The sequence below is a fragment of the Thermobia domestica genome, chromosome 17, assembly GCF_964235325.1.
Source record: "Thermobia domestica chromosome 17, izTheDome1.hap1.1, whole genome shotgun sequence".
NCBI classification, from domain to species: Eukaryota; Metazoa; Arthropoda; class Insecta; order Zygentoma; family Lepismatidae; genus Thermobia; species Thermobia domestica.
The window spans coordinates 64,046,558-64,118,646 of NC_137470.1; the positions used below are offsets into that span (position 1 = coordinate 64,046,558).

General features: G+C 35.1%; 1 protein-coding gene across 1 annotated transcript; it reads left to right on the forward strand.

The window, feature by feature from the left end:
• The first annotated feature begins 29,182 nt into the window (after positions 1 to 29,182).
• On the forward strand, positions 29,183 to 59,372 carry LOC145674661 (uncharacterized). Its single transcript, XM_081744883.1, has 2 exons — positions 29,183 to 29,941; positions 56,779 to 59,372. Exons 1-2 carry the CDS (start codon positions 29,580 to 29,582, stop codon positions 58,208 to 58,210), a joined length of 1,794 nt encoding a protein of 597 aa, XP_081601009.1. The 5' UTR covers positions 29,183 to 29,579; the 3' UTR covers positions 58,211 to 59,372.
• The last annotated feature ends 12,717 nt before the right edge of the window (positions 59,373 to 72,089 follow it).

A 72,089-nucleotide genomic window follows, 5' to 3' on the forward strand; every position in this document is an offset into this window, starting at 1 on the left:
GAGAAAATTAGAAATGAATAACTTAAAACAAGAGAGGGAAATGTTAGGAATAGACTATTTGGATGAATCAGCCGAGATGATCTCGTGGAAGCTTTGTCTGAGGAAGATCATAACACACACACACACATACACACACACACACACACACACACATATATATATATATATATATATATATATATATATATATATATATATATATATATATATAAGTGAGTGAATACGAAAGGTGAAGTGAGGAGTCTGCGAGCGAATCTGAAATCATAAACCCAGAAATAACCAGCGATTCCCCGAATGTAGGCGAAATAAGCAACGACGAAATGTAGAACAGTGTAAATTTGAAGATAACCTCAAATAATTCAATGTAGTGCTGTATAGGTGAAGTTTCAAAATAACAGGACCGTAAAATAATTCAATGTAAATTTGATTTGATTTCAATTTAGCGCCCTTTTCAGCATCAAGGCTATGTAAGACGTGGATCTGCTGCTTAACGAAGGATCCGAACCACATGAGGTCCCACCGTGTATCGAAGCCGGAAGTCCCACGCCAAAGGCGTGTATGCTAACCGCTTAGCTACGAGTGAGCTCTAATTCAATGCAAAATGCGCTGTGAAGCTTTGTTTTAGTGTTATGTTTATATAGTATATTTTTAACTAATTTACTATTGCATTTCTAATTTTAGACGAACCAGAGTTGACAAAAACAAAAGATCATCATCAGATTTAGAATTTTCAATAAAACCAGTGCGCAGCTATCTATGTAAAGAAATATGTAACGAAAAAACATTTTATTCCAAATGGGAAATAAAAAAGGACATGTCTAATTGTAGGTTTCTCTAATAATTATTACTGTAAAACTTATTATAATAATAAAAATGTTATTCCCTCTTAATCACAAAATATACAAAATTACGTTTCTAATACAAGAAAAATGTTTAAAACGATATTTGCAACAGATTATGTTCGTGCGGTCATTTTGACCGCGCGCGACTACTCGCGTTACTCTTTCAGCGCGACTTCTCGAGGGTTTAGTAGTGCTACTAACATTTGTGAAACGAAGGGCGACGGTTCGAGCCTCCGTGCGGAAAGTTAAAGTCTCTCTTCCTATTTTTTAAATATATGAGAACTTTTATAAAACTATAAATTTCTACTGTGAAGTGATTGGAAACACATTATCCGACAAAGTGTCACTTTTCAAATCCCTGACCCATTTACTAGCCCGCCATGTCCATAATTCATATATGAAAACGCTAAAAATGAGAATATGAACACAGTTGAATACCTAATACCACACGTCCAAAATGAAAATTATTCATATATATATTTCGGGGGGCTTTCCTAACTTCATTCTTGGAAATGTGAACATTCTACAAGATATTTCATTCATTTTTCAATATTTTATTCGAATAAACATAAAATTTCGGTGGGGGATCAAGCCCGGAAGTCCCCTAAAATACACATATATATATATATATATATATATATATATATATATATATATATATATATATATATATATATATATATATATATGCTTGTATTTTTTGCATTATAAAAACTTAGTGTACCTCATAATCTGGATTCTTATAAAGCAATTTGAACAATTATTTAGTAAATATGTACAGCTTAAAATCGGATTAAATCGTAATGCCAGTAATCTGTAATTTCTTACATTTTTATTTATTTACATTGAATGTGTACTTGTTTTATACTGTACAGCATGAATATTAGCTGCTACATAAGAAACAATTCTCTATAATTGAATTTAAGTAGGAAATCGATATACAGATGGTGATCAGAAAAATGGAAACACCTGTAGTTGGCAACACGTCAGATGTATGTTTTGGCAGTGGTGTCGTGGCGCCCGCAGCGCCGGACCGCTGGTGGTGGTGTGTTAGGTCGGTCTCCATATTACGTCAGGCGCAGTAGAACAGCGGTGTCCAGTGGCTGCAGCAGACGTATGTAGTGTAAAATGGGAGACCTCTCAGATTTTCAAAGAGGGCAAATTGTTGGTGCGCGGTTATGTGGAGTGAGTGTGACGGCAGTGGCTACTGTGTTAAGTGAGTCGCGTGGGACAGTGTCGAAGGTGATGATGTCCTACACAACACACTGGAAAACCACATCGGGGAAGCTGAACAGTGGGCAGAAGGAAATCATGAGTGACAGGTCACGCCGGGTATTAAAGCGCATTGTCAAGCAGAACCGTCGTGCCACTGCGGAGCAAGTAACGGAGGAACTCAATCAGCATCTCCCACACCCTGTTTCGACAATCACAGTCCGCAGCAAATTACATGACATGAACTTACGGGATCGTGTTGCACGGGCGAAACTGCTCATCAGGGACAATAACGCTTTCGCATGCCGCAAATGGTGCCTCGACCATACAACTTGGACCGTTGAGGACTGGAAACGTGTGATATGGTCGGATGAGTCATCTTTCACCCCATTCCCAACCACGGGCCGTGTTTATGTGTGGAGAAAGCCCAAATAAGGTCTGCAGTGTCCCCGGCCAACTGTGAAACATGGCGGCGGCTCGGTGATGCTGTGGGTCGCAATATCATGGTTTTCATTGGGATCTGTGGTTACACTTAGCGGACGAATCTCTGCCAACGATTATGTCACAATTTTAGGAGACTACTTGCATCCTATGGTCTGGATGTTGTTCCCGGACAATGACGTCATCTTCCAGGATGATAATGCACCCATTTACACAGCTGGCGTTGTTGCAGCGTGGTTTAAGGAACATCGGGATGAAGTTCAACACCTCCCCTGCCCCCCCCCAATCCCCAGGTCTCAACATAATTGAACATCTGTGATCCGTCTTGGAAACACGACTCCGGCGGCGATTTCCATCTCCATCCCCTCTCACAGAACTGGCCGATGCCCTGCACGAGGAATGGTGTAAAATTCCACTTGCTACTATTCACGACCTCTATGCCTCCATACCACGTCGCATCAAGGCTGTTCTGAAAGCGAAAGGTGGCCAGAGACCATATTAATCTGGTAAGTTGCAATTTTGTTCAGGTGTTTCAATTTTTCTGATAACCACCTGTAGTTATTATAAGAAGAAGCTTGTGAAAATGAAGTGTATAATAATGGTTGTATCTGAAATAGATGTTGCGTAATGGTGTAGTTGGTTACCCCGCCAGCTATGGAATACTGGGCACTTCAAACTGTTCATCCTTAGGGATGCAAAGAGTCGAGTCGAGACAGAATATTCCTGACAAAATTCGAGTCGAGACGCAGCTTTTCCAATAGAAAAATATACATTTTTCGAGTCGAGACATCACTTTTACGGCATATTGTCGAGACGAGATGGCCTCAAATCTTGTCTCGTGCGCATCCCTATCCATCCTACCTAGATAAAATCAATTTTGGATACGAATATTTAATTTCTTTTAACGATAATTGTAATCTACAATACAGATTGAAGTAAGATATTGGCTTGAACTGCTTTATTACTCACTTAACCTTCGTATACTCCAATTATATCAAAGTATGGCATAAAATATTTATATTATTAGAATGTAAACACTGAAGAGTATATGTTAACACACAATGAGGAAGAACTCAATGCTCGTAGTAATTAACAAATTGGTTGCATGCTTATTTAAAATTAACTTTCTTCAAATCTAAATCATCATTATTAGCAAGAAAGCAAGAGAACCGTTTTGTTAATTTGGACATATTATAAGAGATTGAGAAATGTCTATGTGATCGAACAGAATATATGAAACTAAAAGGAATGGCATGTGGAACTGAGCTTGAAAGACGATAGGATGTGTAAATGAAAAATTAAAGAAAGCAATGGTTAACAGCAGTAGTTACTACTTACAGCAGATGAGTGAATTCTACCTCCCCTAAAAAAGTTCAACAATTCTGAAACAAAAAGGCGTCACATTTTCTTCGTTTCCTGACAAAATTGAAAAATGGATTTTGCATATTTCTCGTCTATACCCTTTCAATATATTTAGCTTACAAACCAAGTACGATCAACTGACTAGACGTCACGTGAGTGAAATTTATATAGGAAGTTTCGATGCAGCGTTCACCGAAGTGACGCAGACGTGGTGTTGAAGCTTCTGGTAGGTCCTATTTCGTAATGGATTTTAGATCAGTGAGATTTCTTTATACGTATCAGAAAGCTCTTTAACTCCATACTAAAGGCGTGTCGTATGATTTATTCAAATTGTCAGGTATTCGGACAACCATGAGCCCAATTCGTTTTGCTTCACTGCTAGCAAGTTTAACTTGAAGTAAATTCTTACTTTTCCACGGAAACAAACTGTTTGAATGCTCATTTTATTATGGATGAAATTTATAATTCTACAAGTAATAAAATTTTCATGTCCTTCTCCGAGATTCGATCCCTCGTCCTTTGGCTCAGCAGTTCGACACGTGGACAATTAGACTAATTGTCGTTGTGTAACAACTTGCAGGAAAATAGGTTTCAACTGCACGAAGGAAATTGAGGGCATTGGTTATAAAGTTCGTAGTGCCACTTGCTGTTTTTGGAAGATGAAGACAGCCTTAAGGAAATCACGTGTACTGATTGCTGGCACATGGAAGATTTTGTTGTAGATTTTGACAGCTCCAAATCAATACATTCAGTGAGTGAATTAGGAGTGCAATGGTACTGGTAGTCTCTTTTACTTTGATTGATGTTTTTATAAAGATGGAGAACGAAAATATTTTACCGTTCGAACATTTGAAAGAATACTTTTTTCTTAAAAGCTGAGAATCATGGTGGACAGAATTTAAAAGCAAAGAGTCTGAACTGCCCCGGCGGAAAATATTTATCAACAACTATTGTGCCATAATTAACGATTTATGGTAAGGGGTTAATATAAATAAACTGTGTTCTGATGAGCAGGCCTCTTTATTACTAGAAAATAGTTTGCTGATGGTATGTAATATTGCAGTTCTTGCAGATTAGTTTGCTTATCCTAGAGTCTCGTTGATTATAGAGTTTGAAATTAGCATGTATCGATTTTAGAGTTACTGACAAGTTTTGATTCACTGCCAGTTCATGTTTCCTCATTTAATTAGTTGTAGTGTAATGTTTCTCTATATTTTGTATTTTTAATTTTACATAACAACATTGCTATTATTATTTAACTAGTTTAGCAGAATAATAATAAGCAACCATTTTTCTAACGCATAGGGATGAGCACGAGTCAAGCCAAAACTCTACTCGACTCGAATTGAAGTCGAGTTTCGAGTAAAGTCAAAAGTAATAACCTCAATTTGAGTTCCGAGCCGATTCAGTTTTTCGCGTCGAGTTTCGAGTTCAGTCGAGTTTGATAAATGGTTCGTTCGTTTTAACTCGTCTTGAAATCATGGCCTGATTACACTGGAAAACGAAAACCATGAGAAATGTAAGCTAAACAGTAATATGGAATACTTTTAGTGTTGCTCACGAGAGGAGACACTGCTCGCATCTCTTCTCGTCTCGATAGCGAAACCACAAGAGATTTTTCATAACAAGCTCAGCTCGACTCGGCTCCACTGATTAGATGGCTCGAGCCGGCTCACTTGGGTGACCCATCGGCTCGAGCTGGCTTAGTAGGTTGAGCTGGCTTGATAGCGATCAGTCCGATATTCTAGTGGTTCACAAAAAGATAGCGAAAACGAGTCTACATAATGAAGATGGAATTTCGGTACTAGATAAAATGATGAGGTGTATACGGTTTGGGGTTGATATGGTTGTTGTTGCAGAATTTAAAAACAAAATTAATAAGATGTAGAAAACTTGAAAAAGGCCTTGTGAAGAATATGGGATGAAAATAAATGTTAGATAGACAATCGTTCCATAGTGATTGAAACAAAGCGACCGGTGTCAAACATAGAAGTAGGAGCGGGAGAAAACAACAAGTGACTAGTTAGCGAAATCTGAGTAATATTATTGGTGATGATACGACATGCGAACGTGAAATAAAAGCAAGAAATGGCGAAGGAAGCCTTTAGGTTGAAGACAATACTATTTTATGGGACCTTGAATAGAATTGAAAAAATACTCATAAAATTCTTCGTGTACTGTATTTTACTGTATTTATAGGGCAGAAACATGGCCATTACGCAAAAATTATGAGAAACAATTTAAGGCTTTCGAAATATGTGCGTGGAGGAGAATGGAGAGAAATAGCTGGGTCGAGAGGAAAACGAACGAGAGAGTGTTAGAAATGGAAATAAAACATATTATTAATAAGAGGAAGAGAAAATGATTGGGATATTGTTTAAGAAGGAACTGTATCATGAGGGATGTTCTAGAGGGTATGGTGGCAGAAAAAATAGGGAGGGGTTGAATTAGACTATATATAATTATAATTAGGCTATTGGCGATATCAAAACAGAAAAATCGTATATGAAGATGCAAAGGTCAACAGAAGATCGCGGAGCGTGACAGCTTCTCAGCCGCGGTAAGTGACCTGCTGGTAATGATGGAATACTTCTGATATATTGATGCGGATGATGCACAGTAGAAACAGAAAGATGAACTTTACTGTCGTTGCTAATACAAATCGCAATGCAAATTTCTAAAGGCTGTAGATAACTATCTGTTACTATGCGACGGGAAATCATAGGTCGAGTAACTATGGAACCAACTGCCATTCAGATAGCTAGGGGTATGGGCTATGACAAGAAAACAGTGAAGAAATGGCTTTAGTTTTATGAAGAAGGTGGTGAATATTTCACATCTCAGCCAAGAAGTGAGAGACCCATAATAATAATAATAATAATAATAATAATAATAATAATAATAATAATAATAATAATAATAATAATACTTATTATTATTATTATTATTATTATTATTATTATTATTATTATTATTATTATTATTATTATGGATATTAATAACTTTATTAAAATTTTTGAATTAATAATAAACTAACTTGTAGAATATGCAGATGTAATTATAAAAACTTTGCTACAACAATATATACACACACCGTAATTCGGTGAGCTCTGAAATACAAAGTAACAAAATAATGTATAAGATTAAGTCTACAGAGCAATTATTACTGAAAGAGTGGCATACACTATTTCGAGAATCGAGATAAGACGAGAAGTATTTACGATACTTTTCGCCTCGTCTCGATTCTCATCTCCAAAGCGAGACGGTAATTTGAGTTAGCCTTGTCCCGTCTCAAATGTAAAATGTTAAGTCTTATCCAGATTTTGTTTGGTTTGTTTTAGAATCTAGATGAGAAATTCCTCCTCTCATGGGCAACATTAAACTAAACCGAAATATTTTGCCTAATAACACGTTTCTGCTTTTAATGGTATGAACTGTGCGATAAAAAGTTGCTAATTTTTAATCTATTATTATCGTGATTATTATTATTATTACTATTATTATTCCTGAAGATTTGATGGTTCAAGTACTGAAACATCCAAGTATTCAAATATCTGAATATAATAAAACATGTGTCATCGCTGATCAATCACCATCAAAATTGCTTACGTAAATTTACAAAATACCCGACGTGGATTCAATCCAAGACCCTCCAGATTATTGGTCAAGCGCCTTGCCCACTGAACCACGATTATTACAGTGGAATTGAATTGTCTTTAGTCTGGTTACTTTAGGTTTCTTTGCTAGGAAGGTTCTAGATTACTGGTCCCCATGTAGATTAGTAGCTGGGTTGGTTTATTTCTGTACTAAAGTTTATAGATTTAATTTACAGAGTATTGCCGAGCGAGCGTCAGCGAGTGAAGGCGGGTTAGAGCCCCACAGGCACGTTGTTTTCTGCCTTTATTATTGCTCAATGGGAAGGGGGACCAGTAATATAGAACCTTTCCTTTTTTGCCTCCGCTTGCAAAGTTGTATGTTATTTTTCTTCCTTTTAAGAAATCTCTCATATTTCTTTTATGATGATATAAGATAATAATCTTCGGCAAAGTTTATATTAATAACATGAGTTGTTCTTAAACTTTTGGTTCACAAGTTTGTTTCTTCTCCACACGAAACTACTGATATGGCAGATTTAATTCTCATACTCTGAATTTGTTGCAAAAGCAGTCACCATTACGTGGTCAAAGATTTATGTTCGCCACATTACATTTGCCTTTTTTCACTATGAGGTACACTTGCAAACAAAATGAAAACAATATGTTGTTAGGGACTCTCTCAAGACAAAACTGGCAAAAAATTTTGGGTGTCCCAGTTAGTCTTCCACCATTTTTTTTGAAAATTTCCAAAAATTTTTTGACGAATTTTCAACCCCAAAAAATTTCAAAAGAAAATATTTTCCGACTTTTCTCTTGTTGAGAACACCTTACACGTTTTTTTCATGAAAATCTATTGAGCCGTTCAGGAGAAAAAAGTAATTTCTAATTTCCTTCCCCCTCCTAACACCCCTCCAAGAGCGCTTGGGGGTTTGAAAATTTTGGAAACTGAGTTTCTCATAAATGTTAATCGATACTGTAAATTTGGTGCAGATATGCTGGGGCAGATTTCACATGCTTATTCTTCTAGGCCCTTTACTACAATGACGGACTGATCAAATTATTTTAAACTATGTGTGTAATATTTTTTACAGCCAACTGTCCAATAACTTTTCTACAAAGAAAACATGGACAAATAAACGACGTGAAAGTACTGTTTGCCTCCGCTCATTTTATGCCATTTTCACTTTATTGGTGAGGTAACTGGACAGGAAGCCAGTAATAGCTCACTCACAAGGAGAAGGCACATTTTGGTAAGTGAACTTCAGAACTATTTTTTGCAAGGTGGTAGTGCACATTTAAAGAGTTAATATTACAAACTGGGAGAGCGCAATGAGCAAAAATGACGTAGAAAAACCGTCATAAAGACGCATATATCGTACGACGCGCAAACTTATCAAAAGACGGCGTGGCAGAGTGAGAAGAATCAGTTACTCAGGTGGGAAGGATTACGGGTTCGATTCTCGTTCGGGTCATACTTTTTTGTTTCAACCAATAAAGTAGGCATTTGAACTATAAGCAAAATATTGATTCACCATATGTTTATAATGTATAAAACAATAGAAATTTTCAATCACTTGTAAATTCTTTTGATATTCCATTTTAACTAGGAACAAAATTTAATATCTTCCGTGAATATTATTGTTACTGCAGTCGTTGTGTAAAAAAATGTTCTTGAAGCTTCCGGTCTACATCTGTTGAAAGTGTGAGAATTACAAGGAGAATAATGGGGAAATTTGCGTTGGTTATAGCAACATCCATTATTAGCAAAGAGGATTTCACCTTTCAGCTCCTTTGTAAATCGCACAGTGTCAACAGATGTAGACACGAAGCGTCAAGAACATTTATTGCACAACGACAGTCGTCAAGGGCGCCGATCATGGGAGCGTCCCCCAAGCTCATGTGGGCCTCATGTATGTTTATGAATATGTATTTTCATATGTATTTTTATTGTTACATGTATTGTTGTATGTATTTTTTTATAAATGGCCCCCCAAATTTACAGAGAAATCGGCGCCATTGACTGTCGTAACAATAATACAATCGTGATATCGGTATATTTACGGAATAGATTAAATTTTCTTGCTAGTTTACATGGAACATCGGAAGATTTTACAAGTGATTTTAAAATTTCTATTGTTTTATTCATTATAAATATATGGTGACTTAATCTTTAATTTATAGTTACAAACGGTTACTTAATTAGTTGAAGTAGGAACAAAGAAGGATTGACTCCTACGGGAATCGAACCCGGTTGCACACTTTATACACTCTGCCACGCCGTCCGTTGATATACTTGCGCGTCGAACAGTACATATTGCGAGTAGAAAACTTTTGAAGACTGTTTTTCTCCCTTATTTTTGCCCACTCCGCTCTCCCAGTTTGTAATATTAACTCTTTAAATGTGGATTGCCTCCTCGCAAAAAATTACGTTCACTTACCAAAGTGTGCTTCTCCTTGTCAGATATGTTGGTAAGATATTTGAAATGCCTGGTAATTGAACTCGGCTTGCACACTATCGTTGTTGAATAGAACACTTCTGAATCCAGCATTGTTACTTTTCTGCATGGAACTGACGGATTTCTACATTACATTGCAGCTATTTTCACGAAGGTGGTAATTGTGTTGAGGAAAAATTTCAAGCTACACTGCTGTGGATTCGAAGCCGAGTGCGTCGAACAGGAGTCACGTGGTTTAACCACTACACTACATACATGTTATGTTATGTTGCGAGAAGCTTCGTTGCTATATTATGAACTTATGAAGCTTTTTCGCCGTGTTTTGTATAGTGTGATTGATGATAATTCTGTTTCTTTACTACTATTTCGTATTTTTCTCTCCCAGTAGAATTCAGTGTTCTAACAGAACGCGTGTATAGTATGATGAAATAGCTAACAAGGTGATTGTAAAATGATCCCTCGCTGCTTTTTACGTGTAATAGATAATTTTGTGGTTGGAAAAAGTTGCTAGAAATAATTGAATAAGGGCGTTGTGAAGTAGTTGTTTCGTAGTCGTGTGGTTAGAATGGCTGTTCTAAATTACGAAGGTGCTAGGTTCTATTCTGGGTGTGGGTCTTTCCGTGTTTTTTTCTAATCGTTTCTGACACTGTTCATGTTCGTGAGAAAAAATATTATACGTTTCCACGTGAATTGCAATTTGGAGGCAACAAGTCCTGTGATTATGTTTGTGGTAAAGTAGTACGCGTTTTTTAACAAATTAAAACAAATATAAATTAAATGTGTCGTAATGGTGTATTGGAAGACTTCTTTCTTTCCACGCAGCAGTCCCGTGTTCGAGTTCCTATTATTTTATCCTTTTTACAATTGAGTGGTGAAATTTCACTTGGTTTTACTGTGATGCACATTTCTCTCTCATGAAATTCAATGGATACATGATTTAGGAAGTACGGTGACTGAAAGTGCACTTTTGAGAAACGTGAAATAACCTAAGTAGCGAATAAACAGACCTTGTACCACATAATACTTAATGTAAAATGAAATCTTGCAGGTTTACGTCTCACGATTATGCCGTGTAGGCTAAGGGAGACAGTGTTGATGAAAATAATGAAAAGATGGAATCAAAGGAGGGAGAGTAAACGGAAGAACCCAAGAAAACCCACCATACCATGTTTGTCTACTACAGAGACCACTTGGCGCGAGATGGGATCGAACTAAAAACCCCACTTACAAGAGATGATCGCTCTATCATTGTGCCATAGCGGCCCGCAATAGTTAATGTGAAAAAGCCATTATTTCAGTACATTGCATAACTACAGCGAATACGTTCAATACTATAGTATTTAAGTAAATCTAATGTGTTATGACACGTATCTAGAAAGAACCAAAATTGTTTTCAAATCCAGAGTGGGGGCAACTTCGACCTCCGCTGTGGGAAGCCATGGTCTCACTTTTTCCCCTTTGGTTATGCTAATTCCGTAGGCAGGCCCAAGCTTTTCAAGCGTTGTTGCTTCACAGATTCCTATTAATGATTATAATATTAATTCAATATCATTTTGGCACTTTGAGGTATTTGTTATAAACGTACTCTCTCGGAATTTGTGGATTTTTAATCCATTTCTCTCGTAACTATTCTCAAGACAGAAAGTGCAACAAAACCTTACTTCAATTCTTAAAAATATTTTTCCAAAGTTTGAAGTCCACACACCCCGAACCCTTCCTCTGGTTACACCCTGCTCCCAGAGATACGTTTAGTGTCTTACCACTTCAGTAAATATTTCCTTGGTACTATACACTTATGATAAATCTGTATGAAATTCCTCCAGGGGTCTATGGTGTATCGCACGAGCTAACAAACTTCTTTTCTTAGTTACATTTCCGCACTATATTTAAACGTATCACACTAAGAATCACATATTATAGTACCACCCGACTGCCGTTGCTGTGTAAAATTTTATCATAATCTGACGTAGGACAGTGAGTGGAATTAACATTGTAAGTTTTGAAATCAAATTTGCAATATTGCAAATAAATGAAAAACATATAATAAGGAGTCTCATATTTGAAAATAAATTGGGCTCAAACTGCCTGAAACTACATATAAGTCTTAACAGAACTTGTAGAATGCTCAGAAAAAATGTTGCTAAAAACAATGTCCTTTGCGTGGACCAGAATTCATGGCCCTATATGTAAAAGGCCAGTACGCTAGCTACTCATCTAAGAAACCTAAGGGAAAGTGTTCCTTTGTTTAAAATTATAACCGAGGGACACTATTATTTGCAGGTCTAATTCTCTCCCTTTCTCTTTCTCTCTCTCTCTTATGTTTCACAAATATCACATCTTTCAAACATGTCTGAATATTAGCTAAGCTTTAAGTCTGATTATTTAGTATTAGTTTTTAAGACACGGTTTTTCCAAATAAAACTTAACTAACACAGTAGTAACCAATGTTTTGTTTACTGATTTTCTGGAGGGAAAATAACTTATACTCATGGTAGCACTTGACACCTTAAAAATTGCAGCTCCTCTCCTGGGCCAGGGGTGACAATCCCTCCAGGTGCTTGAAAAACACAGTATGTCTTGAGGTTTCGGTTTGGAGGCGGCATTAACTGTAGCAAATGAAGTTTCGTCACTGCAAGTCCATTATCCGATATTTTCTCCCTATGGATATGTGCGTGTCTTTACAGTTATTTCTTTATCTTATATTAGTAACGAATTCAGAAGAAACCTTTTTTATTAATCTCAGAATTTGAGGAGAAAAATAGAGTTTTTAAACACAGATATAATAACCAGTAGCTTCTTTTTCTCTTTAGAAATTCCACATTTTACGGACTTCAGCCCAAAAACCACCTTCCTGTAACCGCCACTGCTTTATATAATAATAAGCTACAGCATAATTCTCAAATAAATATGATTTACTTACCTAACAGTAACATTTCAGTTGCTATTTTTTTCGATTCAGTACTTATACCGTGTCTTATGTTTTTGTGTTTCTTATCCCATATTGCTGAAATATTCATCACTAGTTCTATTAATATGACTTTCATAATCACATTTAACAGTGCAGCAAAACCTCTCGAGTATAGACATACAGAATCCCCTGCAGACATTTTTTTTTTAAATTAAGACTTTATTCCTTGCAGCGCTTCAGGGAGAACCTTGCTTCCGCTGAAATCGATGTAAAAACCTCCTCGGTTGTTTATAATTGCGAACACTTATTTACCCTCGCGGTCGACCTCTAGGTCGTGATGTAGCGTACATATTCCGCATGAGCATACCCATTTGAATCCATGTTTTGCGCCAGTATCGAGGGTGAGACCTCGACTTAAGCCTCGACATCGATCGCGAGGTCTCTTTGGTACGTTTCTACCCTTGGGCCTCATTTTAAAAACTTCGGAGTTTCCAGACCTCCTGGCTACGCCACTGCTTGGTAGCATGCATTCTTCGTAAACATCATCAGTCTCTTTTCACTTCCACGTTTATCCATAATTTTATGCTTTCAAGTCAAAGAGAACACATTCGTTCTCCTTCGCATTTGGCGTTCTTAAAAGTAAAATTATGTTATAATTAAACGTGCGATTTTGCCATTTTCAATGTAAATTTCTGTCCCTCCTCCGCAAAATAAATCTCATGGGCGCAACTTGCGTGTATGCTCCCCTGTTCCAAATAGAAAATTGAATTTGGATATTTTCTGCAAGACTATTGCCGAAATATAGAATTTCATATCCAGTATTTCTGTTTACTTGGTACTAGAATTAATAGAATTGGAAGTTTTGTGTAAGTATAATTGTGCAGAACAGCCATGGATAAATGTTTTGTGCTGCTATATATAAATGTATGAAAATTGTTAGGAAAGTTTATGGAGGGGTGGAAAATATTCTTCCCAGGCTGGAACAACAGTAATTGAGTTAGTGTCAGGGAAAGAAAAATTAAACACGGGGAATTTGCTTAGCTTTCCTGCTTAAAAATAAACGTTTCGTAAGTAACAAACTTCCTGTGTCTGACTTATGACTGCCTACCTCTTTGTGTGGCTCCGTGGATGAGTGAGTAGAGTCGTCGTTTGATAATAGTGAGTTTGATGGTTCAAATTTTGTTCACGGCGCTTCAATTTTTTCATTGTTTGTTTCCCATATCTGATGATGTTTCTCCCCCTCTATAATCATCTGATACACTCAACTGAGTTCTCCACTTGAATTCAACAATTGGTAATGGGATGCTCTGAGGTTCGGGTGAGCTTTTATATGTCTACATACAAAATCAAACTTTTCGACAAGATATGGATGCTATCTGATCATTTTGTCTCAAGTTCTAAATTTGCGCATGCGACTGTATCTCTCTTTCATCATATTTGCATCTCTCGTTCTCCATTCTCATCAGCTATTGCATAAGATGGCTTCGGAGGATAAATTGAAATCATAAAATTGCTGTACCAATGGGCGCACTCTCACTAAGCATTTGATTAAATGTTTGAGTTTTCACACTGAAAAAGGGGGGGTATCCTCTCTTCCTACCCTCCTGAAGTGACAGAATATTAATTCAGACTCTGCAAAGTAATTTCAGATCAAACTACTAAAGGAGTGTTCATTTCAACAGCAAAAGAATTGGACTTTATTTTTTATTGTTTCAATTTATCTTCACAAATAGGACAAATATCAAGTAATATGTTTGCCATAACACTACACGTCTAAGATTTATTTCATTTTGAAGAAATAATGCTTTAGACAGTAGTGGGAATTTCGCTCAAGTGTACGGGAATTTTCAGCACCTTTCGATTATGCCACCCGCCTTCTTTTACAGCTAATTTAATTGCATATTTCCAGCAAATGCATCGGACTCAAGTAGTGGAGCACCTTAGAAGTAATTCTCCATATGGCTGTACCATCCAGAAGTGTCCCTCGCTGTACAGCCATATAGAGGTTTACGGCTAAAGTGCTTCACCACTTGCGTCCGAAGCATTTGCCGGAAAGTATTGCAACCGAATTAACTTTTTGAGAAGGCGGGTAGCATAATCGTCAGGCACTGAAATTAACGTACACATGGGCGAAATTCGCACTATTGTCTGTAGCATCATTTCTACAAATGAAATGAATCTTAGACCTGTACTTCTTATGGCAAACATATTACTTGATATTGGTCCAATTTGTGGAGATAAATTGAAGCAAAAATTAAAGTCCAATCCTTTTGCTGTTGGAACGAACACTTTCTGTCGTTTGATATGAGATTACTTTGAAGAGACTGAATAAATATTCTGTCACTTCACCAGGGTAGGAAGAGCGGATACCCCCTCCTTCAGTGTGAAAACACATAAAATTTAATCAAATGCTTAGTGAGAGTGCGCCCATTGGTATAGCACTTTTATGATTTCAATTTTTGCTAACTAGCCATCTTATGTCATAGCTGATGACCTTGGAGAACGAGAGATGCAAATATGATGAAAGAGAGATACAGTCACAAGCGCAAATTTAGAATTTGAGACAAAATGATCGGACAGCATCCATATTTTGTCGAAAAGTTTGATTTGCTAAGTAGACATGTAAAAGCTCATCCAAACCTGAGAGCATCCCACTACTAATTGTTGAATTCAAGTGAAGAACTCACTTGAGAGCATCAGATGATTACGGAGGGGGAGAAACATCTTCAGATATGGGAAACAAACAATGAAAAAATTGAAGTCCCCTGAACTGGACTCCAATCATCAATCTTACGATTACTAAGAAACGACTCTAATCACTCACGCACGGAGCCACACTGAACGATAGGCAGTCAAACGTCAGACAGAGAACGTTTTTACTAACAAAACTTTTTTGTAAAGGGGAAAGCTAAGGAAATTCCCCGTGTTTAGTTTTTATTTCCCTAGCACTAACTTAATTATTGTCACAACCTGGGAAGAATATTTTCTACCCATCCATAACTAACTAACTAACTCTATGGCCTATGGAACCCGGAGGTTTAGTGCCGCGTTCACAAAAGCTCTCCACTGACTTCTATCCTTAGCTAATTGCATCCAGTTTCTACTTTGTATTCCTATCTCTGCGAGATCCATCTTAATATTATCCTCCCATCTGCGCCTAGGTCTTCCTAATGGTCGTTTTCCTATGGGTCTACCAGTCAAGACTTTGAAAGCGTTTCTACTTTCTTCCATTCTAGCTACATGACCTGCCCACCTAAGCCTCCTAGACTTGACGACCCTAACAATGTTGGGTAAACCATATAAACTATGTAGTTCCTCGTTATGGAGCTTCCGCCATTCCCCATTCTCGTTCCTCTTGGGTCCGAATATTCTTCTCAGGATCCTGTTCTCAAATACTTTCAGTCTATGTTCTTCCCTCAGAGTAAGCGACCATGTTTCGTAACCATACAGAACAACAGGCATGATTATCGTTTTATATATTTTAAGCTTCAAATTCCTCGACAGAATTCGCGACGACAAGAGATTTTGAACCGAGTAGTAACACGAATTCCCTGCTTTTAGTCGACATTTAATTTCTTCGTGAATATGATTTTCGTCTGTTAACATTGATCCTAAATATTTGAAAGTATCCACTCTATCAAAAGCATTATTTAATATTTTAACGCCTCCACAATTTGCCGTATTACGGTCCCGACGTACTTCCATGTACGTACCCATCCATAAAATTTCCTAACAATTTTAAAACATTTATATATAACAGCACAAAACATTTATCCATGGCTGTTCTGCACAATTATACTTACACAAAACATTTACTTCCAATTCTATTAATTCCAGTATCACGTAAATAGAAATACTGGATATGAAATTCTATATCTCGGCAATAGTCTTGCAGAAAATATCCAAATTCATTTTTTCAATTTGAAACAGGGGGACCATACACGGAAGTTGAACCCATGAGATTTGTTTTGCGGAGGAGGGACAGAAATTTACATTGAAAATGGCAATATAGAACATTTAATTATAATATAATTTTATTTTTAGGAACGGCAAATTCGAAGGAGAACGAATGTATTCTCATTGGCTTGAAAGAATAAAATTACGGCTGAAAGTGGAAGTGAACAGAGACTGATGATGTTTAGAAAGAATGCATGCTACCAAGCAGTGGCGTAGCCAGGAGCTCTGGCACCTCCGGATATTTGCATAAATTGATAAAGTGAGACCCAAGGGTAGGAACATGCCGAAGAGACCTCGCGATCAAGGTCGAGGCGTCACTCTCGATACTGGCATAAAAACATGGATTCAAATGGGTATGCACATGCGGAATAAGTACGCTACATTGCGAACTAGAGGTCGACCGCGAGGATAAATCAGTGGTCGCGATGATAAACAACCGAGTTTGTTTTTACGTCGATGTTCAGCGGAAGCATCGCTGTGGCTCATGTTCTCTTTGGTTCTCCTTGAAGTACTGCAAGGAATAAAGTCTTCATTTGTTCAATATTTCGTCTGCAAAGGATTCTGTATGTCTATACTCGAGAGGTTTTGCTGCACTGTTAAATGTGATTATGAAAGACATATTAATAGAACTAGTGAGGAATGTTCCAGCAATATGGTATAAGAAACACAAACATCACAATAGACAAGTTTAAATATAGAATGCAAGAAAATAGCAACTGAAATGTGAATGTCGGATAAGTTATTCATATTTATTTGAGAATTATACTGTAGCTTATTAGAAAAAAGGAATACTGTTAATTATATATATGCTTAAAAACTCCGCTCCTTTCCCCTAATTCCGAGATTAATAAAAAAGGATTTCTTGTAAATTCGTTACTGATATAAGGTAAAGAAATACCTGTAAAGACAGGCACATATCCATAGGGAGAAAATATTATTATGGAACTGCAGTGACGAAACTTCATTTGCTACAGTTAATACTGTCTCCGAAACGAAACCTGAAGAAATACCTTTTTTTTCTTCAACCACCTGGAGGAATGACTACCCCTGGCCCAGGAGGGGAGTCGAAATTTTTAAGTTTGCAAGAGCTACCCAAGAGTCTTTAGTTCTTAATATAACAACGAAGCTTCTCGCAACCTAACACAACATGCATGTAGTGTAGCGGTTAAACCATGTGACTCCTGTGCAGCGCACTCGGCTTCGAATCCACAGTAGTGTAGCTTGAATTTTTTCATCAGCAAAAATACATCGTTGTTGAATCTAAATACGAATTTTTCGTGCGTTCCCTAATTACTCCATTGTAACGATCTGTACTTGCGTTTGTTAAGTAAGGACAAATGTTCGATTGGCGTAAGTTGACTTGCACTCGGACGTATAGGTACGGATTTATAAACAAAAATTTCTAATTTTTTGCCCAAATTTTAGGAAAATTTAATTTTCCTAATTGGCATCACTGCGCGCAGGCCCGTCCAAGGTCCAATTGATGTCAACAGTTAGATATCCATCCGAGGTATCCACTTAGCAAGTCTTAAGGAGGTCTTTCCACTACGAAGGAAGCTACACGGAAAAAAGAAGTAAAGGAAATTCGAAATCAGAAAATTCGCGAATTTTTGACTTGGGTGAAATTTGAGAAGGAAATTCGACACCAGAAGAAAAAAATTAAAACTATAGTCCAACCATATTTTGCAAGAATAATATCCCGATATCTTAATTAGTGTCCACACAGGAGTGGATTAAACAAATGACACACCCGTGTGTGCCACTTTGTCCAACTGGGCCAGCGAGTATACATTTGATTACATTTTTTGACTACTAACTCGTGTTGTTGTAGTTATAGTCTCGACTAATAATAATATCGTTGTTGTAAACAATAACTTTATAAGGAAAATTTTCTCTCCTTTTGACATCTTATTTCCAACACTGCTGGTGAGAAATGCAGGGTGTTTCAAAATGAATTTTGGGGTTTTAAGTCTTCGTAGTACTTATTACATTTTACGTACAATTATAAGCAATGCATCAAGTAAAAGAGCACCTCAAACAGTCTTTGCTACAAGTGTTCAATGCGAGATTCACTCGTCACACGACACACATCTAGTCGATAGGCGAGAAAGGCCCATAAACTTTCCGCCATATGGCACAAAACATATTCAATTTAGGGGAGTCTCATTTCAAGTGTACTATCTCCTGAGGATTTGCTGACGGCCAGATACAAACATTATGAGTGTTCACATTAGCTCTTAGGTGAAATGTCGATTTATCACTGAAGACGACACGATCCAGAAAAATCTTCATTGTTATGCAGCAATATTTCACTTGCGAAATTGGCACGTAAACCGTAGTCTGTATTCTTTAGACCTGTAGCAATTGCAAACGATAAGGACGTAGTTGCAAGCGTCTCCTTATTATTCTTCACACAGACCGTTGCACTATACAGATTCAGTCTTTATTAAAACACAAAAAAACTTTCTGCTCTCTAGTCTTCATCTTTGCTGCTTGCTCTTTCTAACGGCAAACAGAAGAAACAATGCATGTACATGAGTGCGTGCGAAACTGTTTGAGTTGCTCTTTCATTTGATATAATATTTATAATTGTAAGTTAATTGTAATAGATACTACAAAGTTTCAAAACCCTAATATTAATTTTGAAACACCCTGCATTACTTCAAATTGAGTCATCCTATATTCATGTCTTTTATATACATATCATCAGGGCCGGTCCTAGTCAATTTGTCGCCCCATGCAATGGCATAATTTGCCGCCTCCCCTTTTCTCCAGAAAGAACAAATCTTAAAAGTCATGATTTTAAGTATGCTACTCCAGCATGAACAACAAAGATGAGGGTAAGTGCAGTTGCACTCAGAAAGGCTTAAATACTTACTCTAAAAATGCAATCCCGTTGTGTCTGTTTTTTTAATCTATTATGTTAGTGAAAGATAAAGCAAACACACCTGCAGAGGAAAGATGGTAATCCTTTTTATAGAATTCACTATCGAGCTTCAATCTCAATGTATCAGTTTGCAATTCCAGTGCAACTAGCTCTTTTATCTTTACTTCTTGATTTCTGTTTTATATCTATTAACATTTTTTAAAGAACTTGTTTCTATCTTCAATGATAAGGAACTTGTTTCTGACAAAAACAAGACTAGTTGTCATATCAAAACTGTGATAACTTACTAAATGGAACAGATATTCACTACTATTCGAGAATTGAATTCTTGCATTTGGCAACAATCAAAAAATTTGTGCTCGGATTTATTCGACCATTTGCTTTAGCATTGTCCATGTGGCCTTAAACTAATGCAACCTAAACATAATTTATGAATGTAGTATTCAAATAGAAGGTCAGCTTAGTAAATGTAAGTACCATCATCATGAAGTCTGTTTCCAACAAGAAATATTTAATTTAAATAATATACTTATGACAGATTTTGCCGGACCATCCAAACTTGCCGCTCCACTCAAATGCATGTGTTGCATATATGGTAGAGCCGGCTCTGCATATCATATATATCTTGTCGACAAATTATTTACATATGACATTTAGAAAAATACTATTAGGCAAATTACTATTGGTTTTTACCTTTAGACAAGATATTTGAATTTTATACTGTTCGTGACATTATTTTCGTACTTATTAAAGGCCTGCTTTCACGAAAAAACAAAATTTCATTTCTACTTTTGTTTCTTAGTCGATATTGATGAAAACTGCTGAAACCCGAATTGTTAATAGGTATGGTATTCATGTAAATTGTAAAATATTTGTAGCGTATCAGTATCTAGCATTTAATTTATGTTGCATTTTACGGTGATTATACCTACATAAAAATATTTAATACTTAAATAGACGTAAGATGCATTACAAATGACTATTTGAAAAAAAACGAAATTTAGAAAAAAACGAGAGGCAATGTTTTTTTTTCTAAAAAAACGTACATTTCTGAAAAAATACGAACGGTTTTTTTTTCTATTTACAACACTAATTAACACAAATTGTAGTGTCTTTCTGGTATTATTCTATTCTGTTTCTTGACATTATAAAATTAATCATCATACCCGTAAATAGAAAAATAATACCTGTTTTGCATAAAATGCGGAGAATTTGAAAGTAACTGAATACCTAATAGTAGAAAGTCAATTCAGGTATCGAAAAGAAGCATTTACATTTTTAGAAGTCGAGAATGCTTTAAAAGTAGATCAGGTAGTGTGTGAAATTCGTAAAAGAGCTAAGCACGAAATTGCAAAATCTCTTTTAGAAAGGAACATAGCATACAGGGCGGAAATTGAAGATAAGATGGTTGCAAAAATGCTTAAATTACGCAAATCTGATCTCTATCAAAAAGTCAAAGATGAATGTGTTTTTGAATTAGAATGTATTTGTTTGTCAGGCATGGAATATAAGTTGAAAATTCATTATGAAAACTCAGATATCGTACGCACTGCGAAAGAAAAGTTAGCTGAAGTAATATACAAAAGGCATTTAAAGTATCACAATGTTAGTGGTAATAGGGGTTCCAGTGATGACCGGAAGGCAAAATGGTAAAATTTTACCACCAAGATGGGTTAGGTTATTTGATTCTCCCGAGATTGTAACACTTGCACATGCTTCTTCAAAAGTTAGTAATTTCAAAAGCACTCAAAAGCATGAAGATTGTAAACTTAAGACAGTAACATTAGAAATAAAATTTGCTAAAAATAACAGAATGGGTTTGACTTGAGTTTGAAGGTATTTTGTGGGACATTGCCCTCGTATCCCCCCAAAAATATATTCAAAAACAGTGGGAAATCAGTGTGTTGAGAGTTGTACTATTTTACCATGTGTTAGTTCTCAACCATCAGGTGATGTTTTAAATCAGGCTAAAATTAAATTACTTGACAATAAATTTGAACAGGTTGAAGAAATATCCGATTGTGAATTAAATGTAGGAAAAGAAATAATTCCTCTTGTTAATCACGTTAATGTTGAGTTAAACAAGGCCAAGGAATTTGTTGTGTCTCTTTCAAATATTGTTGTTGTAGAAACAAGCAAAACAGAAAAAAGAAAAAAGTAACGAAGACAACCCAGCTGTTGAAAAGGTTTCTCAACCGCGACCTTCAATCATGGAGCTGGCCACGCCTACCGTAGATATTCATGTCAATCAGAGTCCAGCTGCTTCCGCAATTGTTTGTTTGTTTTGTAAAGGAAAAAAAACATTCTTGGGTGCAACGCGTGCCACACTACGAAAAGGTTTACGAAAGTAGTAATAAATTGCGTTAAAAAAGGCAAAAGTAAACCACTCACGCATCCTTGTAGTAGTTTATGTTTATTAGAGAAAAATTGCTTTCTCGGCATCTTGCTAACCAGTAAATCAGAATGTGTTCCATCTCACAAAACTTGTTTATTTTTGTCTGTTACGATTGTTAAAGTATGTCATGAGCAGAGTAGTGTTTTAAGCTGTGAGTTGAAAAAGAAATACGGACAAAAGAAATGAGATGCGTTTCTTTCTGCATAGTCATTTGCACTCAAATTGTCAATTTAGAAAGTAGTAAAAATTGATTTATGCCTTGTAGGCGTTATAATAGTATCGATAACTCAGTAACATGGGAAAAAGTATTAAAAACTTGTCAAGAAAGTTTTAGTAGGCTACGAAATGTTGTTCGTCACATTGTAAGGAAATGCAATTTTCAAGTTCGTTATAGCGAAAAGCTCCGTCAACATCAAAAGAAAGTACATAAAGTCAAATGAAAATGAAAAGGAGTCAAGCGTATGTTGTACTGTTTTTTTTTAAAATTTCCAAGTTTGTTTATAAATTTTCTTTAAAAGTAAAGCTCATAGTCAATGTAATGCACTAATAACTAGCCTGTTTTGTTGCACCACGACAACCAATATTTTATATGCATTTTTGAAAAAGATGTTCAAATTTTCAAATCAAGTCACATTAGTCGTTTGGATGTTTACCATGTAGTAAACGTGCTAGGTGCTGACCAGGCATTACAGGATGTTAGCAAAATCACAAACCTCTTCAAAAAGAATGTGGTAATTGGCTAAACAAACCCCTTATGCCTAAGCGATTTAAAGATGAATGTAATCGTAAAATGAAATGTCAATCATCAATTACTATCAGTGACGTGCCATCAGCTGATCTTGATGCAGTAACAAAGGCCAAGCACACAGGTAAACGGAAAAACCTAGTGAATCAAAAAAGGCAATCTAGTGTTCAATCTGACTACAGTGAAATTGATATGCATAGAGAATCATCACGAAAGAAGAGTAATTGCAAGTCAAGCAGTAATAAGTTAGTGAATTTCTTGTGTGATGCAGTGATCATAAATAATGAGAAACAAATTTTGTGTTTTGAGCTACTGCTTTCTAAAGCAATCAGGATTGGTGAAAACCACATAGTAGTTTATACATTCACATTAGTCGTCTCTTGGCAAATAAAACCTTTCGAAATTGATTTTGTGTTAAAGAAAGCCTCGAGTAGGTGTAAAATAAACAAAAAAACTCGATGTGCCGCATTGCTTGTATTTTATGAAAATAACACGTGCAATGATTTTGGTAATTCAAAAAAGTTGTACAACAACATAATCACCCGGTTATGATTTGTAGTACTTACATATCGTGTTGGCGTTATTTGGCGTCCGTAACCCACTATTTGACCCAAGAGGCTTACCATGGCATAAATGTGTTTCCTTCCCACTTTTGGATAATTTTATATTTTTTAAAGCCCGGCGCAGGCAATAGTATTATTCCATTCCTTATTCTTTTAAATGTTAACCCTTTTACTTTATTTTTAACCCTCATCTCAGGGTTGGGAAACAGATAACTATAATTTTAATGTGGGCGGTGTCTTCTAAATTTAGAAGGGCAGACACTTTAGAAGTGTAATGGTCTAACAAGCCATACACTGCTTTGTCCATTCTTGGTCAAATGCTAACCAGAATGTAATAAATGTAGATTATTATGATTAATTATTCATATTGTAGATTTAAGTAAAATTTTTAATACTGTAATTAATATTTTAGAAATATTTACGTCTATTTTTACTTAAATTTAATTTGTATGTAATATCATAGTCTCATAGTAGTAATAATAATAAAAATAATACACTACCTATAAGAACTAAATGAAAATAAACATATATTTATTGTGTTGCTTTTCCAATGTGTTCGAAGTTGTTTTCAATAAAAGTAAATATTGAAAATAAATGCTTTCTAATAAAAGTAATAAAATTAATTCATGGAAAACTTGAAAGTGCAAGGCACTACAGTAGTAAATATTTGGTTATAATAACTTTTAGTATATATATAAGCAAAATATTTTTGTGTGTAATGATAAACTATACCAGAAAGTAGTTACTCAAATCCTCAAATATACTATTTTAAAAGAAAATAATAACTTCGTTTATATTTTGATGTGTTTAAAATTGTGGCAGTTAAGTATTCTAATACAACAAATATTAATATACTAAAATACATTAATAAGCTTTATTAAAATTATGGCCCAATCGTAATCCGAAACTCGTCTTGTACGGACCACGTGTTCGTTATCGAGCTTCCAAATGGACTTTGAAAATTTTTCGCAGTATTATCATAAAATCACTTAATCAATGTTAACGTTTTGAAGACGAGTGGAAAAAACTTGGTGACAATAATGAAGGATCTAGGTTGTAGGGTTCTGTTTGGTTTTCAGTTCCCTCAAAACAAACATCTTGTCTAACCCCTATGTAACCATATGGTTCAGCTCATCGAATATTAATGAAGACAATTTCAACTTTTAAGTAAACCTCGTATAAAAGCATTCGTAGAAATTTTCCCCTCAGCAAACATAGGAATATGAATATGTGTGTGTGTGTCGCGTCTGCGACGGAAATCTTGGTGATCCTCTCGTCTCTCCAAATATGGTGCTAAAATTCAGCGCAAGGAGCAAACATTGTCTTCAAAAATTCCTACCTATGGGTTGTCATAGTTACATTTAACAATGTTTACCTTTGATATCACCAGGCTATATTGTCAGCCTGTCCGCTGCGTAAAAACGCGAGGAAACGGAGAGAAAACTAATTTCGTCTGACAATTGTTCCTGGCGAGACAACAGGATCTAACCAAGGAATCAGTTCCGGGAGAGCAGACGAACGACACTGCGCGAATTATGGTACATTTATTATGCACTTAAGTACAGTGTTTAACGCATTTATAGTGCGTTAACGATAATAAAAATGTTGCCTCAAAAGAAGAGATTGAAAACTTAAAACATTATTTCGTAATAGTTACTTTTAAAATCGAATTAACGACAAGGAGTAACAGCACAATAAATAAGCTTCAAGACCATCCCAAAAGAATGAACGGAAAGTAAGGAACCTCACCCAAACCTTAAGGATATCCTCCTGAAAGTACCAAAAATAATTTTTCTCCAGCATCAAAGTGTGTGAGAAGTGACAGTGCGAAATTGCGGAAACTAACAATGTAGTGAAATACAACCAGTAAACCGCGAATACCGCGCCTTCCGCGATTGTAATAAGAATAATTGGGCCATGTGTTACATTTCATCATATTCAATTATTTGAATTAAAGTGCCAAAATGTAACGTAATATGTTTTTGTGCAATTTCACTGTTGTTTATTAAAGTGAAAAGTGAAATTTTGCATATCCTTTATTAAAATAATTATCATGATATAAATTTATATTTTCTAGTTTAAGAGAAAACCTCATTTACTTTTCTTTCCAGCATAAATAACTAATGCCTATACAACATAATAATTTTCACATTACTAAATTTTATCGCCATTAAAAATACGATTAAAATAAGCTTTTGTAACGATTTCCCAAAATGTTCTAACACGAACTCTAAACTGTGTTGTCCAATGGTTATATGGTCGGCTTCAGTAAAAAGTCCAAACTGAAATTAAATTCTAAAAAAAGTCCAAAACATAAAGGACCGAATCCCAGACTATTGTAGTAAAGTCTAAGCCCTCCCAGGGAACTGCAGGACACAAAACACATACACTTATATATGTCTTCCCAAAGAGGAACGGAGGATCTTCCCTACAAGGATCAAATACTAATACTGTAATTATACTTTTATTAACGGTGGTTCGGGGAATATTGATGATACTTCACCTCTATTTCTACAGAAATTCTTCATTACTTTACAAACTGGTTCGTTTTAATCATTTGTAAATTAGTACTTTGCTATTTTTAGTTCGAATGGAAATGGAAATAATAGATCGTATTATTAGGTATATAAAATTCAGTCAAGGAATTTTAACTTTTTTCACCTCCAAATTACTTAAAACCTTAAAGTAAATCATAATAATTAAAAATAAAGTAGTCAGTGATATGGTTCTTATAACTTGGAAGATAAAGTAAAGAAATGGAAATAAATTCCTCCCTGGAATTTATATGCCAGGGAAAAACACGGGATATTGCCATTTTTATTTTTCTTCTCACATGGAATATTCCCACTGCCCATCACTATTCACGGCGTGGCGTGGGATGTGGTAACACCCCTCTTCGCATATTATCCGCATCTCAGGAGGTTGCAAGTCTACGGAATTCGGTCTTCGTGACCCTTACAGCTGAGTTTCTCCACCCACTCCCGGCTGTGAAGATTTTTATTCAGGGTGGCCAGTCTTATACATACGAGCACACGACTAACTCTATTTCTTGAAATGAAAGGGTCTTGGAGAAAACGAAGCAAAGGAAGGGCTGATAGTGTTAGGTGTGTGCATTGTCCATTTTGAGCATGGCACTTGACACAATCTGTTTCACATTTATCACATGGCTTCTGGTTCACATTTGTAAAAAACACTCTCATTTCACGATAATTTAGAACTAGTTTTAAGTCCTCCCAGTGAACTTTTTTTTTAGTGTGTATCCATTCGTGCTTCAAGATAAAGGATTATCTTCTCACTTATTGACAATTCATACATGGAAACTATCCTACAATATAGAAAAAACTAGGAATACTAACTGCAACTTTTTCGTTTCATTTGACCGAGATCCCGCCTCTATGTTGGATACCAAATGCCGAAACTCTTGCTGCTTTCCTTTTTCATATCACACAAATACTGGGACCGACACTTAGAAAAGCTTGAACCACTTTTTTCCTCATTTTATGTCATAAAATGTAAGCAGGTATTTAGACTTGAGATAAAAGTATACGTGCAAGATGCCAACAAAGGAAACAATGTGAAGTCTATTCTAGTGACATTTTGATGTCCAACAATCGCAAGTTTTCTCACCTTTCTACATATGAACTTATACATAAAAATATTAATTAATAATAATGTCCTCAGCTAAATCTATTATCCATAAAAGCATTATGATGCAATTGAAGTAGATAAATGCAAAACATATTCTAATACCCTCACCCCAAAAGTGTGTCTTGATCCTGGTCGTGTGGTAAGAAAGTTCTTTAGAGAACTCTTTTTATTGCACTTATTAGACATAGCTGTCCGTCAGATCGTTGCAAGGGTTTTGCTATATCGTAAGTTCCTCTTAGTTATTTTATACTTATCCAAGGGGGTCTAGGAGTATTCTCGGTCGGTCCCAGTATTTGTGTGATTGTGTCAAGTGCCAAAAAGTATTCTCGGTAGGTTTCCTAATGAACTATAATATGTAGATGTACAATAATATGGTTGGTTCGGGCCTACGTAATTTCAACCCCCCCCCCCAACATTTTTGGTCTGGCTACCAGCCTGGCCTTTCCCTTTAGTTATGATTTAGTTTAGAGTTGAAGAAATCTTTGGTTTTATGTGAGCCACAAACTGAAACAACATAACCTAAAAAGATGTACTCGAAAAAGTTTTCTAATTACTTTTCGTTAATCATCAACAATGCACTACTCCATAATCGAAAAAAAATAGTGTATATTATATTTAAGATCAAGTGGCATATATTTATGATATGATGGCTGAAATTAAAGAAAGATTGTTTTATTGCTGCAGGTGGGGTGGTCATAATGTATGTAAAGCTTGCATTGTATTCCATTTTTAATCATTCTTTGTTCATCCTTTAAAAAGTGAGCATTTTTAAAAAAGTACTCTTAATTTGTCATTTATTTCTTATATCCGAATGTTAGTAAATATATAGTTTGTACGTTAAAGGGCATATATTTAGCGTATGAACAGAAATATCATTTGATTGTTACCTTTCTGTTTCTGCTCGAGTTTTTTAATTTCTGTTTTTCACTAATCTTTCATAATGTCTCATTCCGTTTATTACTAAATTCTACTGCTTATTTGTATGCCTGATAAGTATTTATATTAATATGTATATAGTTTTAATCAGTGTGATATTTGTTCAGATTCAGAGTCAAATCTGATCAATTGCCCCATAATTTGCCCTTAATAGCCAAGCATAACTGCAACTGAAATGAATAATTTTGGATCAAATCGCCCACGTTCCTAAGTTGTTGGATAGTTCTTTCATAACCGTAATTACAAGTATTTCGATCCGATACTAAAAAAAAAGGAAGTTATATTTTAACTTTGAGTAACCATTGGCAATTAGTAATTGAAATTTTGTTAACAAAACAAACTATTTAAAAAAAAGTTTGTAAAAACTTCCTTTAAAAAACTGTGAGCAGCTGTTAGACGACAAGATAAAGATTTGTTGACAATTTCCTGTTTTGACCAATCAAAAGCATACATTTGAATTCATGTTTCAACTACATACTATATGTATCCCAGTAACTACCTTTCAGTTTTGTATAAATTATCCCAATATTTGCATTTCCATCATTAATGTTCGTAAGTGCTGTAAGAAAGTTTTGGGAACTGTAAGAATAACAGCTAATTCCTTTAGATAATAAGCCATGACGATATTCTTCTTCAGGAAGAAAGCTACGAAAGTAACAAACAGGTAATCACCACGAAGAACAGTAATCACAGATCCTGTCAAATTTTTAACTTTAAAACTACTTTAAATCAAAATATAAGAGATAATAATAATAATAATAATAATAATAAAAGTTGTTTGAGTCGATAATGAATGCTAGCTGCAAGAAGTATAAATTGAAAGGTGATGCGAGCTAAATTGATTTATAACTTTATTTTCTGGCTATGGAAGTATCGAGACTGAAAAATGTGTTAAATAATTTGTATTAAATTTTTCAAGCAATCTTTCCAGATTTCCCCTGTAGTCTATTAAATTAAACTACAGCAAAATGAGTCACATATTTACTCTCAAATACAATATATTCATTGATAAGTTTTTGAAACGCTTTTTTTTTTTTCGTCCTTCATTTTAAAGACTAAGACGGAATTTCTCTGCTCTTTAACTGCTGGCTAACCATGTGTCAGGTGTCACTGAAGCTTGATTTACAGCATCTCCTCCCTCCAAATGATCAGAAGGGAGCATTTCTTTGGATTTCACACAAACATAGCATTCACCATATACCTGGCAACTCTGAGAAAAAGTTTGCCTTTGTAGAGAAACTATCGTAGAAGTTTTCAGAGGGCAACAACTACATCATTCTGTTCCCCGCTTCCTCACCTGTATTTGTATTCTTCTCTGAAGGGGACATAACTTATCTACTCTATACTTTAATTCTTTTGTGAAGTAATTCGCTTTTATAATTTGTTATACGCTTAATACACGTAATAACAGCCCAATGGTCTTTGCTACCTGGTACATTAAAATTGTGAAGAAGAACTTACTGTTTTCAAACTGCATTAATTCTGTATTTTATTAAAATCTGATCGTATGCTTGATTGCAAGTGTAAAGTTGCTGTGAACGTTCTTGTCAATCATTTCATTAACACTGGCAGCTTAAAAGTCAAGGGAAGTATAAGAACAGCGTCAAATTCTTATTAAAGTTCAAGTCATAATGGCTGGTGAGTCATCTGTTAAGTTGGAATTAATGTGCAAAGAAGAAATTGATTATGACTTACCTCAGGTAGATCCACTCGAAGGGAAAGGGTGGACATGTGAACTGATGACTGACAACAAAGAATTAGTATTATCTACAACGGAAGGACAGAAAACAATGGAGAAGGATGCAGCTATGTATCCCTTGGATGAAAAACTAAACGTTGATACGGTGAAATCAGAATTTGCCGTAGAACATCCTGCATTTGAAAGTGATACAGAAACGCTAAGAAAACTAGTGGTTCAAGAGACTTGCGCGTCATACTCTAAGGACTCCAAACAATTAACAACAAATAGTTTAAATTCAGTTCAGCCAGAAAGGTAATATTCAATTTTTCATATAGTAATTGGCTCAGATTAATAATACCGATACATTGGTTCGGAAAGTTTGTAAGGTTAAAGGCAATAATTGATGAATAATATTTAGGTATGGGAGATATCTCGAATGTAAATTACTAATCTGAAATTTGGAAATGACATGGCACACATAGACTAACTGTATACAAAATAATAATAATAAGATCGATACCATCGTTACAAATCTTATGTAGTTCGTATCAAGATAAAAAAAATAATTATCTATTATTAAGTACGAATTTCTCACCAAATTCTTTAATCTTGTATATATTTACAATATGGGTGCTCGACGATAGTGTTTTGTTTTTTTAGAGACAGGTGAAATGACCGATCGTGAGAATGAAATTTATCCTGAAATTTTGGAAATTTTAATGCAAAATCGTTATACTGTAACAAAACGTTTGTTATTTTATTCGGGATTTAGCTCGAATGAGTCTACCCTCACCTTTGCGGAGGGCTTCGAAAAACATTAATAAAATACAAGTAAAAAGAGTATTCTAACCAACAATGGGTGTTCATTAATTGTAGGTGACCATACATACATAAATTCATTTTAATACCGGTACTAAATTCTTTCAAGAAAGTCGACTTTAAATATATTCAGCAATCATTTCTAAGATATGAATATCTATTTCTCCATACATGCTCACTTTAGGGTCCTATTGCACGTAGGCGATACAAGAATTATTGTACAAACAACACTAACCAATATGTGCTAGATGGTCGGTAAAAGAAAAAGATTGATATGTAAATTAGGCAAGGCGCAGGATGATGGTCTGATTGGAAGCAAAGGGATGCGTCGCTTGGGACCAATTGGGTCAATGCAAATAAGTATACACAAAAACGAGGATAGCGCAAAACACTGTGTATAGCATAAACTTACATATCATACGTGTAGAATATGTATTTTTACGTTCCTAAAGATATTATAAGTAACATCCTGAAATGCTTTCATTGCTTGCATATTTGTGTCCCAAAGTAACACAATACATTAGGAACGTAAATTTCTTACTTATGTGGATTCCTTAACTCCAAATATTTTTTTTCCGTGTCATGATTTAGCACATTGAATTTTGTTTTTCATGCAGCTTGCAGTGGTTGCTAGCTACTTTGTGAATGAATTTATGTACAATACGGTATTATTTGAAGTGTTATTACGAATTAGTTCCCTATCTTTTATAGTAAACCTCGACCAGTTAATGTTTTAATATTGGCTGGTCTTGTATAGAAATGCACACCGTAGAGTTTGTATACTTCAAAGTATTTTTATGCAAGACATCAGAGTTTTGAAGAAACTGTAGGCTATGTATCATTATTTGGTTTACCAGAACAGGGGAAATGGAAGTGTTAAAGAAGATGTTAGAAATTTATTTCTCTCTCTCAGTCATCATGTAAGAAAGATGAAACTCGGTTGATATACTAATTTATAACAGCAAGTTAACATACACTTATGACTAACAATATGTAAAAGAGTACTATAGAGGTGAAAGAGCCCAAAATATTACGAAGACTAGAGATGAGAGATTAATCAAATAGGGCTTCAATTAGTATCGAATACATAGTTTTTAGGCTCAGTAGTTCTCGCTCATTGGTATTAATTTTGCGCAATTTTTATAATAATATTTAGTATTATAATTATGATTAGAAATGGCAATTGTATCGGCAAAGGACATGGAAATTGCAAGAACGTTGCTCTTCATATTTATTCTCATCAGTTCCTTATTTCAAAATATTTTGTATATGCATTCGTTTTTTCTGAAGCTAGTGCTATATCGCCTGCTACAGGAAAAATACAAGTTTGCACAGTATTGTAAAAGTAATTTTTACATAAACTTATATATATATATATATATATATATATATATATATATATATATATATATATATATATATATATATATATCAGTTTTTGAACATAGCATACAACAAGAAAAATAACTGCAAAATATGCATTATTAGTAATAACCTATTGAGTAATCCAGAACAATACACAGTTATTCCAATGGTGTATAAAAATATTTATAACAATTTTTAGGCATCAGTGCTCCCTATAATGTCCCTACACGTCTAAAATAAATACAAAAGTAGGAAATAATTTGTACTCATATTTGTGTGCGTTTTCTCTTTAAGATCCACCAAAATTTAAAGTCATTTCACTTATCTTACAAAATGGCGTAATTCCATATTGTAACCCCTATGTTAAAAAGCCGAACGCTCGCCATTAATAGATCCAGATTCAAAACATGTTACAGATAAAACGATTTGGAAGATTTTTATAGCTCATACCTAAGATATTGTTATCCTTTGTTAGATTGTAGATCATAATAGCTAATTATTTCACTCATCGAATACCGATAACGTTATTTAAAGTAAAACCGTAGTTCCTCAGAGCGCGTAAATATGAGGTCAAAATTTTTAATATGTAAGAAACAGAAGAAATGATAATCTTAGTTTCTGTTATCTGCGAACATACTTGTATCCTTTATATTGTATCAGATAACAATAAATAATGTGTTTCCCTCAGTTAATACGGATAAGATAATTTCGAATTATATCGTTCGCGTTGAGAAGCGGAAAAACTATTGTCAACTACAAGATCGATAGTATTTCAAGAATAAGAATTACAAACATTTTCGTAACATGTTTCGGATTTGTACCTTTTAATTGCAACTATTCTACAACCCATCTTGAGAAATGAATAATTTATTTCTTTTCATTTTTAGTAGTTAAGTGTAACAAATTTAGAGTTTCTTTTTTCTAGAATTTAGAAATTTGTAAGAATATTCCTAGCTGGAAGAAAGTTCTATTTCGTTCTATTTTTAGCGCTTTCCGATTCGAAATTTTTGTTTCCGTTGCTCTGAGCCTATATTAGAATTCTGTTTTTAATATTGTGCTATCCCTACTAGAAGAGGGAAGTAAATCGTGAGTTTTTTTTAATGAATGAAAGGGGAAGTGTTAATGTCCGTACTGACAAACAAGGAAAGAAATATTGATCGTAGCATCAACTTGTTTCAAACTTGTTGATCAGAACGGGTCCTACTCTGATTATAAGTGTAGATGATATAATTCTGAGATCATTCATTCTTTTTAGGCGACTGAAATGAATTGAGATCTTATTTGAGAATATAAAGGAATGTAAGAATATCCCAGGCAAAAAAAAAAAAAAAAATGCCTATTCATTCTATTTGAAACATGTTTCGAACTTTAACAGCTATTGGCAGCTATTTTGTTTATAACTGCAGAGGATGTAATTTGAGATCTTGTCTTTGTTACTAAGTGAGTGAAATAAATTTTGTTATTCTGCTTTTAGATTTTAGACGCACATGAGAATGGCCCTAGATACAAGTACCCCAGGATTATTTTATTTTTCTTTTAAGAATAGTATTCAAAATACAAGATTAAGAATAGATTTATCAGTGCAAAAAAACTACGGATTTTTTTTTTTTTTTTTTTTTTTTTTTACAAAATAGAATCTTAATACCTTTAAAAAGTGTGTCCGACGTTGTTTTCCTCTTTATGGGTTTCCTTTAAAAGATGGTCATTATGACTAGAAATTCATTTCAAAGCAAGGTTAGAGTCAATTTTTGTTAAGAGCAGCAGCACTTTCTCAGAGGATATCCTCCTTGTACATTTGAAAAGTGTATTTTTTAACGGGTTTTCTTTCTTCTATATAGTACTCCTGTAGGCCGACATCACGATTATTATTAAGAGTGATTTCAGAGCTATGTTGAGTTAATTTTATTGCGGTGTACTGTTGTACTCACAAAATGCTAGGAAAACGTTATTTATTTAATTATTTACGTGTAAATTGCCCTCTACAGTCCAGATTAGGAATATAATCCTCAGTACAAATTTATTAACTACATCTCGCCTTTTGAACAACAGTTTCATAGTAGAATGGAAACATACACCTAAGCGGCATTTCATTCTTCAATGCAGGCTTACGTTAGGAAAGCACAATGATGACTGCTTTAGGAAAAACTATTGTCTACTTTTATTAGATTTCTTGCACCCATTGGAAAATATTCTTTGATCCAATCGAAAGTGCAGGAGCGTGAGAGTACAAGGAACCAAGAGAAACGAGGAGGTTATGGAGCATAGGGGTTAGAGTTTACTTGTATATTATTTTTTAAAATACATTTTGTGTTTCCACGTATTTTCCCTTTCTTTAAATTGCATCTTTTCTCAACTTTTTAAATATTTTTTTTTACACTATTTTTGACTGTATTCCACCAGGATCAGTTTTCTATCATCTTGTCAGTACTCGTGTATTTATAGCATTTACCATACTTCAAACTGGCTTTTTGCACAGGTCCATACTTTTTGCAATTGAAGATGCAAACTCTCAGCTATTCGATGTAAAACCAGGAAATTGAATTTGAAGCCTTAAAAATTAAAGTTAAATTTAACAACTAGCATTACCTACTCTATTTTCCTGCATATAACTAGTACTTCTGGTTTGAAAATTGATTTCCGTAGAATGAGCATTGTAAAAGCTCTCAGAATGTGATTTTTTGCATGGGATGAACCATCTCAAACATAGGTTCCATCTTCTGCGTTGAAATCTTATACAAATAAGACCTGGTTAATACTAGCCACTACCGATTTAAATTTTATCGCCAGAGAACGAAAATAGAGCAAGAAGAAAAATTTCAACAAACAATTGAGTGTCAAACATAACACGATCCTTGACATTACTCTACCAAATCAAGAAGTGTCTAAATTTAATATTAATCTAGGTTTCAACAATTAATTCTATATGACAATCGCGGAATGGAATTGCATTTTTACCATGAGAGATACACTAATGGTTTATTTTAGTACTTCTGTCTTAAGATAAGATGCCACATTTTCAAACTAACCGCTATTCAAAGCGGATAGATTCAAATTAACCATTGTGGTGTTAATATTTGTCATCATAGGACGAAAACGGTAACAGTCAGTAATAAACGGTTTGTACAACCGATTGAGTGTTTGGAATGGTCATATAACAACCCACAGCGCTTCATCAAGTCGGAAGATTTTGAAAGTTTTTAAACAGGTAATTTCAATACTGAGTTCTGTAGAGTAAGGACTATAAGAGATATCGAGTTACGGATTCGTACAATCCATTCAGCTTCTCAAGAATAGGTCTATCTCCCCCGTTAACCCTCTATTCAAACGGTAAGCATTTCAAGTTAGCCATTTCCGGTTTTAGCATTTATCCTTACAGAGCAGAAAAGGTATCATATAGCAAAAGGCGGCTTTCTGCAAACAATTGAATGTTTAAATTGAACATATCATGATTACCCGCAGAACACTACAGGAAACGAACATGGTTCAAATTCACTATTATAAACGTTTACAATATATTTTTCAACTTTTATTGTCATAGAAGAAAAACGATAGCATATAACCAGAATCAGTTTTCTGCAAGCGATTGAGCGTCTCAATACAATATATAATGACAATTCCCGACACTGTCAAATAGGGAAGTTGTATAAATTCACTATTAGATTCAATTTTAATACTTATTTTCTTAGAGGAAGAATTCTAATCTATCAGGTTGCTGTTTCTTGTAATCAATTCTCTATTTAAATATTATGTTCACTTCCTCCGTTGAAGTTTAATTCAAACTGAAAGTGGTTAGAATGAACCATTTCTGGTTTCAATGTGTATCGTCACAAAATAAACACGGTAATAGATAGTGAGAAGTGTTTTGAAAGCGTTTTAGCATCTTAAACATATCTTCATTATTCACGACACTATATCAGAATCACAAGTGCTTGAAGCTTACTACTACTTCTGGTTTCAATACTGATTTCCGAAAAGCAAAAATGGGAAGATATATTGAGATCTCGTCGTCTACAATCCAGTCAGCTTGCCTAGAAAACGATCTATCTTTCTCGTTGAAAACTTGTTCAAACCGGAAGTGGTTAAAATTATCTGTCTTCGGTTTCAACATTAATCATTATAAAACGCAAATAGTAACAGGTATCGAGGAGCTGCTTTTTGCAAATGATTAGTATTCCTGTTATCTGATTTTCATATAGAAAAATTGTATAAGATTTCGAGAAGGTCTTCTGTAATCGGATTAGCGTCCCAACGATACATTCTATTTCCTTCCTTAACTTTCTGTTCAAATTGGAAGTGCTTCAAATTAACGATTTTTTAGCATATTGTGCTGCGGAGAGTACATTTCTGAATATAAATAAACCTTATTGGAAACGTCATGTATAACTTAAACCCCTTTTATTATGGGGTTATCAACTGAGCTGTGTGAAAGCAGTGAAGTAAATGCACTTTCGAACTATCTGTAGCCAGATTGAACTATGTAGTTTTTAATGATTTTTGATAAATTAGCGCTTTTGAAAACAGTGATAGATAAGCTCACATTAAAAGATAATGAAACAATATAGCACTCTACCTCTTTTGTGGTATTTGAGATACTGGGTTTAAAGTTTCACACGTACTTGTTGACACCTCGAAAATGAAGTTATGGTAGTTCAATTTTGTTTCAAACAGCTTGATTACTATTGGTGCAGTGCCTCATTATATATATATATATATATATATATACCATTTAACTTTTATCACTTTGATCTGTTTACATGACAAGAAACAAGGACATTCTTACCTTACATCATAAATATTTTCAATTTTGTACTATCATGACAGAGTTTGTTAATTAAGACACCTTAATTCACTTTGTTTAGTATATCCTTTTCATACTGCATTAAGGGGGGGCGCGGTGGCTCAGTGGTAGAGCGTTCACCTCTGGTGCTTGGGGTCCCGGGTTCGATCCCAGCCCCCGCCAAGTGAACTTTGTGGTGGACAAACACCGTGCTCGTGGGTTTTCTCGGGGTTCTCCCGTTTCCTCCCACTTTCTTCATTCCACCATTTCACTCATCTCTCATCATCACCGTCTCCTTTAGCCTAATCGGCATAATCGTGGGACGTAAAACTCAAAGATTTCATTTCATTTTCATACTGCATTAACAGAAACGATTCAGTATTGTCTTGACCGAGGTTCACCCTTAATCTAGATTCAATAATCTTGAGTCTGAAAAACGCTCGTTAAAATTTTACTTATGGTAGGGGGATCGTAAGGAGGAATTTGTACACCTTAAAGAGCTATGTATAACATAAGACGTACATGGGACATTCGTATATAATTTTGATCGTACCCGTGAAGCAAGACTTGCTAGCTTTCTTTGAGTTGATTTTTTACATCTCTGGTTCAATATCGTCTCACCATGTTTCCTCTTCATACTCACTACTTATATATTCACTCACAACATCTCGTTTCGGTTTTGGATCGAACCTCTGCAAATAATTTTAGTTCGCCGATAAGTTTTCCTTTCTCTAGTCGATAAGTTCCCCACAGATTTTGTTCATTGCTTTCTATTTGTAGTTCGAATTTTAAATCAGGAAGCCGCCTTGGATCGGAACACACCAAGTCATGATAAAAGCTTTCGTGTTTCGAATACCAGTTAGTCATACTTTGATTTTGTCAAGGACATCATTGAAAACACACAGTCTGAAATGTTTCTCTTCTGTATTTCCTATGCTTTCATGACATGCCAATTCAGTTCACACGGTTACATTCTATAGAAAGAAATGTTTTAGGCTATAGCAGGGAAAGGTATGCACAGTTTATATGAGTTGATCAGAGAGAAATTTAAGCCCCCTCATCGTGTCTTCGGCAACTCCCCCTCACCAGCTGCCACTATCCCTACAACGTCGTGCTCCGCCCGACACCCAATCTGTTGCGCTCCTTGTGGCTTAAAACGACATTGCTCTTGCTAAACCAGTTTTATCTTATTGTTAACACGTGGTGTGAAATGCCCCGTAGGAAATTTCTCCGTGACGAACAACGCAGTTTCAGAACTGGAGTGCACTAACGGATGCAACATAGATGTTTTCAATTTTGTATCCAAGAAAATCGTCTAGGAAATTTAAATGAGATTTTTATTACTTGTTTACGGTAATGAAAAATTTGTTAATCAATTCCTTTATATTTTAACTGAGTGTTATGTGAAAAGTAACTAAATATCAAAAGTGTATCATGACATGTCAGCACATGATTCTGATACTACTTTCCTAGTGTAATCATCAGCGAAACTGACACATGCGGAACAATTTGCAATCAAGCAAACGGAGGGAAATAAATAATATATACTCAGTGCCTTCACGAATCTTTCTGCAATCAAATCTTGAAAGCTACGGTTGGTAACTACTCTTTACAGCTCTTATACGATACAAGTTCTATACAGTATTCGTCTTACCTTCTTCTTCCAAAACAAAACGCAGTGAACGTAACGAAATGATAGATATATCATAATAAGCTACCATGTATGTAAATTTGTCTTAACACAGATACCGTAGCGAGTCATCAAAGTTGCCAGAAGGCAGTGTTATAGCTTTTACGTTTGAAAAGAAATGTTTAATCGAATATTTCTGATTAAGGCATACACATCCAGGATAACAGTGTTACTAGCTTCAAATGTGAAGAATATTGCTAGGCAACCAAATATTTAAACATGTACAAATTTTGGCCTGACATTTAAATTGAAAAGTCGAATCTAATACAATCCAAAGAGATAATAGTGTCATACATAGATTACTTTATCTGTGTAGATTAAAACTTCACAAGAACTATCATGTGTTCAATCGAGTCAGCTTGCCGAGGAAACGATCTATCTTTCTCGTTGAAGACCTGCTCAAACCTGAAGCGATTAAAATTATCTGTCTCCTGTTTCAACATTCATCATTATAAAACGAAAATGGTAACAGGATCGAGGAGCTGTTATCTTGCAAATGATTAGTATTGTTGTTATCTGATTTTCATATAGAAAAATTGTATAAGATGTCGAAAAGCTCTTCTGTGTTCAGGTCAGCGGCCCAACGATACGTTGTATTTCCTTCCGTAACTTTGTATTCAAATTGGAAGTGCTTCAAATTAAGGATTTTTTCAACATTTATCTCTATAGAAGTAAGTGATTTACGCATAGCTAGTAATAGTTTTAGAGCTAAATCCAGCTTCCAAGAAACAGATTCTATCTTCGATTCTCTTACTCTATATCAACAAGTTGTTACATATGTACACTTGGAATTTAAGTATTCTATTCGCATATTTCGGAAGTCTTACTTTCACACTGTGAAACGATATTCAATTGTTTAAATTGGGTACAGTATAACCCTTGTAATACACCGCACCAGGTTCATACCGTTAGTTATCCATTGAAAAGTTGAGGCTATGTAACAGATATTTGGCAGAAGTTATGTGAATAGTTAAAAAAATAATGCCGCCTTCACAGTTTGTCCTTCACTGCCATCAGTTTACACCTTTATCCTGGTTTGAAATGTTATCCTAGTACAAAGGAATGCTGTTATTTTGATCTTCAGTCTGTGAGGTATTACATAACAAGTTTTTACTATCCCGACATTTACGTTGGGGGCGGCTGTTTCGGTGTAGGACATTTTGGTGCAGGGCGTTTCGGTGTAGGACGTTTCGGTGTACGGATGTCTCGGTGTAGGACGTTTCGGTGTACGGATGTCTCGGTGTAAGGACGTTTAGGTGTGAGGCTGGTTCGGTGTAAAAGTTCCAATGTTTACACCGAAACGTCCACTCTTCAAAATGAAAAATTTTCGTTAGGGAGAAATAAATTCATGAAGTAGAAAATATAAATTAATAAATAAAATAAAAATTAAATGCTGCTGTAATTGACAGGGGTTACTTATTTATAGTGAGTCCCCTCGTTTCAATCTATGTCAGAACTTCTTATATCCTCAAATGTTATAATTATGAATTGATTGGGAAAACGTTTTATGGTAATGATAAACACACTGCTGAACAAGACTGTACTTTTAATATAAAAACACATTTACACGTGACGTTTCGATCTTCTAGCCAAGATCCTCATCAGACGTACTCTGATGAGGATCTTGGCTAGAAGATCGAAACGTCACGTGTAAATGTGTTTTTATATTAAAAGTACAGTCTTGTTCAGCAGTGTGTTTTTCTGATTTTATTCGCAAGACGAATACTATGATGGTAATGATATATAGTAAAAAAGTGTGTGATGCATAAACATTGTGTACACCACACACACCTTATTACGGCAATAACTGTGCACAAATCGCAATATACTGCACAATCTTTGAAAGGAAATTTTCAAACACAGGTGGTTTTCTTCCAAATAACCGTTTTTATATCATGCATACCCAATAAGATTAGCAAATCTAGGAGAAGAAAACTGATTATGTATCAGTGTTGGGATCTTAATTATAAAATTATCATAACAACAAAATTAGCTATTTTTACCAGTCTTTTATCCTTAGGGGTCTGCCGCCATTCTTAGGATTTTTGCCTAAATGAATCATCATCATAAAAACTGCTGAGCAAATATCATTTATCATTCTCACCTTAATAGTAATAACAGCACTAATTACCCTTTTCTACTATATGCGAATTGCTTATGCTGCCTTCAATATTAACCATTATAACCAAACATGAACATCCTTAATAAGAAAAAAACAAGAAATGTCAATTAGATCAATATTCATAATGATTTCATTAAGAGGTATAATTATTTTACCTTTAACTGTCAACATCCTTTAAATAAAGACTTTAAGTTAAAAAAAAAACTAATGGCCTTCTAAGCTATAAATAAAAGGCAATCTTTTAGGTCTTAGTATATTAACTACTACTCCGGAATTGCAGTGCGATATCATAAATATTGACTATAAAACCTAATAGGATGTTTACTACACCATAAATAGATTTACAATCTATCGCCTAATACTTCGGCCACCCTATTTATTTTACTTGCAACGATGATTATTTTCTACAAACCATAAAGAAATTGGTACAATGTATTTGATCTTTGGGGCTTGGGCAGGGATAGTTGGAACATCACTAAGTCTTCTTATTCGAGCAGAACTCGGTCGACCAGGTAGTTTAATTGGTGATGACCAAATTTATAACGTAATTGTTACTGCTTATGCTTTCATTATAATTTTCTTCATAGTTCTACCAATCAGAATCAGAGGCTTTGGTAATTGATTAGTACCTTTAATACTGGGAGCATCTGATATAGCATTCCCTCGTCTAAATAACATAAGTTTCTGGTTGCTACCGCCTTCATTAACTCTACTATTAACTTGAAGAATTGTAGAAAGTGGTGCAGGAACCGGATGAACTGTATATCCTCCCCTATCCAGAGCCATCGCTCACGCCGGAGCTTCTGTTGATCTTTCTATTTTCTCCCTCCACTTAGCTGGTGTATCTTCAATTCTTGGGGCAGTAAATTTTATTACAACTCTAATTAACATACGAACTCCCGGAATAACCTTAGAACGAATACCATTATTTGTTTGATCAGTAGTAATCACTGCTGTATTACTTCTATCTCTTCCTGTATTAGCAGGAGCTTTTACAATACTTTTAACTGACCGAAATCTTAATACCTCCTTCTTTGACCCCTCAGGAGGAGGAGATCCAATCTTATATCAACATCTATTCTGATTCTTTGGTCATCCCGAAGTTTATATTTTAATTCTTCCAGGGTTTGGTATAATTTCGCATATTGTAACCCAAGAAAGTGGTAAAAAGGAAACTTTTGGTGTTTTAGGAATAATTTATGCATTACTAGCAATTGGATTCCTTGGATTTATTGTCTGAGGTCATCATATATTCACTGTTTGTATGGACGTTGATACTCGTGCTTACTTTACCGCAGCCACAATAATCATTGCCGTTTCAACAGGAATTAAGGTATTCAGATGAATTGCTACACTTCATGGAGCACAAATAGCTTACTCACCTTAAATTTTTTGAACTTTAGGCTTCATTTTCTTATTTACTGTAGAAGGTCTCACAGGAGTTGTGCTAGCAAATTCATCTTTAGATATTGTTCTACACGACACTTATTATGTGGTAGCGCATTTTCATTACGTATTATATATAGGTGCTGTATTTGCTATCATAGCAGAACTTATCCATTGATTCCCCCTATTTAGAGGAACAACGATAAATCCCACATGACTAAAAATTCAATTCTTAGTAATATTTATAGGAGTAAATATTACATCCTTCCCTCAACATTTCTTAAGTCTAAGAGGAATGCCTCGTCGGTATTCAGATTACCCAGACGCCTACACTATATGAAATATAGTATCAAGTATCGGTTCATTCCTCTCCTTCGTGGCCGTCCTAGTACTTGTAATTATTATATGAGAAGCCTTTGCAAGAGCTCAACCAGTAATCTTTTCAGACCAACAAACAACATCCTTAGAATGATTTCAGAATCTACCACCTGCAGAACATAGTTATGCAGAACTCCCCTTATTAACAAACTTCTAAAGTGGCAGATAAGTGCACTGGGCCTAAGCCCCAAATATAAGAATAATCATCTTCCTTAGAAATGGCCATTTGAAATCAGCTAGGTCTTCAAGATGCAGCATCCCCCATAATAGAACAAATAGTATTTTTTCGTGATCATACAATACTCATTGTAACTATAATTACAGTCCTTGTAGGCTATCTACTAGCCTCCCTCTTACCAAACACATATATTAACCGTAATTTATTAGAAGGGCAAACTTTAAAAACATTTGAACAATCTTGCCTGCTATTACACTAATCTTTATCGCCCTTCCATCTTTACGACTCCTATACTTACTAGACGAAATTCATCAACCAGCAATCACTCTTAAAATAATTGGGCATCAATTATACTGAAGTTATGAATATTCTGACTTCTCCTTAACAGAATTTGATTCTTATATAATGCATATCAATGAAATAAATCCTAATTCATTTCGTTTACTAGATGTAGACAATCGTATTGTATTACCTGTTAACATTGATATTCGTATCTTAATTACCGCTGCCGATGTTCTTCACTCATGGGCTATGCCCGCCTTTGGAATTAAAGCAGATGCTACCGCAAGACATTTAAATCAAGTAGCAGCTAATATTACACGTACAGGCTTATTCTTCGGTCAGTGTTCAGAAATCTGTGGCACAATTCACAGTTTTATAACAATTGTTGTTGAAGTCTGCCCTCATTCAGTATTTATTAACTGAATAACAAAAATAATACAAGAACTTTCATTGGATGGCTGAAAGTAACCAATGGTCTCTTAAACCAAAAGATAGTAAATACAATTACTTCCAATGGGAAAAATTAGTTAAATTATAACGTAAGCATGTCAAGCTTAAATTACTACTCAATAGTATTTTTCTATTCCACAAATATCCCCCCTAAAATGACTCATACTATTTATTATATTCTCTTTATGCTACCTTCTATTTGCATCTATTATATATTTTAACTCAAATACACCCCATCCTAGTTTAGACAGTACTAATATTTAAAAAAAACACCTATAAATTAAAAGTGATAACAAACCTTTTTTCAACCTTTGACCCCTCTACTTCAATTATAACCATACCATTTAACTGACTTAGAACAGTAATTGGACTTCTAATTATTCCAATTCCATTTTGATTTTTACCAGGACTATTAAACATTTAATGACATAAAATTACCCTAACTCTTCATAAGGAATTTAAAACTAATCTCGGTCCTACTAGTCACCAAGGAAGAACCTTCTTATTTATTTCCTTATTCTCCTTCATCTTGTTCAATAATTTTATAGGTCTATTCCCTTATGTATTTACCAGCTCTAGTCACTTAGCCTTTACATTAACCCTGGCTCTTCCCCTTTGAATAAGTTTCATAATCTACGGCTGAATTAATCACACTCAACATATATTTGCCCATCTCGTTCCTTCTGGAACTCCGGCCCCTCTTATACCATTCATAGTGTGCATTGAAATAATTAGTAACATTATCCGGCCCGGAACCCTAGCTGTTCGACTAATAGCTAACATAATTGCAGGTCATCTACTTTTAACTTTATTAGGTAATACAGGCCCTTCTTTATCCCTCTCCATACTTTCATTATTAATAATTGGACAGATTACCCTCCTAATATTAGAATCTGCCGTCGCGGTAATTCAATCCTATGTATTTGCAGTCCTAGTCACACTATATTCAAGAGAAGTTACTTATGTCAACACCACAAAATCATCCTTACCACCTTGTTGATCAAAGCCCCTAACCACTTACTGGAGCACTAGGAGCCTTAATTACAACCGCAGGTCTCACTAAGTGATTCCACCAGTATGACCCCTCCCTATTCCCCCTCGGCATACTAATTACATTACTAAATATAATTCAATGATGACGAGATTTAAGCCGAGAACGAACGTATAAAGGATTACACACTATACAAGTTACATTAGGCCTTCGGTGAGGTATAATCTTATTCATTATTTCTGAAGTATTCTTTTTTGTTTAATTTTTTTTGGGCCTTCTTCCATAGTAGACTAGCACCAGCAGTAGAAATTGGATCCTTCTGAACTCCCGCAGGAATCGTACCATTCAATCCAATACACATCCCCCTTCTCAATACTGCAATTTTACTAGCCTCAGGAGTCACTGTAACATGAGCTCATCACTTATTAATAGAAGGTAACCACACTCAAGCCACACAGGGCCTACTACTTACAATCCTCCTAGGTCTATACTTCACTGCCCTACAGGCATACGAATATTATAAAGCCCCATTCACCATCGCAGATGCCTTTTATGGTTCAACATTCTTTATAGCAACAGGCTTCCATTGTGTTCACGTTATTATTGGTTCCACATTTCTAGCCACTTGTTTATTACGTCACCTTCTATCACATTTTTCTCCTACTCACCACTTCGGATTCGAGGCCGCCGCCTGATACTGACACTTTGTAGATGTAGTATGATTATTCCTTTATATTTCTATTTATTGATGAGGAGGTTAGCCTATTTAATATATATATAGTATATTTGACTTCCAATCAAAAGGATCACTTAAATGAAATAGGCAATTAATACAGTTTTAACAACTGGTCTATTAACTATTTGGTCTAGGAATTAATTCGTGCGGGTGGACAAGAGATGGCGCAACGAACGGAGCGTCCCACAGTTCCGTGTATCCACACATGTGTTGCAAACCCCTGTCATCGCGTATCGTTCGTAGTATAGGGCAGTGGATTAAAGCGTCAACAACACCAGTTTGTAGTTAAGTGAACATGGCGCAATTTGTGCCTGATAAAGTGTTTTTGCGGGGTGTCCTGCTGCATTACTTTAACATGCAGAAAAGTGCGACTGAAAGTCATCGTATTTTGGTGGAAGTGTATGGTGACCATGCTCTAGCTGAGCGAACGTGTCAGAAGTGGTTTGCACGGTTTAGAAGTGGTGATTTCGGCTTGGCAGACCAAGAGCGAGCTGGACAGCCAAAAAAATTTCAAGACGAAGAATTGACAGCATTGCTCGAGCAGGATTCGTGTCAAACGCAGGAACAACTTGCAGCAGCATTAGGCGTTGATCAAACAACAGTCTCCAAACGCTTGAAAGCCATGGGAATGATTCAAAAGATGTCACATTGGGTTCCACATGAATTGAAAGACAGAGACGTTGAAAGACGAAAAACCATTTGCGAATTGCTGCTTCAACGACAGAGCAGAAAGGGGTTTCTGCATCGAATTATTACGGGTGATGAGAAGTGGATCCATTACGAGAACCCTAAACGAAAAAAGGCCTGGGTGAAACCAGGTGAACCAGGTCTATCACAACCAAAACGAGATATTCACTGTGCAAAGGTTATGCTGTGCATATGGTGGGATATGAAAGGTGTGGTGTACTATGAGCTGCTGCAACCGGGTGAAACTATGAATGGAGAACGTTATCGACGACAATTAATGCGTTTGAAGCAAGCTCTGGCCAGAACACGACCAGAATGGAAGAACAGACATGATAAACTTATTGTTCAACATGATAACGCTCGCCCACATGTCGCAAAACCGGTCAAAACCTATTTAGAAAATGTCGGATGGGAAGTTTTACCCCACCCGCCGTATTCACCAGACGTTGCTCCTTCGGACTACTACTTGTTCGATTGCATGAACAACGATTTGATTGGACAGCGGTTTACTTCTTCAGAAGATATCGAAACATGGGTCTCTGACTGGATCGCTTCCAAGGATGAGGACTTCTTTAGCCACGGAATCCGTACATTGCCTGACAGATGGGCGAAAGTGGTGGCTAGCGATGGACAATATTTTTCTTAAGGTATTTATGTATTTTGTGTTTGTACTACAGCTTCAATGTGTGCGTACCAACCGCACGAATTAATTCCTAGACCAAATATTATTATTTGCTTAATCGTTATAGCTATTTCAACTCTTCTTTCCGAGAATGTTATTAATGATCGAGATAAGAATTCCCCCTTTGAGTGCGGATTCGATCCTAAATCATCAGCCCGAATTTCCTTTTCTCTACGATTCTTCCTCATTGCAGTAATTTTCCTCATCTTCGATGTAGAAATTGCCCTTCTACTCACAATAACAATTACCATTAACAACACTAATACACTATGCTGATCTCTCGTAAGACTAACGTTCTTAGTAATCCTCCTAATGGGTCTTTATCATGAATGAAATCAAGGATCCCTAACATGGGCCGACTAAACATGAAATTGGATAATAGTTAAATAAAGTATTTGGGTTGCATCCAAAAGGTGTTGTTGTTAACTTATCTCACAACTAGGAAGCACACAACTGCACTCAGTTTCGACCTGAACTTCTGGTCCTCTCGGCCCCTACTTGCTTAGTTGAAGCCAAAAAGAGGCATTTCACTTTTAATGATACTATTGGGATTCTATGCCTTAACTAAGGAGATGTGAATAATCAAGAAGAAGCTGCTAACTTTTATCTTTAGCGGATTAGACCGTTAACATCTCTTAATATAAAATGACTATAACCCCCTTAGTATAAATATTACATTACCTTTTCGAAGTAAAAAGGAGAGTGCTTTTCTCAGGGAGTATTATTTAGGGAGTATAACTCTTTTTAGTATCTTCAATACTATGCTTTCAATATAAGCTACCTAAATACACAAATATAAAGAAGCAAAGGAAAATTGTAAAAATTAAAAAAAATAATAAATAAATTTTAAATAAATTGTCCTGTGATTGCTGGATTAACATTGAATCATCCTTAAAACTATTATACATGTCCTGAGCGCCAAGACATTCTCTTCACCCTTGATCAATATTATTATAATATACTGCCCCTACATATAAAGGTAATTTAATAATATAATTTGTTGATAAATAAGGTAAAAATCATATACTTTGCTATTATTGTAGAATTAAAATAAAAATTCATACACATTAAAGACTGCCCAATAGAGTAACTTGATAATAAAATACCAACTCACAGGCCCACAACACTTACAAGTAGAGCACCTAATTTTAAGTGTAATGGTAAAACAACACAATTAACAGTAGGAAAAATCAATCAACTCAATATTGCACCTCCTAAAATTGCCATCACTACTAATCCTAATATTCCCTTGCATATAATTCAACCTTCATTATCACTAATAGAATGAATATTAACACCCCCAAAGCCCTTGCCTGTTAAATAAAATCTTAAACGTACTGAATAACACACAGTTAGGCCTGTAGAAAAAAAAAAACAATAAGAAAAAGCTAACTACATTAATTAAAGACAAGGAAGAAATTTCCAAAATTAAGTCCTTAGAATAAAACCCAGCTAAAAATGGTATCCCACATAAAGCCAAGTTAGCTACATTTAAACAAGACAAAGTAAAAGGTATTTGACTTACAAGGCCCCTATTCTACGAATATCTTGTGTGTCCCCCACACCGTGAATAATTGCTCATGCACTCAAAAAAAGTAGTGCTTTAAATAAAGCATGTGTTAATAGATAAAAAAAAGCTAATACAGGAAATCCTATAGACAAAATTATTATTATAAGACAAAGCTGGCTTAATGTAGATAGAGCAATAATCTTCTTTAAATCATATTCATAATTAGCACCAATACCAGCCATAAAAATTGTCAAACTTGACAATAAAAGTAACACATCTCCCGCATAAACACTTAATAAAACGTCTCTAAAACGAATTAGCAAGTAAACTCCAGCAGTCACAAGTGTAGAAGAATGAACTAATGCTGATTCTGGTGTAGGGGCAGCCATTGCTGCTGGCAATCATGCGGAAAAAGGAATTTGTCCACTTTTTGTTATTGCTGCCAAAATAATCAAACTAGAAATAATTACTATCTTATTATTATTATTTAAAACTCTATGCAAATAAAAGACATAATTTCAGCTTCCATAATTCAATATTCAAGCAATGGCCAATAAAATTGGAACGTCTCCAATACGATTGGAAAAGGCGGTTAACATACCAGCATCATAAGACCGCACATTTTCATAGTAAATAACTAAACAATATGATACTAATCCTAACCCGTCCCACCCAAGGAGGATTCTAATTAAATTAGGAGAAGCAATTAACAAAATTATTGAAAGAAGAAATATTAATACAAGTATAATAAACCGATTAAGATATCGTTCAGTTCCTATATATTGTTCACTGTAATAAATTACTATTCTAGAAATATAAAGCTTGAATCTTATAAATATAAACGATATTCAATCAAATAGAAGAGTCATAATAATTTTATTTCTATTAAAAAAAATAATTTCTCACTCAATAAATACACTATATCTATTAATTAAAAAAACTCAAGCCTATTATAAATAAAAAAAAAACACTTAAAAGGCAAATCTAGTCACAAATTGAAAAAGGTCAAACCATGGCTTAAGGGTAATTAAACCTTCCTTAGTTGCACAAACTAAAATTTTATTCTAAACTACTCAAGCAACTACAATCATAGAAATCTCGGCCCCGCAAAAAAGATTAATAAATTTAAAGGCAATCAGTGTAATACTAATAATAAATATTCTCGCACACTTCCTCCTCAACAAGAATATAAATTAGAATAAGGTATTCCATGTTGCGTGTATGAATATAAATATGATATATAAGCAGCTCTAAAAAAAGAAAGCAAAGCTAAGCCTAATATACTCAACCAAGATCAACCAACAATTCTATTTAACAGACTAATTTCCCCTAATAAATTTAATGTTGGTGGAGCAGCTATACTAGCAATTCTTAGTAAAAATCATCACAGCCCTAAGTTCGGTATAAAAGATAGTATTCCTCGATTAATTAACAATCTTCGATTTCCTAAACGTTCATAAGAAATATTTGCAAGGCAAAATAATCCTGAAGAACATAGCCCGTGAGCAATTATTAATGTAAGTGCACCTCTAAATCCTCATAATCCCATCGTTATTAATCCCATGAACACTAAGCCTATATGAGCAACAGAAGAGTAAGCAATTAAAGACTTTACATCACCTTGTCGTAAGCATACTAGTTTAACCGATCAAATACCTACAACTCTAATACCAAATCAAATTAAATTTATATTTACAGCCATATTTTCTATAAAATATATAATTCGTAGTAGTCCATTCTCCCCTAATTTCAATAAAACTCCCGCCAAAATTATTGAACTACTTACGGGCGCTTCAACGTGTGCCTTAGGTAATCAAAGATGAACTAAAAACATAGGCATTTTAATTAAAAAAGCAAAAACTAAAGCAAAATATCACATATAATATGTAATTCTTAAATCTATTACACTTCTCATATTAGCCATCAATAAGCTGCCCTTAATATATTCCAAACAAAAGATACCAATCAGAAGTGGTAATGAAGCAAACAAAGTATAAAACAATAAGTATATGCCTGCCTGCACTCGTTAGGGCTGATAGCCCCAACCTAAAATTAAAAATAGTGTAGGAATTAATGAACCTTCAAAAACAAAATCTAGAAGAAGAAAATATCAAATAAAGTAATACAAGTAATAATAAAACTAAACTAATAAAACTCGTGCTATAAAATGAACTTCTCAACACACCTTCTCTACCCATAATTATAAGAATAACAATTCAAATACTCAACAAAATCAATGAATATCTCAAACTATCTCTCCATAGATAATATCCCACCCCCACGCATTTAGTCCTATACTATTTCCTATTATAAATAAAAAACAAACTCTAATAAGACAAAACTGAACAACTCACTATAATTTAAAGTCAAAACCTAAAGGTATTAAAAACAACATAAATATTAAATATTTAAACATCGTAATACAACTAAAGAATTCAAATAATCACCCCTGTGGGTTCGAACAATAGACACTAAAATTGACAAGCCTAAACTACCCTCGCAAACACTAAAAATTAAAAATAACAAACAAAAATAATTTTCAACATACAAACTACCTAAGGAATAAGATAGAAGTAAAAAACTTATCAACACAATAAATTCAAGTTTTAATAAAACCATCAGTAAATGCTTACGCTGAGTAACAAAACAAGCTATTCCTAAAATAACCAAAAAAAAACTAGAAAACAAAATAAATAATATTTTCATAAGCTTTTATAGTTTAATTAAAACATTGGTCTTGTAAACCATTAATGAATAATATTCTAAAAGCATCAAGAGAAAGTATGAACTTATCTTTAGTCCGCAAAACTAATATTTTAATAAACTACCTCTTGAAATTAAAATAACCTGGATATTACTTATAATTTTAGTAGTTTTAAGATTAATTCTAATTCAAATACCCCACCCCCTATCAATAGGACTAATACTTATTGTCAACACTATTACTACCTGTTTAACTATTTCAACTATAAGATAATCGCCTTGATTTTCTTTTATTCTCTTCTTAGTTTTCCTAGAAGGTATGTTAGTTTTATTTATTTATGTTACAAGACTAGCATCAAATGAAATATTCACTTTAACCCCTAACCTTTTCCTAATAATTTTCCTCGTTCCACTCCTCTTAATTCTTATAACAATTATTGACCCTCTTCTACTCCCGAACATAATTTCACTACCAGATCCTCATCAGTATGTAACTAACTACCAAGAAATCCCCAGTATAAAATTTTATATAACATCAATCTTAATAAATACTATTATATTAGCAACATACTTATTTATTACATTAATTGCAGTAGTAAAACTTACTTCATTATACCAAGGCTCTCTTCGGCCTTCCAAGACATATGTCAACGCCAATTCACTTACATCATCCCCTTTTTAAAATTGCTAATAATGCCTTAGTAGATCTTCCGGCACCTATTAACATCTCATATTGATGAAACTTTGGTTCTCTCCTTGGCTTATGTTTAATTATTCAAATTGCTACGGGCCTATTCCTGGCAATACATTATGTATCAAGTATTGAATTAGCCTTCAACAGAGTAATTCACATTTGTCGAGATGTAAATTTTGGGTGGCTTCTACGTACTCTACATGCTAACGGAGCATCCTTGTTCTTCATTTGTCTTTATTTACACGTCGGCCGAGGAATATACTACGGCTCTTATCTTTATCTCCACACTTGAAGAGTCGGGGTTGCTATTTTACTACTAGTAATAGCAACTGCCTTCGTAGGTTACGTCTTACCTTGAGGTCAAATATCTTTCTGCGGGGCAACAGTCATTACAAATCTATTATCAGCTATTCCCTACCTAGGAACAATACTAGTACAATGAATTTGAGGCGGATTCGCCGTAAATAATGCTGCTCTAAACCGATTCTTTGCCTACCGAGGATATCCATTTCCATTCGTACAACTTTCTTTTTTTAAAAAAGAAAGGAAACAGAAAAGGTTTTTACTAATCTAGTATGATCTACGGATCCTCATAAATGTGGTTTAGTTTTCTTTTTTAAACTAGTAGCTTTCGGAAAAAGTAACCTGCACAATTGTGCGTGTTTTGTTGATATTGGATATATTGGTGACTCTATGTGTACAGTTGTGTACGTGAGAGCTGAAACGGTTAAAGGTGCTTATTAACACGCAGGAAAAAGACTCGTTAAATTTTGATTAACTTACTTAGCGTGATAATATGAACTAAAAGAAAGTTTACGTTGTTATATATAGTTAATATTTACAATAGGAAGACATTACATATTTTTACACATATAACTAAATCGATATGTCTACGATTGACGGGTCACGTCACTCATGTTAGTAATATGCAGGGGAACTGTAAATTTCTTGTGAAGGTTAGTAGGTCAAAAAGAAAAGGATAATATTATACGATACGATACTCTAAGAATGGTGATAATAATGCAAATTTGCATGGTTTAGTGTAGAATGGTATTCTGTCGAGAAGTTAAATTAATGAGGTTTGGAACTTCGGGTTTCGTTAGTCATTTGGTGAATGATTTTTTTTTCGTATTTTACTTCAGAAAAAATAGCGTTATTTTTATATTGACGTAAAGGCCCAAGGGTAGTTGGGTAAGTTCCCGGGAAGATATATTTTTCGGGAATATTCCCGAGAAGATTTCCAAAAATACAAACTTTCTGGGAATTTATATCAATCAGAAATAAAATTGCATTATATTACTATATTATAATTTCAAAGTTAAATTCGTTTAACACAGTATATCATTACTGTTGTCCCCAGAGGAGTCTTTAAAATGTATATTCTGAACGATGTTATGTTATTAATATTTTATTATAATTAGAGAGTACGCATAAATGGATATTTATTTACAATATGTTCTATGAATGTAAATATGTTTCAAAAATGGTATAGTAAGTCCACATTCTTTCAAAGCGCTAAAAAGTTTAAATTTACATGTAAGTGGATTTTCTAAACTTGATTCTACTACTGATATATACATATTAAATTTTTAAATGTTATAAACAAAATAGGTTGGGTAACTGCCAGAAGACACATGTCCCTCCATTTTGTCAACATTTGCGCATAAATATGTACGTTCACAATATTTGCAAGATACTTTCTTATGTTTATAATTTAGCATTTAACATTGCCACACACGACCTTTCTTGCTATTTATTTCTCGAAATTTCATGCGATAATTCACATGTAAGAGAAGTCCGAGTACCTTTTGAGAAATTCGAGTCAGAGAGAGAAGACAGACTGACGTCTATTACTAACAGTGGTTCAGGGAGTATTAATAGTACTTGATCTCTATTTCTACGTAATTCTACATTACTTTACAAAATGGTTCCTTTCATCGTTTGTATTAGTACTTTGCTAATTTGGCTATTGCTTAGCTTTGGCGGGCCAGTTTTTGCACATACTTTTTGCGTTATTCTAATCCGATGTGGTTGTTTTTTGGTTTCATAGGTTAAAGTACGTTACAGACATTAAATTCAGACATCATTGATGAGCGAGCGTTAGCGAGTGGAGGTGGGTTAGAACCCGCATGGCACATTGTTTTCGATATTTTCTTGACCACTTGAACGCCACTATTAACTAGTTTTGACCCCCAATACTAAACATCTGTCGTACTTTTCAGTGCACATGAAAATGGAACTTAAAACTCATATTAGTTATATAAAGTACAGTCAAAGAATTTTAAATTTTTTAAGCTCAAAATTCTTTAATACCTAGAAGTAAATCATAGTATGTTAAAATAATGTAATTAGTCGTAGGGTTATTATAATTTGGAAGGCAAAGTAAAGAAATGGAAATAAACTCCTTCCCGTGAATTTATAGGCCAGGAAAAAACCCGTGAACATTCCCATTTTTTAAATTCCTTCCCACCGAGAATATTCCCACTGCCCATCACTATCCATGGGGTGTCTCGGAGGCACCCTGTTCAATTTTAATCCCATTATTCTTAATAGATATTTCGTCGCGTGTCCTGTGCCCTAATATTCTTCTATCTCTTTGTAATGCACCCTCTGATTGCGTTTCCTAAGCAAGTTTTTACTTCAGAAGGAATAGCGTAATTTTGTATACTAACGTAAAGGCCAAAGGGGTGCCTCTGAGGCTCCTATTGAAGTATGCACTTTTCTAAATATTTGATCCTGTTCATTGTTTATTACTATTGACAAAGGATTTCATAGCAATGTAGTGACTAGCCTTTCCTATTAATGACGGAAAATACAAATGGTCGCTGTGAGTTCAGGTAGCTTGTATATGCAGCAGGGAGCCTCAGAGGCACCTCTTGTGGCTTTTAAGCTGAAAATTAGCATAGGCTTTCTCGGGTTAAGTATAAATTACTTTTGTAGTTTTTATGTTGTAAAGGTTTATAAATGTCCAGTGTTTATGTTAATATTAGGCATATAGTATTATATAATTTTTTGTTCCGTCAAGATTGTGTTTAAAAAATAGATATATTACGTATAATGCCTTTAAAACTACGTAGACATAGTTAGTGAAGAGTGCCTATAGTCTTCTCCTTTGATTATCTTACTGTAGTAACGCGGTAATGGAACATGTAATGTTAATGCGAATTCCATTACATGTTGTATTATGTTGTAAAGGTTTATAAATGTCCAGTGTTTATGTTAATATTAGGCATATAGTATTATATAATTTTTTGTTCCGTCAAGATTGTGTTTAAAAAATAGATATATTACGTATAATGCCTTTAAAACTACGTAGACATACTTAGTGAAGAGTGCCTATAGTCTTCTCCTTTGATTATCTTACTGTAGTAACGCGGTAATGGAACATGTAATGTTAATGCGAATTCCGGAGGAAGAAGTAGTGATTCCTCGAAGTTTTTGCCATGAAGTAGAATGCTCCATATAAGGAAAGAGGTACGTTCGAAAACTATAAAGGCGTTATTTGAAAAAGAAATAATGAAGATGGTTTGCTTCCCATTAGTTAATTCTTAAGTCGTATACTACAAGCTTTTTTGCTGTTTTTGACGTTGCATGTGTTAAAACATATATATAAGTATATAAGTTAATTTGAAATTACATGGATTTACAGGGTAATTTCACAACATCCGGTTGAAAACGTAGTTTCCTTAAAATTTTTTGTATGCTAGAAAATTGTGATCACTTAACTGCATCAGAGAATACATGATGGAGTTCTATACATTACATATTAATTTTATATCATATGTTAAATTTATATGTAAAAAAATCTACGGGAATTGCCCGTTTTAAAGTAGTAGGGCGTTGATCACTTGCTCACTGGTATTGAGTAGAGATTTTATATGACAAACTTCACTTCCCTACCATAATCCACTCGTCGGATACATTACTTTTCGCCTAAAATTTAAATCTGTTCTCTTACACGTAGGATCTTCTTTCTAATGACAGTAACGTAAAAAAAGAAGAAAAGAAGTTTTCTAGCTAAGATACATGTATGGCTAACCGCAGTGTAAAATCTAATTTCAATCGATTTACTCATTTCCGCAGCTAATGCCACATTAGCTAGATGTCGAGCTTGTTTACTGAGATATAATATCGTCGCATGAAAACCAGAGGAACGTAACTTCAAAAATGCGGTTTTCATTTTCTTCAAGTTTGGACACAATTTTGAAAGCCCCACTTGGTGTAAACGGAACGGAACGCCATCTGTTCTTATTGTCGATCGTCTGCTGTAATGTAGCTCAATTACCATTGTATTAAATTCATATCTTTCTAAGAAAACAATATTTTTGTCTTCTGACTTGTATACCTTCGAAAATGGAGTTACGTTCCTCTGGTTCTTGTGCGACGATATGAAGATTGTTCATCCTCTCCCTCTTGAATGTTGAATATCCCAAAACGCTAGTGCACGCGACAATTTTTAAAACTAAAAATGCTAGTGTGAAACTGTCCTCTCTCTAGAGTCCCATAAAAATATAATGTTTCACGTAAAAATTTATTTTTCTTCCCGTCCTTATGATAACCATTTGAATGAACGTTGCATGATAAATTGCCACTTAAATATAGACACTCAACATATTACATATTTTATTTCATCCAGTTCAGCTTCCTGTCTTATGTAATGTGACGCATAACACTGTAATGTGATGCATAACTCATTTCTTGCATTTTTTGCTAATCATCGTGTAGCATTTATCTTTAAACGCCATTTTAACTTTTAATGAAAAAAAAAAAAAACACTAATGACTAAAGTGTTTCACGATGACGGGAACACTCCCGAGCATTGTTTTTTAAAAAAAGTAATAGCATGGTTCCAAACCGAGTATATAATTTTGATTTCTCCGAATGGAATTACACCAGGTTATTAGAAATTTAAATTATTTTTTTTTAAGCACAAACGTACAATACCACTAATCTAATTAGGGTGACGAATGTGCTAATGCTTGTTCACATTACCTTAGCGTGGACTTCTGGAATCATAGTCACGTATTTCAAATAAACAGATAAAAATTACAAGAAATTGAATACTCGCCGCCTCTCAAAAGTATATACTTAATAAGAGGACTTAATTATGAATCAGATGTAACCGCGTTGCTATATATCAATAGACGCAAAGATTGTATTACGTATTAAAGTTTACTATCTCAAAGGATCAGATTATATTAAAACCAAACGTAGAAATTGGTGTAATGATTCAAATGACATATTTTGTGCAATATTGTAAAACTTGTTATACCTTTCCTTTGTTTCTTTGCCATCATCACTCTTTTGTAGCGTTAATTGGAAGAAGTTCTTGCGATTGTTAAATTTTGTGACACAAAAGTTAATGATATATAAATATTTTAGTGACAATAGATCTGATAATAATGAAATATTTATTCCATAGCACAACATATGCATATGTTCGTATGCACTTAACTCTGATATTGTATATATAAATAATTGAACAATTGGATATAGTAAAGCAAATTACACGCTTTTATTTCGAGAAAAGAGAGATATGGAAACACCTCGACACTTCTCGGTTCCATATTTGTACAATAATTCATGTAACAGAACAAAAATAAAAGGTAATTTTATCTCGAAATATAGTGTATGATTTCACTTTTGGTTGTTACTTGTTAACTATATTCACGTTTCTTTGTTTATTGAACTTGTTCCAGGCGCTACAATGAATATGATCTTCACAGAGAAGTGAATACGTGTATTATATTAAAGGAAGCCATTTCTCATTCAGATGACAAATCTGATATTACGAAGCAATTCGGCAAAGGAATTATTCTGTCAGGTTTAGCAAGTAATATGTTAACGCATAAAAGTGAAAAGCGTCATACGTACCGTAAATGTGATAAACGCAATACCCAAAGTTTAACTTCGTCGAGTCGTAAGTCCATGCATACAGCTGAGAAATCCCACCTGTGCGAACAGTGTGGTAAGGGATATAGCGTACGTTCAAATTTGACTAAACACATGTTAATCCACACAGGAGAAAAACCTCACACATGCCAAAAATGTGGAAATAAATTTAGTCTACGTTCACACTTGACAAGTCACATGTTAATTCACACAGGAGAAAAACCTTACACATGCCAAGAGTGTGGAAAGGGATTTAGTCAAACTTCAAACCTGGCAAGACACATGACGATACATACAAATGAGAAATCTCACACGTGCAAAGAGTGTGGTAGGGGATTTAGCCGACGTTCATACTTGTCAAGTCACATGCTAATTCACACTGGAGAAAGACCTCATACATGCCAAGAGTGTGGGAAGAGATTTAGAGTACGTTCCACTTTGGCTATACACATGTTAATCCACACAGGAGATAAGCGTCACACATGCAATGGCTGTGGAAAGAGATTTAGAGTTCGTTCAAGTTTGGCTACACACATGTTAATCCACAAAGGGGAAAAACCACACATATGCACTGAGTGTGGAAAGAGATTTAGTCAATGTTCAAGCTTGTCAAGCCACTTGTTAATCCACACAGGAGAAAAACCTCACAAGTGCAAAGAATGTGACAAGGAATTTACTAGGCGTTCAAATTTTTCAAGACACATGTTAGTCCACACAGGAGAAAAAGCTCACGCGTGCGAACAGTGTGGAAAGGGATTTAGAGTACGTTCAAATTTGGCTACACACATGTTAATCCACAAAGGAGAAAGGCCTCACACATGCAATAAATGTGGTAAGGGATTTACTCAACGTTCAACCTTGTCAAATCACATGTTAATCCATACAGGAGAAAAACCTCACACATGCAATAAATGTGGTAAGGGATTTACTCAACGTTCAAGCTTGTCAAATCACATGTTAATCCATACAGGAGAAAAACCTCACAAGTGCAAAGAGTGTGACTTGGGATTTACTCAACGTTCAACCTTGTCAAATCACATGTTAATCCATACAGGAGAAAAACCTCACAAGTGCAAAGAGTGTGACTTGGGATTTACTCAACTTTCAAATCTTTCAAGACACATGTTAATCCACACAGGAGAAAAACGTCACACATGCGAACAGTGTGGAAAAAGATTTAGAGTACGTTCGAATTTGGCTACACACATGATTAAATCCTCACAAGTGCAAGGAGTGTGAAAGGGGATTTACACTACGTTCAGGATTGTCAAGTCAAATGATAATCCACACAGGTGAAAAACCTAACACATGTCAAAATTGTTGAAAGAAGTTTAGTGTACGTTCAAGTCTGGCTATAGACCTGTTAAACCACACAGGAGGGAAGGGTTACACATGTGGTAACTGCCGCAAGGGATATGAGTGCATTCAAGATTGACTAATCACATGTTAATTCACACAGGAGAGAAACCTCACAAATATCAATGTTGTGTCATGATTTAGTGTGCGATCATGTTTGGATACTAACTAACTAACTCTATAGCCTATGGAACCCGGAGGTTGAATGCCTTGCTCACAAAAGCTCTCCACTGGCTTCTATCCTTAGCTAACTGCATCCAGTTTCTACTTTGAATTCAATTTCTGCTCCTAGGTCTTCCTAGTGGTCGTTTTCCGATTGGTCTTCCAGTTAAGTCTGTGAGACTGTTTCTACTTTATTCCATTGTAGCTACATGACTTGCCTATCTAAGCCTCCTAGACTTGATGACACCAACAATGTTGGGCAAACAGTATAAATAATGTAGTTCATCGTTATGAAGTTTCCGCCATTCCCCATTCCCGTTCCTCTTGGGTCGGAATATTCCTCTCAGGATCTTGTTCTCAAATACCTTCAGTCTATATTCTTCCCTCGGAGTAATCGACCATGTTTCGCAGCCATACAGAACAACAGGCATGATTATCGTTTTGTATATTTTAAGCTTCAAATTCCTCGATAGAATTCGCGATGACAAGACATTTTGAACCCAATAGTAACACGAGTTCCCTGCTTTGAGTCGACAATTAATTTATTCGTGAATATGAGTTTCGTATGTTAATATTGATCCTAGATATTTGAAACTATCTACTTCATCAAAACACCGTGTGCGTGGGTTTTCTCGGGGTTTCCCGTTTCCTCCCACTTTCTTCATTCCACCATTTCATTCATTATTCATCATCACCGTCTCCTTTAGATTAACCGGCATACCCGTGGGACGTAAAACTCAAAGATTTCATTTCATTTTACTTCATCAAAAGTATTATTTAATGTTTTAAGACATCCACAACTTGCTGTATTACGGTCCCGACGCACTTCCTTGTTTTTAGTTTTCTCTGCATTTACTTCTAAACCTACGTCCCTGCAACCGTTTAATAAAATCTTTGCATTTCTTTCTATTGTTCTCCTATCATCCTCTATCAAATTTACATCATTTGCTAATGCTATAACCTGGTGAATATCGTTCAACTCTCGGAACTGGTTGATATTTTGATTTTCCTTATAGCGTGTCCAAGCAAAAAGTTAAATAATAGTGGCGACAACGCATTTGCTTATTTCAGGCCATTTTCGATGTGAAAGCTCGTGGACAGAAATTGTTCCTACCTGGTTGTAACTTTGGGATTCATTTATCCCCTATTTTGTGTCTTAAATTTTGTCGTATTCTTTTGTCTTGTTGTCTCACAGACCCGAATATCGTAGACTGTATCTATATTGAAAATTACTACGAACACTTTACAATTACAATTTACAATGACCATTTTAGACTGTATCTATATTGAATATGACTACTAACAATTTACAATCAAAACTAACTGACCTTAAGATAATATCGTAGACTTTATCTATGTTGAAACTAACAGCTAACAATTTACTGTTAACATTTACAATGACCTCTAACCTAACCTAACCTAACGTTTTATTATTTAGCTTAATATTGATTTAAAATGCAAATCCTCATCTGTTTTACAATTTAATCTTTATTATTGCACAAAATACAATTTCATATTTGGTACATTTCATCCTATTTCTCATTATTACAGGAGAACTCAGCTTTTTTCACGTTTATTTACATGTTGCACAAGTAAGTGCTTGGTGCTTTGCACAGAAATTTTGTTGCATCTTTCACAAACTAGTCTACTTTTTCTGTCCTTCCTATCACAAAGGTGACAACGCTTTCTTCTGTTTGCAGATGACGCTCAAATTGCTAAAGTGTTTTCAGTTTTGGAGACTCCGAAGTGTTTCATTGCAGCAGTCACTGATTTTGGTAACCAAGCTGACATCTCGCATCTTCGCTGCATGTGAGGTTTTACCATGTCCTCGGCAATGCTGCATAAAATTTACGCCTCGTGTTGAGTTTATTCGATAAATCTGGATTTTTAAATTATAGATGCATTATTCGCAGAAGTATCTACCATATTTGAGAACACAGCTAATGGTCACCTTCTTAGTCGCCGTTTTGTTGTGAATTCTCTCACCATTTGGTGAAATTTATCCACCATCCCTTTGGTCTTGTTATAATATAGAATTATATCTGGCTTTTTCTTACCGGTGTCAGATACAGCCGTATCATGATGCTGGGTGCTGGGAAAAATCACAGCTTTGCTTACGATCGTTAGATCACCGTTAAATCCGAAGATAGATCTCAATAGACTACGAGATTTACTAGGTTGAATGATGTCGGGGAATTCACGTTTGTTGTTCATCATCGTTCCAACGAGAGTGAGATTCAGCAGTTAGCAGGTACTGAGCAAGTTCAACACTTGTAAAATAAATTGTTCATAGGAATGTTCCTTCCACTTTTGAACAAATGTTATGTAAGTTTCTTCACAACATTCTGAGCCAGATTCTTCTCTACAGTACCTACTGGTTGCTTTCCTACGTATACATAACCTTTGAGTGCAAAATAGTTCAGTGCACCACATAACTAAAATATTTTTATGCCATATTTATCTGGATTATTAGGCATAGATTGAACGAAACCGCTGTGACCACGAAATGTAACCAGTTGTTCAACTGTTACACAATTATTTGGTATATAATAATTCGTACTGTTTGCAAGAAAACATTCCCAAACAAATCGGATGGGGGGAGTTTGTCTTCTTTCAGTCTATTTGCGCGTGTTCTTTATCATCAAATCGAAGAAACCTTAGAATTAGATTAAGTCGCATCTGTAACATAATTTCTTTTCATAATAATTTCATCTGAAAAGCTGATTGTTTGGAAAACCAATTAAGGATACACTACACTACAATGATTGCTTACAAGGAAAAACGAAAACAGCGGTCGCACTGACAAATGAAGAAATTCTTAACTCTTTCTTCTCAGATTGGAAGAAATTGCAATCAACTAAGATCTGTTATACACGATCAAACTTTCTGTTTACTTTGAACGCGTATTCCTAATCCGTTCAAATAACTTCACCAGTGGATGCAAGGTATATTCATTTGTAGATAACACATTCCTACCTTCTAGATTGTCAATGATTACGTCACTCAGCAATTTTCCAGTGATAATCTAGAAGGTAGGACTGTGCTACCTACAAATGAATATACCTTGGAATATACCGGGAAAGATATTTAACTTGCCTAACTGAGGTACGACCGCTTGGTCGATTTGGTTGTAAACTAACACACATAAATACGCTGAAAGAAGACAAACTTTCTCCCACCAGCCTTATGTGGAAACATTAAGTGATTATTCGAGTAAAAGAAAAGTTAAAATGACAAACATATAAATTGTCTTTCCCTAGTACTTTCCCCCTTGCAACAGACAGATCGCTATAGTCCCTTAGCACCGTCAACCAGTGACAAATCTAGGAGGTAAAACTTGGGATTGGAGGCAACCAGATTCCAGCCTATGATAGGTATATCATGAGTTTACGCAAACCATTTTCATTTGAAAAATATATATAAATAGTAGCTTCAATTATTTTTGACGTTCAAAAATTTGGTGGGGCCTGGGCCACCCAGCCCCGGGTTAGGTCCGCCACTCTCATCAACAAACAAGTGCGAACTATTTTGAAATCATTTTACACGAGGTTAATTGTCAGAAAGAGTCGTTAATATAATTTAAAATTTCTTCATAACTATTAGCAAACTGACTCCCACAGAAAAAGCAGGGTTATTTACAATTGAGTCAAATAATTATGGCTTAGGGGTAAGAAAACTTGTTATGGTCATAAAATAAACTGTAAAATGGAATTTCTGAAGATGTCAGAAACGTACTGTGTTTTAACTATCAAAATAAGAAAATAATCGAGCCCTATGATTCCTTGGGGTCTGTGAGACCCTACGACATAAAACTGGGGTTAAACATATCTTAATTAGCTTTCTCGGTATTCAAAATTCTCTAAGAACGTTGTATAATGTTTCTCTCCTAACCGAGTCGTACGCCTTTCTAAAATCAATAAATAGTTGATGTACCGGGGTATTGTATTCCCACTTTTTTTCGAGTATTTGGCGAATGGTAAATATTTGGTCGATAGTTAATCGACTTCGTCTAAATCCGCACTGATAATCTCCAATAATTTCATCTGGAGTCAATCTGGGGTCAATCTTACTAATATTTGAAAGGATTTTATATGATGTTGACAGAAGAGAAGAGTCTCACAAAAGCCTCATCTTTTGCTACACATATGTTAATACACACAGGTGAGATCCTCACACATGCGAAGAGTGTGGTAATTTTTTAGTCAACGTTCACACTTGTCAAGTCACGTGTTAAATCACACAGGAGAAAGACATCACATTAGCCAAGAGTGCGGTAATGGATTTAGTCAACATTCAAGTTTGCCAAGACACAGGTTAATCCACACAGCAGAAAAAAGTTAGTAGTGTAGAAAAGGGTTTACGGTACTTTCAGGTTTAGCTAATCATAAGTTAATCCTCAGAGCAAGAAAACCTCAGTCGTGCAATGAAGGTGGAAAGTGATTTAGTCGGCATTCAAGTTCGGTTACACATCTTGATACACACAGTTGAAAATTCTCATTCAAGCGAGAGTATGGGAAGGGATTTAATTTGCATTCAAGGTTGGGAAGACATATAAATACACAGTTGTAAAACTTGTGTTGTGCGATGAATTTGTTTCGCATTCAAATTTGGCAGCACAAATTTTAATATACATAAGAGAAAATTTTCTCACATGCGATGAGTGTGGAAAAGGATTTGCTCTACCTTCAAATATTCCAAGACATTTTAACATACAGATGAAAATCTCACATACGGCAGGACTCACGTGAAAAGATCGTCAATACGAAGCTCAAATTTTGCAACGCACATGCTAAAATAAACAGGGGAATTATATTACTACCGGAATGAAGAAAGTAAATCGTTCTAAATGGGAAGGGTGGATTTCATTCAAGTTCATATTTGGCAACAATTGTATCATTACAGATCTGGAGGATTGAGCGTGTCAAAATTATGAAGAATGATTTGGTCGAAGTTTAGTCTCGGAGAGACATGTTATCCTATACAGGTAAAAAATGGGTGTCAAAAGTTTGAAAAGCGTTTACTTTAATTCCATATTTTGTTAGTGGAAATATATTAGAAGATATGTGACGCGATTTACTAAAATATTATGCTTGTACTTTAGAGTATGTAGTCAGGTTACACACATGGCAACACATACAAGTGCGAAAAATTCGTCAATAATACGTTCCTTAAGACAAATGTTAACATAGAGATGACAGACTTTGTACGTACCAAGAGTGTGGCAGGGGGCCGCGGTGTCTCAATGGTAGAGCGTTCACCTCTGGTGCATGGGGTCCTTGGTTCGATCCCAGCTCGCGCCAAATGAACTTTTTGGTGGACAAACGCCGTGTGCGTGGGTTTCCTCGGGGTTCTCCTGTTTCCTCCCACTTTCTTCATTCCACCATTTCATTCATTCATTTCTCATCATCACCGTCTCCTTTAGCCTAACCGGCATAAGCGTGGGACGTAAAACTCAAAGATTTAATTTCTTTTCATTTCAAGACTGGCAAGATATTTTGTCGAAGTTCACAAATCTAACAGATGATAGCATAATGCACTAATAATAGTAACAGTAGTCATAGTAGCTATAATAATAGTAATAATAATAATATGTAATTGATAAGGAGAATTATTCACAGTAGCTGACTAAAGTTTGTTTTAGTTTTTGTAAAATTATTCCTCTGTAGGAAGTTGCTAGGTATGAGATGTTTCGTAATTATGTTGATCTGTTCAGAGGTCTTGGAAGACGCATTCAATGCTTAGTGAAAGTCTTTGTATGTTCTGTGGAAGTTAGTTTTGTGTTAAAAGTAACTCTGAGATCCTTATGTGTATTGATTCTTGAGATAGCCAAATCGTTTATGTTTTATGAAGTATGTAAATATTTTTCTTTACGGCTGAGGTTATGTTAAGCATTTACTCTTATCGGGGTGAAATTTTAGAAGCCGTGTGTTACAGAAGAAGGAAATATTATCAATGTCGCTTTGAAGCAGCTCGGGGTCCTCTATTCTGTACACTTCTCTGAAGACTTTGCAGTTTTCTGGAAATAAGAGCATTTTCTTAAAATTTGAGTTGAAGCAGCTAGTCGAGTCATTCATGTTCAATATCAATAAGAGTGTTTGAATTACGCTTCCCTGTGCTTCTCCGGATGTAAGAGTTAGAAATCGATCTTACCAAGACGACTCTCTATGCAACAATGATATGAATGGCCCATGAACACAGAATGTATTGGAAATTTGGTAAGTTAGACAAAAATGGTTAATGGAATCGAAGGCACTAGATAAACCGAGATAGATGGCGTTAAGTTTTGCATTCTTGGAAACACAATGTATAGCGTGATTAAATGGTGAGGCAAGAGCCATGTTGAGCTGTGTTAAGATAGGTAGAGGTGAATTTGAAAACTCTGTCTTTGATAATTTTCTCGCAGACGATCGATGTGTCTGAGAGAAGCGAGATCTTGCTTTAGGGTGACATGTGATCTTTCAATCCAGATTTAAAAATGGGAGACACGCGGTGTTTTCCAAGAAGAGAGAAACAACTTTCCCTGAAACAACTATTAAAAATGAGCGAAAGTAGAAAAGAAATAATATATGGTGTCGAACACAGAAAGGCCTAGCTTGTATTGTCCATGCGAGGGGCTCTCTGAGGCCGGAGAGAAAATAAGAGTAACTCATCCTCTGTAGGACTTATATAGATAAATGAGATAACGAATTAAAAAGGTAGGTACGTTCATTGTGCTTTTTTAGAATTTGTTACAAAACTATTCATTAAATTTTTGTTCTTTCCTCATCTTCTGCACTTGATAGAGCTTTGTACATCAGAGGATGTATGCTAGAAGTTTAGACCTAGGTCTGATAAGAAACCATTCTTGTTTAGTGTTGTTGTGCTAGTGTCTGAATATTTTAAATATAGTAGGTATTTACCTCTCAATAGCTTTTTTGGTGTGATGTCTTATATTAAAAAGTTTATATATATATATATCATTCATTTGGAAATATACGCCACAGTTCCCAAGTCTTTTTCCTATTTCGGAATGTTTCTCGAGTCTCTTTGACGTGCCATGTTGGAAATTCCATCGTTTTTACTTTTATGAACAGTGCAAACTCTTTTACTGTTCTGTAGACATCGGCAAAGGAATCCAGTGACACGTACATTGTTCCTTCTAGTAAAAGTGTCCACGGTTACATATATAGAAGTTTACAAATTTCATGGCAAGTTCCTTCCCTCATTCAGGTAGAAGCTTTAGTTTTGAGTTGGGTTGCTGGCTTTTAGGGATTGTCTATGATAGGGTACGCGGTAGGTCACTTCTAGAGATTCGTGGTCTAAGAGATGTAACTTTTTATATGAGATGATACATTCTGTCGAAAAAGTAGAAAAGACATAATCTAAGCTATTATTTTTACGAGCTTTATGCATATTGTACTGTCTCAAATCGAGTCCCTTAATAGAATAGTCGAAGAACGGGTCTTATTTGTGTCTGATGCTATCCCATATTTATTGTCGATCCATTCTAAGGCCAAGTTATAGTCACCAAAATGAACACCTTTATTATTTTGTGACGTTATTTGAAAGTGATTCGTGGCATGTTTCAAGTAAACTTCGATGACTGTTTCTATGTGGTCTGCAGAAACACTGGTTGAAGTTTGTGTTTTTGCACAGACTTACCCCGACTCAAATGATTTCACGCACACTTACGAGACCATTCTGCCTCTGCTGCTCCATTTACTGTAATACATACTAACACTCCGCCACCTCTGGTCTTGCGGTCGTTCCTCTATATAGAGAATTCTTGTGAAAAGGCATTTCACTGTTCCTTTCGGATCATTCAACTATGATTTACTCCTCACTAACAATCATATTCCAGCAAGTAATAGCACTATCCGAAGTTCGTTTTTAATGCTTGTTTCCTGTTCACTGCACTTTGGACCAGCATTCGCCTGTACAATCACCACACAACACGAAAACAAAGTATGGGGCACCTGATTTGGCACATTTCATCCGCGTGAAATGACGTTGTTCAAGTCACTCTCACTGATTTCTTGCCATCAATGTTGAGCATTGTAAATTATATTAAGAGTGCGTAATGTAGCAACAAAAAAAAAATAATAATAAAATAAAAAAATAACGGTATTTCACAACATTTCCAGCTTGATATATTGAGCGTTGCGTTGTCAAACACAGAACTCTAGCGGTAACGTTACTACTGGGTTCACAATGGAAATGATAAAACACAGAGATTGCGCAAATATTTTTTCCTGAAACAGGAGCACGAACTTTACCTTTGCTACAGTTTGACTCTAACTTTTACACTACAGTTTGACTCTGCAGTTTGCACAGACGATCGTAAATACATACAAAGTTATCCTACGACCAAAGAATCTTTCCTAGTAAGATAGTAAAATCGGCCCTTGATCCGAAATTGGGTCGCTATTGTCCCAAAAGGTAACGCTTGACATAAAATTACCTCAAAAATTTTTTAACCCCACCCCCTCCCCTTACCAAATTATCGTATCTAGGTGCTCAAAATTCAATATTTTTTAAATTTTGGTTGGGGTGATCAAAAATTTTCAAAGTTTCACAGATTGTAGATACTATCTAGATGTAAATGTGTATTTTTTTTTAAAACTGTCGATGCGTATTTTCTTTATTTTTTGCGTGTTGAAAATTTCAAAAAATTGTAGAAAATATTTTGGGAGACACACGTCGCTGATTTTTTGTTAAAAATTTGTTATACCATTAGGTACAACATATATTTTTTTCGGGATCTGAAAATGATGGAAACATTGTCAAAAATAATAAGTTTTAGTATTTGTTGACAGTATGCAGTTTTGTGTAGGAAGTGAATTGTATAAATGCTGAAGGGAAAACATCGCATAGAAACTTTATGTTCGTATGTTGAACATACGTTTTAGTATCTTGTGCAAAGTATCCTCACCGATGGTGTTACCTTGTAACAAAGTTTTTATTTCAATAACTAAGTTCATATTTATTGTTTACTAATGCACTCATAGCTATCATATGCACAGACAAGAATGAACAGACGAGCAACTCCCTATATGCGCTATTGAAATTACTTTGTATCTTCTGCACGGCGAGAAAGCAATTCAACGTTTGGTGTGGAACGATGTTTCGTTGTAAGAGGATTGGCGCTGCTATTGGTTTTCGAGCATGACGTCGTGGGTTAATTATCAACACATACGATAATTTTGTGCTCTGGTTAATAGGAAATAATAATTATAAAACGTATGATAATTTGAAGATTGGATAGAATAGAGGCCTACATTGTCCACTGATATTTTCTTTGTGCATAATAAAGAATAGCTGTTTCTAGAGAGTTAGACAGTGACTGTAAAACGAAAGAGGAAATAAACTGACACTTTTCTTTTTAGATCTGTAACTGCTTCAGCGGAGAACCTTAGGTCAGGAAGATTACCATAAAAAGGAAACACGGTTTTCCTTTTGGTGAGCGAGAAGAACAAGTGGAAACATTGTTCTTTCCAGTCTGTACCTCTACAGAAGAAACACAGATTATGCTTTCTGGTGAATCCAATAGAATAGCGGTACATCAAATAATGCGAATTGACGATCCTAACAGCTTTTTCACATTCCCTACCATTATACAGCTTAGAAATCTTATGTATAGAGTAGAGAGGGGAGAAAAAAATAATGCTAATACCAATGTGGGTGTAGTCATGGTGGGAATACTTAATTCGCAAACCGAGTAACTTTTATCTTCCGCCTTATTACCCCAACTTAAAAAGATGAATGTAAAAGAAAGGGAAGTTCGAAAAAATCGCAATAAGGTATTTCAAGATGTATATGTACCTTGTGTCTGTATAAGAAATATAACATTTACGATATTTGTTAGTTTTTAGTATTGTGACGATTAAATTTATTCCTATAGTCTGGCAACGCTGATCACCAACGCATACTTTCAGTCAGCTTCGCATGTCACCATGAGATGCAGTGAAAGATCAGATTACTAATTACTCGTAGTAAGTAACTATCATAATTTTTTGGTACCTTTTATAAAAGCAAGTTCATGTATTGTGCCTGCATTTTTTCATTCAATATTTTGTACATCCTTATCGAACATTATATTAGAAGCACATGGTGTTAATGCATACCTGGACACGCCAGGCTGTCACTCACCGTGTGAAACTAGAGACTATTACTTTCGATCTTACCAGGCTGCTGACGACAGATTGACTGGCTAGTTCCGTCATCGTATGTTAGAGGTACTACATTTGCCTTCTTTCCAGTTTCTCGCGGAGCTTTTGGTCTGTATATCCTAATCTGCCATTATATTTTAGGATATACAATGTCCTAAATTGTTACATGCAATTTTGTTTAAAACTTCTTAAATTTGGTGCAAAGTAAGATCCTATGGTATATATATACAGGATGTTTCGAAACAACATCGACAAGGTTTGGGAGGTAATTCCTAATACCAAGATAAGACAAAATGTATAGACCATCCTGGGTGCACAAATGCTTCCTTTTGGAGTTATAGGCTCCCGAAAACGTGGAAAAATAAATTTTACAGGTCCATACCTCCAATACTATGTGACCTACCGTAGTCGGGTGAATTCTTCAATTAGGAATTAATATATGCAGTATCCAAAAATACATATTTCAAAATCATAATTTACTTCCGAATCATTTTTTATAGAGATAGTTTGGCTACGGGCTTATAATTTAAAGTACTCTCCAAGTAACTTTATAAAAATTGTTGCGGAAGTACTACAGGATTCTGAAACATGGATATTTGGTTGCGTACATACAAGTTCCTAAGTGAAGGCTTCACCCGACTACGGTATGTCCCATAGTTTTGAAGCTATGGACCTTTAAAGATCATTTTTTATGTTTTCGGGACCCTAGAACTCCGAAAGGAAGCATTTGTCTCCCCAGGATGGTCTATATTTTGTTTTGCTACTATTGTGCGTCCATACATTACGAAGATTCCATTAAATGTGGCGTCCACATACATATGACGTCCGTATACCGGACGCCAGATGACAATCCTCAATATTTTTCTTCCTGTGAGTGTTTCATAGATAATACTTTGATAATTTCTGATAGAAAACAGGAAACAAGTTTATGATTTTACTGCCCATGACTCGTGTTTGTTATTTGGTCCCCCACGATTTTCTCTTATACTTTTGATGCGATTTTGATATGTCAGATGAAATAGATGGATCTATATAGGCTTGTCGTTTTGTATTTTTTAAACTTTCAGTTTCTGAAAACAAATTGACAGCCTTAAAATCTTCCAAATTTACTAATACATAGATTCCTTTCTCTTCGAGTAACTTCTGTGCATTTCAATCAATTTTATCGAAACTTGCACGATAGCTAAATAAATTAAAATCCTTTTGTATGAATGTGGTCCAATTAACATGACTTTGAAACAGAATGACAATTGTTAGAAAATTAAAATGTTAATAATTGCCCTGCAGAAAATAATTTTCCCACCGGACTAATTTTGTACGAAAACAAATCTTTCAGATTATATGTAAATCTATACTTGTCATATATACTAAAAGTTTGTTTGAAATTTACATGTCAGTCGTGTTGTTTACTATTTTGATTCAAAATCGTGAGTAGCGTTTTCTATCATAATTCCGGTCTACTGTGTGAATTGAACGAAGTGTTTACAATATGTCCAGAACTTAGGAAAAAAACGTAATATGCACAGGTACATAACAGAGATGTGACTAGGCTTGGGCAACCGGGGTAGTGTCCCTGGGCTCACTAGTTGAATGCCGAATAAACGCAAATCTTAATTATATAATCTAGACTTTAGTGTGTTTGGGGGCTCAGTTCAACTTCTGCTCGGTTCTCTGCTGAGCCTAGTTATGCCATTGTGACAATTATCGTTCTCTATGGGTTTTAAACCAAAATGGTGGGCATCATAATGTCATAAATATTCACTGTTGTATATCCCGCAACTCGAATAATAATTGTTATATGAAAATCAAATTGCAGAATGTAATCAGATAGATGAAATAACCTGTAGTAATATCAGGGTTGTTGGTCATTTTGATTAAAAATTGTAAACATTATTTTATGTCATAATTGATTAGTGATTAGGATCCAATTGAAATAAACTTTTTAGAACATGTGCACCATTTCATTTTAAGTTTTATAAGTATTGATGCGCACGAGTCGAGACATGTCTCGAATCTCAACTCAACTCGACTCGAATTCCAGCCGAGATTCGGGTCTAGGCACATTTTGTAAAATTCGAGACGAGTCGAGACAAATTTATTTCGAGTAGAGACTGATCGTAAAAGTCTCGACTCGACTCGAATGTCTCGAAAATCTCTCTATAATTTTTAATATTATTTTGAAGAAAGTATATGTATGCAATTAATTCTTCGTAAATAAGTACAACTATATGGTATCTGAAACGGATTCAGCTGGATTGAATGAAAAAGTTAACATGTACTCGAAATGCGCCATGTATTGTTAATTATTGTGAATTGGAAAAAATAGAAAAGAAAATGGAAGCGTTACTGATTAGCACCAAAGAAGACATGAAATATTTGTTGACGTGAAAGCCTCACATCTCAAAAAACAGAAAAGAGATAGCCTCATCAACTATTCTTGTCTTGCCCAAGTCAGTTGCTTCTTGCCATAACTTGTGAAATTTCTTGCAAGTTAGTCAGAATGTTGAAAATTTCCTACATTTTAAATGTATTTCTTATACTCCAGCCGGAACGTTATGACCATCTACCTACTATCGATATAAACCCGTTCAGGGAATAGAAGCGTCATCCGTCGAGGAATGCCTGCTGGTCAGACATGCATACGATGCATGCAATATCAGTGAGAGTGCTGGCCGTGTGTAGAATGGGAAAGGCGCGCAATCTATCTTAGTTTGAATGAGAGCAGGTTGTAATAACCCGGACACTCGGCACGATAATTTTTGGGAACTGCAGGATTTGTCGGGTGTTCGAGGAGTGCTATGGTGAGTGCCTTCAACGTGTGGCGATACCAAGGGGAAACAACGTCCAAACGTCGAGAAGTTGGGCGCTCCCACTTCAATACAGATGTCGGACGTCGTAGGTTGGGCAGACTGGTAAAACAGGACAGGCATCGAACTGTGACGGAACTAATATCAGACTTTAATGCTGGGCAAAGTACAAGTGTGTTTGAACATACAATGGACCGAACACTCCTAATGATCGGCCTCCGCAGCCGACGACACATCATGTGCAAATGTCAACACCACACATTGGCAAATACGAATGAAACGAACACGTTACAATCTCCACCGGACCTTTGCGCAGTGGCAGAGCGTTGCATTGTCTGATGAATCCCGATACCTTCGTCATCATGACGATGGAAGGTGCGAATCCGTCGTGTTTCAAGGGAACAGCTCCTTGACACCTGTACTGTGGGACGGAGACAAGCTGGCAGAGGCTTTTTTATACTCTGGGGAACATTCATGTGAACATCCATGTGTCCAGTGTAGGGATGCATATGAGTCGATTCGGGATTTAAGCCTGTTTCGACTTGTCTCGACTCGAAAATATGTTTCTCTCTTTTTTCGACAGATTTTGTTTCAACTTGACTCGAATTCGAGACAGGAGAGTCGAGACAAAGTGTACGAGTTAAA

What these genes read in the sequence shown, in the direction of transcription:
- LOC145674661 (XM_081744883.1), top strand. Translation starts at nt 29,580, where the DNA reads ATGGCTGGTGAGTCATCTGTTAAGTTGGAATTAATGTGCAAAGAAGAA. An exon ending in AATTCAGTTCAGCCAGAAAG is followed by an intron (nt 29,942 to 56,778) that starts GTAATATTCAAT and finishes AACTTGTTCCAG; the next exon opens with GCGCTACAATGAATATGATC.